The 72,089-nt window shown below is 34.7% G+C and overlaps 1 protein-coding gene and 1 pseudogene across 2 annotated transcripts in view; one reads left to right on the forward strand and one right to left on the reverse strand.

The window, feature by feature from the left end:
• Positions 1-14,756: 14,756 nt before the first annotated feature.
• On the reverse strand, positions 14,757-23,719 carry LOC149227699 (cysteine-rich receptor-like protein kinase 19; annotated as a pseudogene). Its single transcript, XR_016248328.1, has 7 exons — positions 22,809-23,719; positions 22,564-22,712; positions 22,332-22,471; positions 17,028-17,238; positions 15,826-16,063; positions 15,523-15,673; positions 14,757-15,388 (listed from the first exon to the last, which is right to left on the reverse strand). The product of XR_016248328.1 is annotated as a cysteine-rich receptor-like protein kinase 19 (transcript).
• Positions 23,720-68,216: 44,497 nt separating this feature from the next.
• LOC149227700 (cysteine-rich receptor-like protein kinase 15) overlaps positions 68,217-72,089 on the forward strand; it is a 4,092-nt gene continuing 219 nt past the window's right edge. Inside the window, exons 1-7 of the mRNA XM_089375551.1 lie at positions 68,217-69,348; positions 69,483-69,626; positions 69,720-69,859; positions 70,505-70,715; positions 70,841-71,078; positions 71,210-71,360; positions 71,476-72,089. The exon at positions 71,476-72,089 is cut by the window's right edge and continues 219 nt beyond it. Coding sequence (XP_089231677.1) covers positions 68,508-69,348; positions 69,483-69,626; positions 69,720-69,859; positions 70,505-70,715; positions 70,841-71,078; positions 71,210-71,360; positions 71,476-71,808 — 2,058 coding nt within the window. The 5' untranslated portion in view covers positions 68,217-68,507 and the 3' untranslated portion in view covers positions 71,809-72,089. The remainder of the gene's footprint in view (positions 69,349-69,482; positions 69,627-69,719; positions 69,860-70,504; positions 70,716-70,840; positions 71,079-71,209; positions 71,361-71,475) is intronic.

The following is a 72,089-nucleotide window of genomic DNA, read 5'->3' on the forward strand; positions in this document are numbered from 1 at the left end:
AGTCTATAGGTTAAAACGAAATCTGTGAATGCCATTATGTATCTTGTTAACTCTTAAAATGCTAAAAATCACTTAATTCCTACAATACAATACACTTACCTATACTAATTTGAGTTTTTGAACTGAGACTCATCAGGATTCTTCCACTAGTGGTTCTACTTCTGCAATTTCTCAACCAATTTCACCACCACCTGACCAGGCTCTCCGCTTCCCTGAATTCACTCGTTTTCTACGAAATGCATTATATTTTGTGCTGGTCAAAGAGCTCTGCTGCAACAGTCCCTGATAGAAGAAAAGAACAACCGGTACAAGGATGTGGATGCCCTAGGTCTAGGTCTAGGTCTTGAAGAGCACAATAAATTTTACTGCTAGTGCTCTAATGACATCATAGTACTATAAACCAACCAAAATTAGTTCGAAAAAATCACTTCTTCAAGTGCTTCATTTGATCCTAAACAAAATAATATGTATTGCGTTGCGTTGTGAATTTCTAGGATATGGATTATTTGTCATAGCAGCACACATCTAATAATCAATCTACAATAACATACAAATGAGATGTGTTTTTCAGTCGATTCAGAGAGAAGCACATCCAAGACACCATTTAATCGGTAGAAAGGCTATTTACATGAAGGTGAAAACAAATTAAGTGTGAATTTCAAAGAAATAACATTTAAGGTATTTTAAGAGAGAATTTCCTTTAAACACACAATCACACTGTAAAATATCTCAAGCAAATTGAAAAATCGCTCAAGTTATTAAAATGAGGTAATTAAAAATTGGAAGTTGGTAAATTTTTGGGGATTTTCTCAGAGGATATTAGCAGCTCAGTTTCATTAAAAACATATTTATAAAAAATATTTTAATTCAAAAATTATATTATAAAAATATTTAAATATTGTGTAGAATTAGTAAATATATTTTAATTTTGTAATATAAAATATTATATATGCGCAATTATTAGGTAGTGTGTATTGTAGGTAACTCCAATATGTTTTGAGATAATTGTATTTATATTTATGTGTTTTGGGGAATACGACTAAACTCCAAATTTGGAGTTTATTATTTCATTATATTCATAAAAAGATGCATCTAGGTGTGTCCTATTCCTATGGCACATGTTAAATTTCCTACTTAGAAGGTTCAAATAATTTATTAATGCTATATTCTTGTTGTAATAGGCTATCAATGTTGCTCAGATAGAGTTTTATCTGGATGTTTATGGTAGAAAGAAACTACTGGTAAAATTGTCAGTGACTTTTTTTCACAACAAAAAACTCAACTTTGCACACTCACTTGGTACTATAACATCAATTGCAAATTGTGATACGATGTTGCTTATTTTATTTCTTTAGTGAGGATGTCATGAGTTGACTTGCAATTGTGCACAATGGCATTACTCCGCATTGTGTTTTTTAAAAAAGTTTCCAAGCAATTAAATATTTAAAATATGGCAAGCATTTCAACATCAAGGAAAAAAAAAAGATTGTGTTAAGGAACAATTTCAATGAAACCATTTCATATAACCAATTCTACTTGTTAATAGTATTTGGTTGGTTGGTAAAGCAAGGTTAGTGTTATTTTTTTTCCAAGAGAAAAATAATCTTTATATTCATGGGCCAATATACATGTTGCATCCCAAGTAGGGGATATTCAAAGACCCTGATCCATTCAGTAAAAAAAAACATACAGTTTCAAAAAATTGAGACCTCATACATCAGACATTTCAAGACTTTACATCTATATGTGCAGAAATTGTAGATAAATATAAGCTTCCAATGCATACAGTAATCATTGTAAGACAAAAATAGATTGAGTAGAACAAAAGGGATGGGGAGGGATTAAAGAAAAAAAATCAGGAATTGTAAATAACCACATCCACAACTTCTGAGATGTTTAAAGCCCTAGATCGAAAAGAGAGGGGAAATTTTTGGAATGATAATCATCATGGAGTCTCCAAGAAAAAATATAGAAAGGAAATTTTTAGATTGATAATCATCATGGATTTTGTGATCACCTTGATTGAATGTGCACCCATATCTTAGACAATGTTGAGTCCTTGCCACCATGCATCTTCCTTTACTTTAGTACTTGAAGAAATAGTTGGTCCCCAAGCAAAAGAAGTTTCAATCATTTATTGTGGATCACATGTAACCTTATTGCACCTACCACCCCAAGCTAAGTGCATTTTACAATGAGTCTTTAGTGAATGCTCCAGATCTTCCAAACCTAGACAATTACATAGATCAAATACAATTATAACTTTTGGTCATAAATAATTAAAGAAGTTGGGCTTTAGGTGTATCCTATATTCAGAAACAAACATTTTTCGTGTTTTTCAAGTTAAAAAATAAAAATAAAAATAAAAAATAACAGCCTTGAGGCTTGAATAAAATGACAACAGAAAGGAATTTTAATGAAAAACTATTATGAATAGCTTTTTTTACTTTAATCAACCAAATGTTGTCAAACTTTACCAATTGAAAAGACTGGATGCAAAGAAGAGTCCCTATCCTCCTCTTACAATTGCATAACAAAGGTTCCCATATTTAACACTACAAATATACAAGCACAAAGATTAGATATGTTCATTTAGTTATGAAGTTGTAGAGCTACATTGAAATGAAAAATGAAAGAAAACAAACTTTGTACATACATAATCATCCCCATTCAAAACCGGGGAGCATCCAATAAAATCAGACACTACTAGCATACTTTCTTTAGGGTTATCATATGTGATTCCAAATATCATTCTTCATCCCAAATGGCGAAGGATGCTCCCCCAACTCGACATAATATTTTGGAAGATTTTTACAAATATGGTCGTTTTGGCATCACCCTTGATGGTTTTGACATCTTGATTTTTATATCTTTTTGAAGTCTTGAGAATTCTTCTCTCTCGCCACAAACTTGTTACAAAGAGTGAGCTTTAAACATTTAAACCAATTTTTTTCATGACTTACGAGAAATCAATTATTTTCTAGGGAAATATATTGTGTTTGTTCAAAAATTGATTCAGAATGTTTAATTTTTACGCTTTATTTATTGAATCTAGAAACAAGACCATTTTCGCAACTAGGAATTCATGTTTTTTTTTTTTAATGAATCTAGTTATTTTAATTTTAATTTATGGGGACTTGCTGATACACAAGTTATGTGGTTGAGTAGTAATTTTATAATTTTTTCCTTAGGAAGCAATGGTCCACACTTCTAACTTGGACATTTTAGTAGACGATAATACGCAGGGCATGATAGCATGCAAACTTCTAAAGTAAATGTTTTTGCATGTGTAAACTTTTTGTCACAAAATTTAACATCTTTTTGCTCCCTTATATTCATCAGGTTTTGAAGCTTCAGGCTTGCAAATATCTCGAGAACTCGGCATTGATTCCAATCCATAGGGGAAGAGCACTTCCAAAACTCTGTGAGTTGGATTTATCCTATGGTACTCTTAGCCAAAAAGGAAAGCTCAAAGAGAAAAGATAGAGCGTATTACTTTCTATCGATCCAAGTCTTGGAGCTAACTCTGAACTCGGTCAAATAGACAGATTTAAATTCCAATTCAAGCCTAGAAAGAGGTTATAATAATAGAATTTATCAGTACATACTGAAAGAACCAGGAGAGTCAGAGACCGAAATAAGACGAACTGCTTCCTTTCCCGTCCTTGTTGAAGACATGTGCTTGAGCTTGAGGGAAGGAAATGAAGTGACTGAATGAAGGAAAGAAGCTAATTGATTGAAGACAATTAACAGATGAGGGAGGAAATTGTTCTTTTCTCTTAGTCTGAACCGAGAGGTAGAGTAAGATTTTAAATGGTCTCTAATACAACAACACTTGGATAAAAGAATATATAAAAAACAAATGAGACCCATGTTTGCAAAAATGACATGACTTGGAAACTACAACTGATGTCTCTAACTTTAGTATTTACAAGTAAACATAGGTAAATAAAGTCTACAAAACACAATTACAACTTGGGTTGAAAATTGGAAAAGTATTATATTCATATTTATATTCATGAAAAGTTTTGTAAATTTATTGTATTCACTTTAAAGTGCATCATCTACTTTAGTTCCATTTCAAACATTAATCTTAAGTGTTATGCTACTTTTGATACTTTTAACGTGATGAATACAAGATTACTATTAAATGCTAAAGCTACATCTTGTAACGTTGTGAAAAATCTACAAAGAAATGTGAATGATATAATAACATGAGACACCTATATAAGCCTACATCAAAGTATGGATTTAAATTATTAGAGTTCCCTTATGATGCAAAATCGTCATTGACATTTCAAATTTAAACGAGAGTAAAGAAACAAATTTGCATAATTTTTTTACTTCTTTCTTCTATGTTATTCTTTATTATGCTATTGTCTTATGATGTTTCCTTTGCAACATGTGGGGCAGTTCCTAATTTAATTTTATAGAAATGTTTTACATTAATAAGGACCATAAACACCATTATACTAAAAGATATTGAAATAGTTTCATCATCATGGCAATGTTGACCAAAACCCAGATGGGATATCAGTCTTTAAGACTAGAAAAAAGAAAAACTAGAGAAGTTTCACCATGACATAAAAAGATGCAGACAAAAACCAGTAGAACTAACATATCAAAAAGACCAGCCAAATGACACCTGGCAGCCACGTGATATCATTTGAGCTCGTCTGGGATGGGCTCCTCTACAATCAGACACGCACACTTCGTCCAGTCATCCTCGTCCGGGATAAGCTCCTCTACAATCGGACACGCCCAGTCATCCGCCTCCTCCGTCGATGCTCCGCTGTGTGGCCCACCCACAAGTTGGATGACACCATGGCTGCCAGCTGCCACCTTCAGAGCTGGCCCTTCAATCCTTGTTCCACCTGGGAAGCACGTGGCACCAGAACTACCACCCTCAGCATGCTGACCGCCACCCATGGTCTGGCCATGCAGAGCAACTTTTCCTTCGTCCAGCAGATTCTTTCCTGTGTCTTGACCATTTCTGCATTTGTGAGCTTCCTCTTGCCGCAATTTAGAGTTTTCCACCTGGGTGGCTGGCTGCTCATTGTCTTTGGTGAAAAGGATGGTGATTGTAGCAGTAATCACTGGTCTGTTCAAGGTGCTACGAAATCTGAACTGGGTCGAGTGGGGAGCGGGGTGAGGGGGCAAAGGGAAATTGGCAGTGTGAACCGCGAAATCTCTGCGACCTTCACCCGGAGACAGAGCACGACCCCGACCACTACGAGTATTGGGATATCTTCCCAAACCATAGCTATGGGGGGGATAAAGATCAGGGGAAGGAGAGGAGGCAGCAGGCTCAGGATTCGGCTCCATCTGAGGGTGGGCACTACCTCCCCGAGTCCCTCCTCTTTGACTTCTCATGCGATGGTGAACCATATCAGAATGCCTGGCTAAGTGTTTAGTGGGAGCGATGGCGGAAGGATTGAGAAGGGGAACAAGGACCGGTTGGGTGGTGGTTAACTGGCAGAACCTGGAATGGGAATGGTGATGCCCATTACCAAAATCAACACAACAAGCTAACCAGCAGCGACACGCAATAACTGTGCGGGAGCTGGGTTCAGTAGCTTGCGGCAGACAGTTGCAGTGGAGCAGAGGAGAAGGAGACACAATGAGATGAGGGGAGTCCATGTCTGGGCAGATAATAGCTCTTTCTCGATCCAAGCCTGCATTAAATGCTACCTGCGGTCTGTCATGAGATCGGCTCAGAGTGGTGTGGGGTGAAGCGCCATCGGCCAAGTGGCCCATCCTTTCACTGCCGTCCATTCTATTCTTCATAAATTACATTGAATGTCACCTGCATCCGGGTGCTCTCCTTCTTCCGGTGCCTTCTCAATCTTCACTAATTCATTGAATTCCTTTAGCTGGGCCTCCGTGGCTACAGTAGATAGCGAGTCTGCATTCAGAGCAGTTCCACTCTCCACTCCTATATTGGCAAGAAGGTCAGCCACTCTATTACCCTCCCGACGAATATGCTTGAAATTGACTGCTCTGTGGGTCCTGAGCCAAACTTCAATGAGTTCCAGTCTTTCCGCTAATCTCCAACTGTTGCCCACTTTGTTTGAGGGAGTCCCCTGCAGAATTTTATTCACCATATTTATTAGGATTTGAGAGTCACCTTCAATCATGAGTGGGAAGAAACCATGAGTTTGAGCTAGGAGGAGCCCCTGCCATAACCCTTCGAGTTCTGCTGAGTTATTTGTGTCCCATCCATTTGAGCCTATGAAGGTTAGAAGGGGAGCACCCTTATGATCTCTGAAAATTCCTCCAAACCTTGCTTTGCCTGGATTGCCTTTCGAGGCACCATCAAAGTTCAGTTGGATCACATGCTGGGGTGGAGGAGACCATTTATCTGATATTGTGCTCGTTGTTGTAGGTTTAACGGGGAATATCAGTTCTTGATTCCATTGTAGATTCCAATTGTCCCAGATATTCTTTTCCTGTGGCAGGGAGGGAAAGTCGTCATCATGCCAAGTTTGAAGTAGTAGGGTTTCCTTAAGATTTTGGCAGATAGTGTTCCAGAGGGTTTCCAAAGGTGAGGACTGATCCTTGAAGATACGTCTGTTCCTCTCTTTCCATATTGTCCACATGAGAAGGCCTGGGATGAGCTTCCATAAGGAGTTTAGTAACTTACTCTTATATGGATTCCGTGCCCAATTGCGTACAGTGGTGGGAATGTCTTCTTTGATTCTGTTGTCCTTTTGGCATCGAAAACTAACTTTTTCCCAGAGCCTATGAGCTAGTGAGCATGAATTCATGAGGTGCAAAGTGGTTTCTTCTTCTTGTTTACAATTGGGACAGATGGAAGGTCCATGGAAGTTTCTCTTCCGCAGATTGTCCCAAGTGAGGATTTTGTTTTGACAAAGCAACCAAAGGAATGTGGACACCTTCGGCCAGATATTGGGGGCCCAGATTGTGTTCCAAAGAGGATCTTTGAATGCATGATCTTTTATGATTATGTTATAAGCTTCATGCGTGGTGAAAGTTCCTCTTGCCTCATAACCCCATCTGAGCACATCCTTCTTATCTGAATAGCATATTTTCCTGTTGGAGAGTTTCGTTCCCAAGATTTGTTGATCGGACTCCAAGCCGTGCCAGATGATGTGATCAGAGCTTAGCCAATGCCTGAATCCTTGGGTTATGGTAGGTCTCCAATATTGATTGATCTTATCAAGCCTTTGCATTTCCCAATTAGGTATTTGGTGGGGTTTGATCAAATCCTTTAGCCTGGGTTTCTGCTGCCAGGAATCTTCCCAGAATCTTGCAATGGTGTCGTCCCTAACTTCCCAGAAGCTGTGCTGCTGGATTAAATTCTTGTGTTGCTTTGCTGCATTCTAGACTAGGGATCCTGGGCCTATGTCAGTGAGTCGGATGAGATCCTCTACAGGTCTGTTGTTGGCGTATTTTGCAGTCCATAGAGTGGCCCAGGGAGTATGCGGTGCTGTGAGCCAATTCCACCAAATGCGTGCTCCCATAACAGCGTTGCTATGATAAGGATCGCGAAGCCCTGTGCCTCCTGAGTTCTTTGGAAGACAAACTGTGCTCCATTTGACCAGAGCCCATTTGCGATTCTGTCCTGAGTTGCCCCACAGAAAGGATCTTTGGAGTTTTTTGATTGCTTTGAGGACCCATTTTGGCACTGCCAAGACAGAAAAGAGATACAGTGGCATAGATTATAAAACAACTTTTACTAAGACTAGGCGACTAGCCATGTTGAGGGATCTGTGAGTCCAAGAAGAGAGACGAGCTTCCAATTTTTCTAAGAGCAGATGCCAAGATGAGTGTTTCAGGGAAGTATCAGTCATGGGAGCTCCCAGATATTTGGATGGGAGTGAAGCTATCGGAAAACCAAGGATATGAGCAATAGAAGCTTGGGTTACCGCAGGGGTATGAAAAAAGAAGATTTGGGATTTAGCTTGGTTTATATTAGCTCCAGAGGCAACAGAAAAAATAGTCAACAGGGATTTTAATTTACGAGCTTCCTGGACTGAGGGATGGCCAAAAAGCATGTTATCGTCCATGAATTGCTGGTGAGTAAAGGTAGGGGAGTTGGGAAAGGAGAGGCCTCTTAATTGCTGGGAGTGAAGAGCTTCTTTGATACATCTACCCAGACCTTCCGCCATGATGACAAACAGAAAAGGGGATAAGGGATCTCCCTGTCGAATTCCTCTAGAAGGATGAAAAGGGGAGGAAGGGATGCCATTAATCAAAATGGAGAAGAAGGTGGATGATATGAGACTCATGACCCATCTAACCCATGGGGGGGGAAACCAAAGGCATTTAGCATCTTTTGAATATAATTCCAGCTTAAGCTATCAAAGGCTTTAGAGAGATCTATTTTAAGAAGCATACCTGCTTTTTTATACTGCTTCAAGGAGTGAATGATCTCATGAGTAAGAATAATGCCGTCCATGATCTGCCGGCCTTCCACATACCCTGATTGCTCTGGCGAGATGAGTAATGGTAGCAGTGGTTTAAGCCTCGAGGCAATGACTTTGGAGACTATTTTGTAGATGACATTACACAACGCGATAGGCCTGAATTTGTCAGGGGTCTGAGATTGTGCTTCTTTGGGAATGAGGGCGATGAAGGTTGCATTCATGGAGGGAAGCATCCACCTATTGGTCCTGGATTCCTCAACTACCTGCCAGACTTCCATTTTGATCAGATCCCAGAAATTGTGGAAAAAATTGGAAGTAAACCCATCTGGGCCAGGCGCTTTTCCTTCTTTTAATTGCCGCATCGCATTTTCCACCTCCTGTAAGGAAATCGGCTTGAGAAGAAGCTGATTATGTTCCTCAGTGATTACTTTTGGAATAGACTTGGTTATTTTCTCTATGGCTTTTGTCCTATCAGTCTGTGGCTCTTGGTGAACCTGCTTGAAGTAGGTGAGCAGTTCTTGTTCTATGTCTTCATGATTTTCTACTCTTTCTCCTTGCCTGTTCTGGATGTGAGTGATGGTATTGTTCATTCTCCTTTGAACAGTTGTACAATGAAAAAACTTTGTATTTCTTTCACCTTCCTTAAGCCATCTGACTCTTGATTTTTGCTTCCATAGTACTTCTTCTTGCTTAGCTCTTTCTGAGATTTGTGATTGCAAGTGTGTTTCCTGCACCGAGAGTTCCTCTGATCTTCCTTCCGTGATGATCCTCTATTGTAGCCTTTTCATTTCTTGATCTAGAGACTTTTGTGCCTGAAAAATATTGCCAAAAGTGGACTGGTTCCATTGTTTGATGTTGAATTTGAGATTTTTGAGTTTTTACTGGAGTTGAAACATTTTTTAGCCTTCCGCTGGTTTGAATCTTTTCCAGACCATATTTATGAAATTGTTGAAATCTGGATGCGACAACCAGAAAGCTTCAAAGCGAAAAGGCCGACGAGCAGTGTTGCCTGGTCTTGTCCATTGAAGCGCGATTGGCCAATGGTCTGAGCCTGTGAGGGGAAGGATTGAAGCTGAGAGATCTCTGCCTAGATGGATTGCATTGTCAGAGAGCAAGAATCTGTCCAATCGAGAGGCGATCTGTTGAGAGCCTACTCTTTTATTGTTCCAGGTATAAACTCCATTATTAAAAGGCATATCAATGAGCCAGTTGTTTTGGATGAAGTTTTTTAAATGACAGCTCTCCTTATCTAGTTTATTTCTGCCCCCTCTTTTTTCTTCCAATTTGGTTATCATGTTGAAGTCCCCTCCTGTGATCCAGAGCGGGTGGGTTCTGTCAGCATTGATCAAGGATAGATTGTTCAGTATATCTATCTTGTTCATGGCCTCCTAGGGAAAGTAAACATTGGTTAAATTCCCATGTATATTTGTCCCTGTTATGTGGAAGGTAGCTTGAATGAAGTGTTTATTCGCATGAATATTGGTAAGCGTGATGGCTTGTTCATCCTAGATTATTGCAAGGCCTCCTGAAGCTCTTGAGGCATCCACTGCTATTGCTTGACTACCTGGCCATGCTTTTGCTATGGTTCTGTCCAGAGTTGTAGAGTTGCATTTGGTTTCTTGCATGAAGAAGATTTGGGGTTTCTCCTGCTGAATCATACTTTTTATCAATCTGTATTTCCCAGGGCTATTGAGCCCTCTAATATTCCATGAAATGAGCTTCATGATGGAGTATTGGGAAGGGTGTTATAGTACTTTGTAAGCTTGGAATATCTTCCCGATTCCACCAGCATTTCCCCAATGCGGATGGTTCGTTGGAGATCCGTTTTCCTTCCTCTCTTTTTATTGTCTTTGGTGAGATTCTTGCCATCCCATTGACTTCCAGGCTGTATGCCGAGGGTTCTTTGTTGTTGTGCTCTAGAAAGAATTACTTCCAGGTTTTCCAACTGTCTTTCTGGAATCTTGTCATAATTTTTTGTCTTACAGGCTTGTTCTAAGCCTAGTATATCCAGATCTCCAATGTCTATGCTTTCTGGTTCCTCTTCCATGTGCTGGAATTCACTTCTTTCCTCTGTAATTTCCATTGCATTTTTGAAAGCAGCCTGCGTGTTGTCCACATCCATGCTTTGATGGTGCCATGTAGGGGTCTCACTGGGAGAGGTTAAGATGAGGTCGATGGTTTGTTTAGATTTCTAGGGTTTCTTTGAGCTGGTGGAGGCAGATTGGACTTTTGACTTGGGCTGCTCCTCAGAGGGAGCAAGGGTTTCGAGGTTGTTCAACTCTGGATGTGCCAGGGTTTCAAAACTGTTCCTTGTGGATGGCATGGAAGGGTTGTCAGCAGATGTCTTAGGGTTTGGACCAGATTTTTTGGGGTTCTTTCTGCGATTGGTGACTTTGGTGAAGCCATCCGCATCAGATTTATCAGAGGAAGTTGGGGCTGAGGTCTTCAGATTTGAGGGGCAGTCACGAAATAAATGGCCAAGGGCATGGCATTTCCTATAGCGAAACGAGACATGTTCATAGTCTATTGATTGGACCCATTCAAAATCGTCATGGAAAAGACTTACCGCATCCAGAAGAGCGTTGCTGAGATGCATGTAGACGCATATTCGGGCATATGAGGTATATCTTCGAAGTTTAGTCTCCTCTGCAATCTTGACGAACTCACCAAGGCCATTGCCAATATCTTGTAGTGAAGCTTCATCCCAGTACTCCAGAGGGAGGGAGTAGAGACGGATCCAAACTGGTGCCCAGCTGAGATCTTCTTTATCTAGATTGAATCTTTCAACCCAATCCCTCAGATACAGTCCAGCAGCATTGAAGAAATATGACCCTCCATCAAGGACTCTGTTCCTATCCTCTAGACAGTTGAAAACTGCCGTGAAGAAGCCCTTAGGGCCCAACTGTAGGGTTATGTGTCCTTTCAGCTTCCATTTGGCTGCAATCCAACCCTGCAACACTTTTTCTGTGGGCCAAAAGCCAATAAACTTCCCGATCAAGGCATGATCCTTCATGTATTGGATTTGAGCATTGATCCTATTGCTTGGGAGCTCAATCTTAGGTCTCTTGGCTGCAACCGGCTTGCAGGTGGTTGATGTCACTTTGGGATTCTCATTGTCGGTCTCCTTGTCTGTTTGTGTATTCTGTCCTTCTCCCGTTTCTCCCTGGATGGTTTGCTTGCAGGCTTCCTCATGCATTGGAGTGTGTTCATTTTCATTAGGGGGAGGCTCCATGTCCTCCCCCTGAGGGAGACTCATGATTCGCTCACCTCTCCTTGTCCCTTATGGTTTGTCGTCTTGCTGTAAGAGATGGCAGAGTTGCTGCAAACTTTGCAGGTCTGCCGTTGTGGATTTGTCCTAAACCCTAAGCCGCCATGATCGCCAAAGCTTAGTTTCCTACTCCACTTTCCAGCATATAATATTTTAATCCACACATACTATGTTATCTTAAACAAACAAAAAATAAATAAAATTTTCATTCCTATTTTCAAGATGATGAGCCATGATACCTCATACACTATCATGTGTATATGGATATAGACCTGTTTAATTATTATTGAAAGTTGATATGTGTTCATTATTAAAGCTATTAGGCTTTTAACGGTTTTTTCTATTGTCAATATAGCATATATGTTCGATTATTATTAAAGGCTGTTCTGCCTTCAATGGTTTTTGTACTAACTCCTAGCTGAAGACTACATGATTGAATAAAATTTTCATTTTCACTCCTCAATTCTTATAAATCTATGGAATGTTCAATTATTATTGAAAATTGTTTTGCCTTTAATGGTTATTTAAATATCTCCTCACGTGATTGAATAATGTGCAGAAATTTCCATGATTAGTTCCTTAATTACAGCAAACAGATTTCTATTTATCATATGGAATGGCTAAAGAGGGAACATATTATGCGTAATTTTATGGTTATCATTCGTCAAATTAGTTTTCTGCTGAGAATGACCGCAGGCAAAGGTGCATTGTATTATTATGTATATCACATGATGACTGGTTTGGAATCGGGAAGAAATATCATGGGCAGTTTTATTTGTCAGTGTTTTTTTGTTTTTCGTGTATAATTATATTGGCATAAACTTTTTTTATTAGAATGATTTTATCTTTTAAATTTAAATATATTAAAAAAAATAATTGAAACATTTTATTTTCTCATGCTTAATCTTAAAGTGGAAAGAAGATATAAATATATAATAATATTATTATTATTAAATGAATTTTTATCGTATAGTGTATATATTGAGAAAATATATTATAATTTTATTTTGAATTATTATTAGTTAAATAAAAACTAATATATGAGTTGGAAATATATATGTTTAAAAAAATATAAAAATATAGTAGAACAATAATAAGTAATAAAATTTAGTCTTTCTCATTCAAGTTAAAAACTATGTTATGGTAAAAATTGGATGCAAAATTATAATCGACATTGGTCAATGTTAGCTAAATTAATAAGTGTCCCTGCCACTTAAATAGATGTTATGTTTCTAGAGAAATTGCAAATTGATATACCATGGAAATGTTAATTGCCCATTAAGTTTTTAATTATTTTTGTGCAATACATAGTTCAATTATGGTGGGTAGTAACTCATGGTAAATAGGTTATTTACCTACCCAGAGTTACCCCCTAAGATTATTTATGTTTTCTTCAAGGCTTTAACATGTAGGAGTAAAAGTGTAAATGTGAAAACTTAGTAGTGGTTACTCATACCAGGGAATTAACTTTTCCATCAACTAAGTTTGCACATTTACACTTTTACTCTTACATGTTAAAGCCTTTAAGAAAACATAAATAATAGTAGGAAGTAACTCTAGGTAGGTAATTAATACATTTACCATTAGTTATTGCTCACCATAATTTAACCATGTATTGGCACAAAAATTGAATAGGAACTTAGTAAGAAATTAACTTTTCCACTTCATACATCAATTTGCAATTTTTTTTAAAACATAACAAGGACTATGCTACCTTGGAGGCTTTGTTATTATTATGAGTTATATATATATATATATATTTTTAAAAAACATGTAATATTATTCTTAATCATGGAGATTCACCTCCACTTTATCATGGGGATTATTAAGTTGTAATATCATCGCTTACTAATATTATATTTTCAAAAAATCATAACTTGGCTAGATATAACATATGTTCATATTACATTTTTTAGTTGATCAATTTAAAGGAAAAAAAAAAGCATAACTACTTTTAAGATGAATCTCAACCTTTGATAAGAAACTACTACTAAAAATATTTTAAAATATTTCATGGAATTGAAATATTTATCATTCCCTTAATAATTATTAATAATGAAATTAAATTCGTATAACTCTTATTACAAAATAATTATTAATAATTAAATTAAAATTTTATAATTTTTATTTTAAAATATATATATTTAAAGTAAAATTATAATATCAATTTTATTGTTAGTTAAATTTTTACAATATACAATACATTGTAAAATATTTCAAATACATTCTAAAATAAATATATTTACACTTATTAACATATATCAACACTTATTTATAACATAAATTAGTAAAAATAAAGGTTGTCTATTTTATGGGTGAATTTTTGTTTGAATTAAAAAAAAATCTAATTATCAGAATATTAGAGTATTTGAATATTTTTTTAGATGGTGGAAATAAATTAAAACCATAAAAAATCCTTGAAACCCCCAAAATCCTGAAATTTGACTACTGCAATCCAGCGGTATTCCAATCCACTACTGATGTCACTTAAGTACTGCAATCCAGCGGTATTCCAATCCACCGCTGATGTCACTTCACTACTGCGATCCAGCGGTCTTCCAAGAAGTTTCCGGACGCAACTGTAAAATGAAATCCAATTATAAATTTGCGGCCAACAACTTTTAAGATAATCCCACTCTATAATCACTTCCGTATCAATAACTTTTACATCTTACTGGTCATGCTCCCACGCGATTTCACTGAAATAAATATCCTTAATATGTACATTTTTTCCTTTCTGTTTTTATAGGGTAAGCTTAAGTATGGGTTAGTCTTTTTATTGAATAGGAAAAGACCAATCCACAACATCACGAGATACTTAGATACACTCTATCGATACAATTTATATTCAAGGAATTTTATTTTAAATATTTAAAATAAAAATAATTATCCTAAATTAATAAAACTATATATATTCAACTATATAAATTCAAGGAAAAATAATTATATTAAATTACTAAAATTATATATATGAAACATTACTTTTAAAATTGAATAGTATTTATATTACTTAATTTAATTAACAATTATAATGGTTAGGATTCTCACCGACAACTCCCTTGCAAAAAGATACCAACCACTTTTCAAAAGATCCACACTTTAATAAAACTAAACCCGATAAATCTTTGCCTTGAACAAACCGACCCATCTCCAGAGGCACTACGGCTCTTCTGCCACTTAATTGGGAAAAGCATTGGTTACTGCTAAAGCTTGCCCTGAGAAATGGTTGCCTGAAACAATCGTGACAAAGTAACAGAAACCCACATCACTTGACAGGAAAATTCTTAGTCACTCTCCCCTCTCTACCGGTTAATCAGGAGATCAGGCAATGGTGACTGGTAACCCATCATAGAAAAATAATCAAATTTCAGTTCTGCGAATAACCAGCTGTGAAGATAAGCTACCTAACTTCCATTTCGGTAATGGTGACATTATTTACAGAAGGAACCAAAGGATTATCTGCACAGCCAGTCGACACTGAGGACGTGGATCCTCTGTGGTTCCTCTCACTAGTTTTCACAAATGCAGGCCTTTTGGGATTTGGCAATGTACCAGAACAACTGGAAAGCATCTCTATAACATTAGAGATAGTGGGCCGGATGCCTGAATCAGCTTGGGTGCAGAGAAGGGCAACTTGAATGCATCTCAAAGCTTGCTGCTCCCTGCATGTTCTGCTTACTGTGGAATCTATCATATTTGTAAGACACCCTAGCTTGTATAATCTCCATGCCTGCATCACATCACAAGTAAATCCGTTGTCATTTAACAATGAGCGCTTCTCTAGTTTAGCATAACAAACTTACTATTTAAAAAAAAATCATGACTTTATTTTTTGAAGCCAAAAGGTTGAAGTTGAAGTGTTACCAATTCCAGTAGGCTTTGCGTTTCTTGAGAAAAATCTGTATCACTGATTTTTCTTCCGCTTACAATCTCAAGGACCAGTACTCCGAAGCTATAAACATCAGCTTTCATGGATAGTTGACCCCGCATTGCATACTCTGGCGCCATGTAACCGCTACATACTCCAACACAAACACTTCAAGTAAGTTGGGTGTTGATGATTAAATCACATGATTGCATGAATGTCGACTGTTAATAAATTGCAGAAGAGAAAGATAGAGGGGAACAAATTGCAGAAGAGAAAGGTAGAGGGGAATGTGAGATTACTATGTTCCTGCAACTCTTGTTTGGATATGACTCTCGTCTTCAGGGAAGAGTCTGGCTAACCCAAAGTCTGCTATCTTGGGATTTAATGTCTTATCCAGTAAAATGTTGTGGGCTTTAATGTCTCTGTGAATGATTCGGGGCTCTGATTCCTCGTGAAGATAACGGAGACCACGAGCAATTCCCATTATGATTTTGTAGCGCGTCAGCCAATCATGCAGTTTTCTTTTCTGATCTGGATCTGTATTGCATTAACCCAATCACAGCAACATTAAAAACATATGAATAATAATAATAATCGTGAACCCAATAATCTCTTTAAATTTATTAATCAATGATAGATTATCTTTCTTGGATAGACTTCTACTTTTATTTTATTTCTGTAAGAAGAAAAAACACAACTTTCATTAAAATAAAGAGGCGTTTACATTTACGTAGATCTTTCCCATGTTTAAACGGTGATTTAGCAAAAAATAACAACCCAGCAACAGAGCCATAAAAAAGGCTAATGGCCAAAGAAATGATCAAGAAGCCCAGCAACAGAGCGATAAAAAAAGGCCAATGGCCAAAGAAATGAGCAAAAAAGAACACAAAAGCCCACCAACAGAGCCATAAAAAAGGCCAGTGGCCAAAGAAATGAGCAAAAAAGAACACAAAAGCCCACCAACAGAGCCATAAAAAAGGCCAATGGCCAAAGAAATGATCAAGAAGCCCAGCAACAGAGCCATTAAAAAAGGCCAATGGCCAAAGAAATGATCAAGAAGCCCAGCAACAGAGCAAAAAAAAAGAAGGCCAAAGGCCAAAGAAATGAGCAAAAAAGAACACAAAAGCCCAGCAACAACAGAAGCATAAAAAAGGCCAATGGCCAAAGAAATGATCAAGAAGACCAGCAACAGAGCCATAAAAGATGGCCGATGGCCAAAGAAATGAGCAAAAAGAAACACAAAAGCCCAGCAACAGAGCCATAAAAAAAGGCCAATGGCCAAAGAAATGATCAAGAAGCCCAGCAACAGAGCCATAAAAAAAGGCCAATGCCCAAAGAAATAATCAAGAAGCTGCCCAGAGGCAGCAGATCAGGATATACAAACAGAAAAAGCTGAATAGTCACTGTGCAGGACAAAAAACTTTCCAGGAAGCCGACGGATTAAAGATATTGGAAACAAAATTCCTGAGAATAGACCACCTACTTCTACAGTTCTACTTACCAAAGAGGAGGTGGTGAAGACTTTTGTTTGGCAAATATTCATAAACAATCAATCTTTCTGAACCTTCGGCACAGCACCCGAGCAGCTTTACAAGATTTCGGTGTGGAACATTAGCCAAAACCTTCACTTCGTTCATAAACTCATGGTTGCCTTGACTAGATCTTACAGACAATTTCTTTACAGCTATCTGTTTTCCATCCCTAGTATTTCCCTGAGAAGAACAACCATATTAACTACTCATCTAAAAAACCATATTCATTACATTGTTAAGAAATGCAGAAGACAGAAGTTTAGACAAACACACGGGAGCTCACAGGTGCAGATCACCAGGAGCTCCCACCAGCGAATGCATTCGCTTCACTTATTCATTAATCATCAGGAATTAAATAGATACATAGGCAAAAACAGATTCCTAATTAATAGGAACTGAATGTCAAATAAAGAGCAAATCATAACTAAGTAACCCATTCTCCATTAATTTCTAACATCCCCCCTTAATGGAGAAAGGGATTTTTAAACACACCTAAAGTGTCCCTAAACAAATCAAACTTCAGTCTTCCTAGTGGCTTAGTGAATTGTAGTTCAAGATGGAGGTTGCTGACTCATATCCAGAGGTGGAAGACATTCATCAGCATGTCTCCTGAGAACAGAAAACCCTCCATGGGTACTGGTATCTGATGCAGTGAGGGTCTTACAGAAAGAGTATACTAAAGGCTTCGGAGGCAGTGGGGTTAGAGGCTCCTTGTCAACAGACGACTCATCCTCTGCCTCTGGGAGCAAGGTAATTTGAGAAAACACTTCATCTGTATCAGGTTCAGCCTTCAGTTGGACATTGATTACGCGGCAAAGGATCTTGTAGGGCAGGTCAAACAATGGCATGTGCTGGTCAGCCCCCTGGTTACAGCTCCTTGCAGAATTGCTCTGAGCTGAAGCCCTACATTGTGTTTCTTGGGATGATCTTGGAGATGTTTTCTCTTGTTCACAGCTTCCAGCAGGTGCATCAGACTTGGCTGTTTTTGTTTGTTCCGACTGTTGGTCGGGCTCTACAGACAGTAAATGAGTTTCTGTTGAAGCATGAGCAGCAACATGTAACTCTTCCTCATTAACAGAAGCTCTGATTTTTGATGGGTTTGAGTCACCCCCTGTTGAATTGTCAATCAAATGAAAACCAAATAATTTGCAGTTGCTATCAATTTGACGTGAAACAACTTCAGCCCCCTTGGACATTTCCCAAAGATCAAAACTAGGCTGCTGCTCAGTTGCTCCCATGTTATTGACTTGCATGGTTCTGGCTGCATTCCTATCCACACCACCATGTGCTCCTGAAACCTCTGATTGGCATGGTGATATCATATGCATTGGCCAGTTTCCCACCGATGCTTCCATTCCAATGTTTGAAAATTGTGGGTGGCCATTCAAGCCAGTCCATCTTACATTTCCACTCTGCTTGTGGGATTGGGCAGCAGAGGTCGCAGACATCTTCCTATTTGACTCACACAATTGTAAGCTGTTTGGAAAACTCATTGACCACAGTCCTGATCCATCCACAATTTTACCCTCTTGGTCCTGAAACTGTTTTCTTGAAAGCTTTGGCTGCTGGCCATCTTCCAGGATACTATTTGTTAATGAACCACGGAATTCTTGCACTTCCCCCACAGGTTGAAAACTTGAGAAAGTATCTGAATATAGCGAGTCATGCCTAAGTGGCGGCATCCAATTTTCTGAAACCAACCTTCTTTGACAGCCCATACCTTCTGCTTTGACATCATCCAGTTTTGATCCCCCCCATGCAACCATATTTTGACCACTCTCCAAGTCACTGTCACCCAAAGATGCCCCCAAGGTCATAACTTCTTGACCTTGCAAGACCCTTGGAAACCCGTGCACTTGAGTAGAATCCACTGGAGCCCTGTATCCCGCAGCTCTTGATGCAGCAAGACCAAAGTCTTTGATACAAGCATTCCCACTCTTATCTAACAAAACATTGGAAGACTTGATATTCCCATGGGCCAGCTTGGGAGATTTACACGAGTGGTGAATGAAGGTCAAACCACGGACTGCACCCAACGTTATTTTCATTCTCGTTGTCCAGTCAAGCGGAGTTCTCCCAGGACCACGATGCCACAAATTTTCAGCAGACTTATTTGACGCCATCAAGGCTTGCTGAGGCGTACTTTTCACATCCAACTTGTAGAGTCCTCCTATGCGAATACCTGTAGCAATGGGCTTCATCTGATCCAACAAATCTTTAATAATGCAATAAGATTTAAAAAATTCTACCTTGAGGTCCTGATCTGTAATCTTGGACATAGAAATCAGGTTCTTCTTAATGCCAGGAACATACCACACATCAGATATATTCATGATCTTACCATCAGGCAGAGTAACAAGGACATCTCCATGTCCCTTGATCTCGTACCCACTATTATCTCCAAGATAGACTTTTACTCCAGTGTTGGATTCTTTAAAATTTCTGAACCATTGCTTTTTACCTGACATATGCGAGGAGGCTCCAGAATCCACGATCCAAATATCTGATTCATCCTCCTCAATAGCAGTGTCACCCTCGGCCATAAATAGTCTAACATCCAGATTCTGATCTGGGTCTGTATCTGCATCTGCATCTGCCAAATGACCTGCATGCCTTTTCTGATTGTACCTCTCTTGATTTGCCTTCTTCTTGCGACAAAATTTAGCAATATGGCCTATCTTACCACAATAAAAACATTCAGGAGCAGAGTCATTTCTATACGAGGTCATACCTTGTGGTGTCATTTCTGATGTGTTGCCCCTCCTCTGATCAGCCATCGCTCTCCCTTTTGGCTTGAACTTTGTTATCAATGCAAGATCTGGATCTTGAGGCTTGAGAGACAACCTCCTTTCCTCTTCATGTAGCAAAATTCCAGTAAGCTCTTCAAAACTTGGAGGCTTTTCCCTTGCATTCAATCCAGTTATAAACATCTGATAGTCATCTGTCATACCGTTCATGGTGATTGTCACCAGATCATCATTTGCCACGGTTTGACCGATATCAGATAGTTTATCTTTAACTTCCTTTATCCAAGATAAGAATGACAAAACAGACTCATTCTCCTCCATCTTGATTGAGAGGATCTTCTTCCTGAGGAACAAGGTTTGGCTGGTGTTCTTGATTTCATACATGTCTTTGAGAGTTGTCCAAATCTCATTCGCTGTCTTGCAATCCCGAATATGAGGGATGATGCAATCTTTAACTGACAATTTTAGTAGGACCTTTGCCTTCAGCTCCCTTTTCTCCCATTCTTGAGTTGTTGCATTCGTTCCACCATTTGCAACAGTTGGCTTACCTTCATCACCGATGACAATGCTGTAGGTATTCTGACCTTCAAGCAAAGTCTGAAGCTTAAATTTCCAATTTATGTAATTGGAACCATCCAATTTGCTGCTTTCATTTAAATAATCTGCCATCTGAGAATTCATCTTGAAAAAAAAAACAGGTTACCCCGGCAACTTAAAAAACGAACAACTCTCGATTATCACAACAAATTGAATATGGTTGAATTACAACAGTTGTGAAATACAAATTATGAATAAAAAATCTGACTGCAGCCTATTGAAAAAAAAATTGTTTTCCTGATCATCTCATGCTTCCTGTGGCCTCCACGGCAATGTCGTGTCAAAAAATACACGAATTCGTTGCCTTGAATATTATTGGCAGAGCTCCATCAACACGGCCTTCGAGCACAAATCCTCTCACCAGCCTGCAACAGCGAGTCCACTTCGGCTCGATCCACGCAGCAGCGTCTTCTTCGACAGTTTCGGCCTCCTGCGGCCTCTCAACAGTGTTGGCCTCTATTACAGTGCCCTCCGGCCTTCTCGACAGTCCCAACCTGCGTCTTCTTCAGTGGTTCTGGCCTTCTGCGATCTCTCAATAGTTCCGGCCTCTTTTACAGTGCCCTCTGGCCTTCTCAACAGTGCCGCCTGCGGTCTGGCAGCCAATCCGGCCAGCAGATCGAATCGATCATACGTCTTCCCGGTAACTGTATTTCTACGTGAGGCAGATCTCACCTCACCTACAACACCAGCGCTTAGTCATGGGCCTCTATCTGTAGCGCGCCTCCATGGCAATCCCGACCTAATCGTAAGTCACGAGATCAACCTCCTGCGACCTCCTCCTCAACAACAAAATCTGAAATCGCAACAGCTTAATTGAAGTCGCAGCGGTTTATTAATGGCAGATCTGGCAGCTCAACGGGTTTAGTTCCGCAACGATGAAGGAAGATCACGCAAACCGAGCGCAAAGATCTCCTTTGACAATCCGGTAACGATCCAAAGACGGATTCAATTCCGCAGCAATTAAGGCCAAGGAGCAGCTTCAATGCTGTTCGATCCACTAGATCCTCCAAGTTGTGAGAGCTGCGATTCAATGCTAATTCCCTTCAACAGCTCAATTGCTTGATGTAGTGTCTTCCTTCTAGCACCAGGTCGACTCACCTTAGCTCCGATACCATGTTAAGAAATGCAGAAGACAGAAGTTTAGACAAACACACGGGAGCTCACAGGTGCAAATCACCAGGAGCTCCCACCAGCAAATGCATTCGCTTCACTTATTCATTAATCATCAGGAATTAAATAGATACATAGGCAAAAACAGATTCCTAATTAATAGGAACTGAATGTCAAATAAAGAGCAAATCATAACTAAGTAACCCATTCTCCATTAATTTCTACCATACATATGGAGTCAATTACATATGAAGTTAACGGAATTGCTGAAAATAACAGTTTTACATTTTAGATTTTTGTGATTCATAAAATTCTTCAATTTTAAGATTAATAATATGATTAATATGAAAGGCAACCTTATTAAGAATTTTGCCATGCTATTTATGTGATCGGGTAAGGTGGGAGGTTTTAAGGCGGCCGTTACCTATGCAATAGATGAGGCCCGAGGGTGATGCGTTGCAGGCCTGAGGTTATCACACGAACTGGGAGATTAGGTCTAATGGATGGAATAGGCTATGAGCTTAGTCCGTAAGGGCATTAGGTAGTTCGCTCGGTGGGGAATCTTGCAGGTTGTGGAATTTGGGTATGCATCATCATATTCGATGGTGTATTCACTGCTTACTAATTGGCTTGGCTTGGAATTCACCGGCCAGTGATCTGGTTTCTCTAGTGGCAGGACACTAACAGAGTCAATTCAGTGCTAATTTCCATATTATCATGCTTAATAACATTTTTGAAATGCAATAAAGCAACACAGATATTATATAAATTGTATATAAATGCAATAAAGCAACATGATATAAATGGTATATACTTTACCTTGTATACAGAGCCAAAGCCTCCCGCTCCAAGCTTGTTGCATTCATGAAAATTATCCGTTGATTCTATGAGCGCTTCTAAGCTGAAGAGAGTTTGCTTCTGCTTGAATAGTGTCGATTCTGAGTAATTTTCATGTATTCCTGTGTGGAAGAAAAGGTGAATAAGAATCTGAAATCGTTATGGACAACATAAATTTACTTGTGCGAAACAGAGGTCTTACTGTATATTCTACCTTCATTCTGTGGATGGGTTACTGGCCTCCATGAAATGGCAGACTTGAGATTCCTCCGCATGGCAAACACGGAGACCAGTAACACCAGAACCACACCTCCAACTATCCCCAATATTACTGGTAATCTTTTAGAGGAACCACCTGATCATGTAATATTTTGGACTGTTATTTATAAAAGCTGGATTGTATGATCCCAAATGGCACAAATGATGAAGCTGAATCAGCACCAGAGAGAGATTATATATACATTACTTGTTAGTCTGGGCAGGGCAGCGTTTGCAGGTGGACTAGTACCTGTATTACTCCCTCCATTCGGCCGAGGAGCCTGGGCAGCCCCTTTTGGCGGTTTTGCAGGTGGACTAGTACTGGTATTACTCACTGTGGAAGTTTGAAAAAAGGGGTGTATTTCATATCGGACCGTGCAGCTTCCCAACAATGCTCGAGCTCCTTGCTTCATAGAACAACAGTCGTAGAGGGTTCTCCTTGCAAATTCCAAACAAGATCTGCAGTCCTTGATGGATATATCTCTCCAACACTGAACTAGACCATAAATGGTGAGGCCACCAGAAGAATATGCAACCGATCCTTCAGCGAAACCCTTATTGGCATGGACATAAGCCGTATCAGACAGGTTGGAAAGGAAATTAAAAGTAGCGTTCGAAAATTTCTTTGGATCATTTGTGCTGATATCCTTTGCATTCTCCACGTAATCTCCATGAGTGTCTAGCTTTGAGAAGAAGCTAGATTTGGCGTATCGCAGGAAACAGTTATCAAGCCATACTCGACCACTTGTGCTGTTTCCGCAGAGTTGTATAACAGCGTCAAGTGCTTTCCGTGAACAGATTGAGCAGTCTTTCTGCGATATGCTCCCCGAGCACTGCAGGAGGCCATGAACTATATTGGGACTTTCGCCATAAGAGGAAGTCTTGAAGCCTGTTTCAGGTGCATTGGCAAGTAGATCACTCATCACGTACGTAAAATATCCCCAGAAAGTATCACCTTCGGCCCCGGCAGAAGCGTTATTACATACATGCGACTGCAAGTATGCAACCAAAGGAAAACTGCTAATGAGTAGAAAACCGATGAAAAGAAATCGAATAGTTGCTTGTTTGCCAGAACTAGCAAGGTATAAATTATACCCGTTAAAGTTCCTCATGATCTTCAAACTGGCAAGCTCTTCTGTGAAGGATTCTGATCAATATGGGATGCAGGCAGCTATACAGTGGTAGAATTAGATCAATGCTCAAGATGAGACTGTGGAGAGGGAAGGGAAATCATAAGCTTCACAAATCTTTGAAAATTGATATCAAGGTTATGAAATTCGTATGCATTTATTAGAAGTGAAATGGAAAATGGTATGTATGTATTACAACTCAAATGACCGGGATTTTTCATTTTATTTTTGTAAGCGTTTCATATATTCCTATCTTATCTATAACCAGTGTAAACACAAATCTATTATCCGCAAAATTTGTAAGCAGTTCCTTTCTCAATACTTGTATTCTTGTCAAAATCACCTTTTACCTCAAAATCTGAAGAGTTTCTAATTGGTGTAAATACACTCAGCATTCATAAGTCTGCCTTGTACAAATGCTGTAAAAGGTTACTTACTTGGTTCTGAGTTGATTCTCCTTTTTGATAAAAGGTTAGTAATCTGGTTTTGCTCTCTATAAATGTGTGTATATGTGATGTTCTGGAAAATGGACTCTATGGATCTGATGCTCCTCATCTAGTTGGACAAGATGTGTGGGCTGAAAAGTGTGGTCTTTTACCCATTATAATGTGGGCTGAAAAATGTGTTTTTTTACCCATTATAATGTGTATATGTGATGCTCTAGAAGATGGACCCTATGGATCTAATGCTCCTCATCTAGTTGGACAAGATGTGTGGGCCGAAAAGTGTGTGTTCTTTTACCCAATCTATAATGCTCTTTGCATCTCCAAGAACATTGATATTTTCCAGTGTCAACCATTTAGCAAATGTAAGGACACCCACCCAATGATCTCAGCTCTACTATTTGTCCCCTGTCCTCCCTGCGGCCAGAAATGATAGTAACTCCCTAGCTCCAAAAAAAATGACAAGGCCACATCCACATCTTCTATGTTGACTAGGCCCATCAAAATAACCACTAGGGAAGATCCCCTTAATGTTCTTGTGTACCCACTTCCTTGTTTTTATCAGTGTCCTCTTAGGTCCAATCTCAGAAAAATAATTAATGAACTTCAGTGTCACCTCCCAAACCACATGCCTCTTTTGTTCAAACAGTCATGCATTTAGCTTGCGCCCAAATGACTTAGAATGGGAGAGTACCAAAATTAGACATATCCTTAAACCATGTGATAAATAAGCTTTCCATAGTGTGGTGTGCGTTCAGAGGACCAGATTAAGAAAAGTTGCCACACCTCCGTGACAAACCGGCATCCAATAAAAAAGTGGTCTGCCATAGAGCATATACCCGAGCTATAGAAGCCTCTGCCTGTAAAATATCCTAGGTAAGTACTCTTATGTGTATAACCAACCACCCAAAAACAAAAAAAAATCTTTGAAGTTTCCCACTCCCAAACTACTTTAAATTATGCTTTGAACTCCAAAAAAAATTGTCATCAATTATTTTTTATATATGTCATTAACTTTTGGATATCCTTCTCAAAATAAAAAGAAATCTTTGGAATCTCCCACTCCCAAACAGTCTTAAATTATGCTTTGAACTAAAATAAATTCTGTAATCAAAAATCAAAAAATTCTTATATATGTCATTAAATTTTGGATATCCTTCTCAAAACAAAAGATTTCTTTGGAATCTCCCAACTCCCTTAAATTATGCTTTGAACTTATATGTCACTGACTTTTGGATATCCTTCTTTTGAGTAAACTTTAGAAAATAGATTTTAATAAATAAACAAATTCAACATCCTCACATACTTTTTCCAAAGCAAAAACTAATACGTACTACGCGTTGTTTTTTCCAAAGCAAAAACTAATACGTACTACGCGTTGTTGGACCATGAAACCGACGACCAAATGTATCGTTGGCCGTCGAAATTGACTGCTGACTCTTACTAAAACAGAGATCCCGGTCCAGGGTTCAAATTTGAACACTTCATTGACCGTCGAGCCCTTTAACGCATAAATTTATTTTTTATTTTTTTCATAGTCGCTCGAAAAATGAATTTGCGAATGTAGGGGAAAAATTGATTACATAAAATTTTATGCATAAAAAATTTGAGAATATACCTTTTATATTAACATATTGTTTTTTTTCAAAATTTTAAAAAATTAAAATGAAGTTTTAGTCTCCAGTATATTTTGTTTATTTATTTTTAATATTAATTAATTTATTTATAATTCATAAAAGTAAAAAAACAAATATATCAAATTTATTGATTTTATAAATTAAGAAAACATATAAATCAAATCTAATAATATAAATAATAAAAACTCAAATTTGAAATTCAATATAAATAATAAAATATTAGATATTAAAAATAAACTTTAAATAGATTAACACATACTAAAAAAAATTATATCTCAGTCACTATACTTTTAATCTAAATCTCAAGCCAACAATTGTTTGAACAATTATCATCTTATTTGTTAAGAGCTATCATCAAAGTTTGAAAAACTATTTTAAATGTTGTACGAATCTTAATAGATAAGTTATCTTCTCTTTAACTTTTAATACTAAACATACTAATTTGTGTAACTATACATTATTTAAACATACTAATTTTTTTATTTTTTTTAACTGCACATTATTTAAACATACTAATTTTTCTAATTACAAAATAATAAATATAAAATTTATAATTTTTATAATCATTTTTTTAATAATCTTTAACATATTTTTTTAAAATTAAGAGAAGGGGGCGAGTCCCTCATTTAGATGCTATATATAGTCCAGATTCACAATTTTCGAATATGCTGCTGAGCAACGCATACATAAGTCACATAGACTGCCGAGCAGCGCGGACATAACAACAGGATTCGAACACAGGTGGGGAATGCCCAATGGAATGAATGTTTTCGTGTATCTATTTTACACTAGCTGCTTGAGAATTGATCAGAGGAAACTCAAAAATTGTTCCGGAGTATTGTTTGAAAACTGATCAGAGGAAACTCACAAATTTTCTATATTAACTCTCAACACTAGTGAACTTGTGTCACCTATGTTCTCATGCAAGTATACCTAGCTTTATTGTTGGAAGAAAAGATTCTTCGTTTGAGGTTTATACTACTTGATATATTTAGAGATGTGTTGTGTGAGCTATAGGTATAATTTTAAATTATCTTTTATTTTCACATGAAAAATAGTTTAATTTAATATTGAAATATTGAAATATAACTTTTTCTTTCAAATTTTTCTTGTGAATTTAATCTATTTTTTAAAACTAAAGGTGTAAATGTTTCTTTTTTCCTTGTTTTTGAAAACTAAAATTGTTATTTTTTTTCCTTAAACTTTAATGGTATATATCATTTTGTCCCAAGTTGATAGCTTGAGTGATAGGGAATATGGTTTATTTTCTGATCTATCAAGATTCAATTTCAAAAGGCATGTTTAGCCCATTATAATAAGGCTTGAAAGGCAAACACTCCCAATCTTAAGTATGATACAAATTACTCCAACTTATTCCAACTTATGGCTGATTCATAATAAATTTTATATATATGAAAAATTATTCCAACTTATGACAAGAGCCAAGTGGTGACAATGCCATTGTTTTTTTTTTGGTATATATAATTTTTTTGGCAGGTAAGCTACATGCAAAGAATACAAAGACAATGGCAATGCATCCATTTGACTTAAATCTTGATTTTGACTTTGAATGTTTTTTTTTATATTTTTTTATTTAAAATATAATTTATTCTTATAATTAAAAATATTTGTTCTTATATTTTTAAATATAAGTATATTGAAAACAATTTATTTTTCACATAAGTAATTTTTATCTTCAATTAAAGGTAATTTAAACAATAGGTAACTAAGATTACAGGCACATTTAAAGGAGAGAAAGAAGTCATCTAATCACACTAAATGATCATATGTAGTTGAAATTGTAACTTTTGTTTGGACAAGCACAAGGGTAACTTAAAAAATTATAATTATTTATACAAATAAGCACTCTCTTTAAAATATTATTCATATCTTAAAATTATTTCATTTGTAATTATTTAACTGTAGTATATATTACCATTGATATTATTTTATTATTGGCACTGAGCCATTGGACACCTTGATTTGACTAATATTTGTACTTAAGGCATAGTGTTAGTAGTTAAATGGGTTGACTGGGTCGTGGGCAAGAACTTATATTGTCATATCCTAGCCCACCATCTTCTGTAAAGTGCTACTCATGTTAATGTAAATCACATAGCAAGCTCTTACAACATATATGGCATAGTTGGTGCAACCAACACTTCCAAAATCACAGACTCAGGTGATTTAAAGAGAACTTGGCAAATATGGTAGTTAATTTTCAAACAATTATTGGATTGGAATTTTGGTAGATTACTTAAGTGTGGCAGCTCTTGCGAGAAAAAGGATGAAGAAGAAAGGCTTTTACACAAGAGAAGATATGTGTTATGAAGCCTTGGGTACATGGTTGTCTTGGAAAACTCTCAATTGTAGTCAAAAGCTCTTCGCTCTACACAAGTATATACAATTTCTATTATAATTACGGCTGACAATTTGTTTATGTTAAATATGGATGATCACAACCCCATTCAGAAGCAACAGAAATGGCCTTATGGGAAGTCATTCATGGATTACCAAATAAGGAGATATATTGAAAACTGTGATCAAGTTATCCCCTCAGTCACTGTCTTAACAGGAAACAAACCATTCAAGACAAGGAATCAAAATGGCTTCAAAGGTGTCAATGACAAGGTATCTGAAAGTACCACTCCACTTTTAAGACCGACAAAACAACAAATGTATTTGATAAGTGTTAATAGGTAAATTTATTTGCTAATAAGGTGTAGCCAGAGCTTCCCTAGTTAGAGAGGCTTCTAGAGAATGTATGTTCTCAAATCCTGAAAGAAGTCCAAACTAATCCCTAGAAGAGAAAACATCAAGGAAAATTTCCCCAGATATCAAAGAGAAAACAACTGGGAAGATTTCTCAAGAAATTGAAGAGAAAATGTTGGGCTAAAAAATTAACATGTATTCAATCAATTATACAATTACCATGTTAGTAATGGTGTAAAATCATAATTGTTAATTTCTTAAGCAAACTAAAAGAAAAAAACTTATATATGGCCATTTCTTCACTTTAGACGCCAAACCAGGGATAAAAATATGCCTATTGATATAACTAGAGTACTCATGTGGTTAGACCTCCATGGCAATTTGGAAGTTAATGGTCGGCAACATTTCTTTAGTCTTTTAGATAGTTTCTAGTTGGTTTGTCACAAAGATGAAATGTTAAGAATGTAAATGTGGACTTGCAAAGTTGCTAAAGCCTTTGGGCATGGGTTGTTTCCTCTCTTCTTTTAAAAGAGATCATTTTTCGAGACAAACTGATTGTTAGACAAGTGAGCATAAGAATCTGCACTGTTTTTTTTAATTTCATATAAACAATGGTGTTGGGCAACCTTTCATACATTGGCTACTTTGTTTCATTTGGGCCAACTTACAATGTTTAATCATAATTGGCTACATATATTTCTACTTGGATTAACATCTTTAGATGAGATGTAGATTCTATTGAGATTGGAACCAAAGTGAAAATGTTATATTTCCTTACATACATCTGAGGACAACTTATAAGCGATTGCACTTTGAATCCATGATCTATTGAATTACTTGACTTAATTATATCCAGCGGCTAGAAATGGAAATATCTAAAATACCAAATTAGACTATGCATTTCTAGATACATGCATTTTATGAAAAAATGAAAAAATCACTACAACTAGGTAAACAAGGATAAAGGACAATCAAAAACCTCAATACCACAACCGTAAATATTTGGATGACTCTTCAATTGGAAGACAAGGAAAGCACATATGCTAAAAACATGACACAACTTGTAAATATTGAAAGAGATAACTTTGATTGACTAGTATGGATTCCCGTATGAGTAAAGTGCAATACAGCTTGGAAAAGCAGGCCCATAACAACCATAAATAATAATCCCAAATTAACAACAAAAATTACATGTAGAAAACATATCAACCATTCTAGTGTTATTTAAGTGCATGTCATATGGATTGCAAAACATTTAGAAATCCAAAATTCATGTAAGTCTAGCAATGATGAACACCCAAGACTTCAATTTACCTTATTAAAAGTTTGTTCTTTCTTATTGTGTAAGATACCACCATTTATAAAGGTTGTTCTGAGCACAAGCAACATATTTGATAGTATGGAACCCATGAATAATTGTTGTACAACACGAATCATCAAATTATTTAGGGAATAAATTAAAATGATCATCTCAGTGGCATTACGAGAAGTAGAATTTAAAAGATCTCCAACTGCAAAGAGAAAAATTATAAAAGATCTCTAGCAAACATGATGGAAAAAAGCCCTTCAAAATAGAGGTATCAAAGAACAATGTGGATCAGATGAGGGTGAATAACAACATTTTAAGAAGATATGGAGAATCACGATATAGGGTAATGTGCCAGACATTCTACAAGGAAATAGGCACTACATTTATGCAAAGGCTTATGCAAAAAAATGTTGAAAGATGTGCACCATATGTTGGGTCAGTGTGTTAGTTCAGTTGTAGTTGATCGGAAATAGGCACTGATATTAATTTCAATCAATTAGAGTTGGCCATAATCATGAACATAAACTTCAAACCACAGATACTTTCTTTTCCATATATCAAACAATTAGATAAGAAACCCACATTACGGGAATTTTGAAGTCTAAAATGGGCCTCCTTAGGAAATAATAAAATAATAGCTAAACCAATAAACTAATATTTATGAATTTGCAATTCACTTTTTGCACCACAATCCATGTGACCATAGTTAAATTTAATTGAAAAGTTGTACCAAAATAAAATTAATAAAATAATTGTATTGATGTGACTATAAATAAGAATGCGTTTTTCAAGAAAAAGTCCTTATCATTGAACAAATAATGCATTTGTCCTTTGTAGTTAAATAACATAAAATATATTATAAATATAAACTCAAATTCTTAATGGTATAATATATTATTAATTAAAATTTATATTATTTAAATTATACAATTAAATTATATAATAACATGTAGTTAATTAATATACTATATAAACGTGAAATAATATAATATAATAATGTAATATATTATTTTATGTATTAATTTATAAACCAATTACAATTGTCATAAAATTGTGTAAGAGTTTATCAAATAATTTATAAAAATTAAAGTTGTAATTTTTTCTTCACATGTAATAACTTGAAATTAAGCAAAATTTGTAAGATCATTTTATTAAAAAACACCATAAATCATACAAAACAAATATACAATTTTTTCTTTAATTTTAATATGTTTGTATTTCTATTAATATTATAATAATAATATTCAAAGATTTGATTTATCCTAAAATTACAAGGTCACATTTTTATTTATTTTGATTTCACATGTATAATATATATGTATAGATATTAACTTATAATTAATTTGAAATTGTAATATTAAATCAAATGAGATGAATATATAATTTAAAGATAAATATATGAAAATATATAAATATAATATTTATTGAAAAGTGTGTAAAGACATGAAGATTGGGAAATTCTTATTTCCACCTCTATAGCAAAGTTAATGCACTCTGACATGCAAGGGGAATAGTGGGTGCCTTGCTGCTAACATGCCAAAGTCAACTTTGAGGGAAAAATAAATGCAAGGCACCCTCTATTCCCCTTGCATGTCAGGGTGCAATAACTTTGCTATAGAGGTGGAAATAGGATTCTCCTGAAGATTGTATAGAGATATGCATTGTTTCTTTCAAAAAAAATGATATGACAATAATAATATTTTATTTAAAAAGTGTGAAATAACTTTTATTATGAGCCTTTACTTTATGACTTTAAAAATACTTAGAGTACTACCATGGTTAACCATGAGTTTTTATCCACCATTGATAATATGACAAGTACATTTAATGATAGATTTTTCGGCGAAAATCACATGAGAGATCATTTGTCGACGCGTTTCGAACCAACCAGTGTGGTTCATCGTCAGGACAAGTTGAAAAACAGATCCAGCTTAGCCTGTTTAAATAGCTAGAGCAGAGACACCAACGGTTACCTGGGCCAAAAGTTGACTTCCGGAACAAGGTCAAATTTAGTTATAATAGGTAAAAACTAAATAAATAAATATATAAAAATAAAATCAAAAATAATAAATTATAAGGTCAAATTTAGTTATAATAGGTAAAAAATTAAATCACTACATAAATAAAAATATATAAATAAAATTAAAAATAATAAATTGTAAGGGAACATATAAATAAGTAAACAAATTAGTAGGCAAAATAGTTAAAATAAAAATAAATTAGAACCATATAAAAATAAATTAAATAAAATAAAAAGAGGAAAAGAGGATGAAAACAAATAAAATTAAAATTAAGAAAAATTGATAATAAAAGTAAAAATAACGGACCTTTCCTTATAAAAAGGGGGTTATTCAGAGAAAAGAATGTTGGAAAAATAATAAATAAATACAAGCAATAACCAAAATAAAAGAAATAAATAATAGAATTAAAATAATAAATAAAAATAAACAAAAAATAAAATAAAATAAAACGATTACTATATAATAGTATTTATTATATATAAAAATAAATAAATAAATAATAACTAAATATAATAATTAAATAGTATTAGTAATAATAATAGATTAAAATAAATAATTAAATAAATAATATTATTGGTAAAAAATTGAAATTATCAATAAAAAATCTTATTAGTAAAATCATTAAAAATTGATATTAAAGAAATGTTGGAATAAATAAATAAAGTAATAACCAAAATAATAAAAGTAATAAGTTATTAATAATACTACTAGTAGAATAAAATAAATAAATAATAAAATATAAATAAAATAAATAAAACGATTACTACATAATAGTATTTAGTAAATAAATACATAAAAATAAATAATAATTAAAATATAATAATTAATAATTAAGTTATTGAATAAATAAATAATAATAGTACTAGTAATAGTAATAGATTAAAATAAATAAATAACTAAATAAATAAAAGTATAAATAAAATGAATAAGAGAAAAGAAAACGATGACCAAATAATAGTGTAAAGTAATAGTATTTAGTAATAGTTACTGTCTGCAATAGTACTGTTTAATAAATAATTGCTTGATATAAATAATAATAATAATAAGAATATAAATAGTAATAAGAGACAAGAAAAACGATCAAGAAGAAAGTGCTGGGACCCAACACCTACTGATTTTCCAACCATCATCTCTATTGAGATTGTTGGGTCTCTTTTCAATCTCAATAGCTTCCCTAAATTTCCGATGGTGAAAATGCGAAACCCTAGCGATAACACTAGCTTCCTCAATGCAAACATGATGATTAGTTTTTTCTACATGTTCAGCTAGAGCGGAAGACTTAGCTCTTCTATGCTTAAGGTCAGCAGCGTGCTCACTAATCCTTTGATTAATGGAGCGACCGGTTTCACCAATATAAGGGGTCCCACAGGAGCAGGGGATAATATAAACCCCTTTCATATCTTTGGGGTCAATAGGATCCTTAACTGATCTGAGGGACGAACGAATGGTGCTAAGGGGCCTAAAGGTCACGGGTACACTATGCATCCTGAGAATCCTTGCAACCTTATCAGTGGTTCCTTGAACGTAAGGAAGATGGACACCTTGAATCCGTTCCTTCGGTTCCCTTTTTGCTAGAGAATTCTTGGCGGCTTTTCTAAAAGCCTTCTGACCCAAGTATCTACTGTAACCATTCTCGACAAAGACATCAAGGAGATGGGATTTTTCTTTCTCAAAACTTTTATTATCCGAGATCCTTAGGGCCCGAGTAGCAAGGGTATTGAGAACACCCATCTTTTGAGCCGGGAAATGGTGAGAACTGGCATGAAGATACTGCTCAGTATGAGTTTTCTTCCGAAAAACCTGGTGGGCGATGGAACCATCACCATTCTTCGAAATAAGAATATCAAGGAATGGGAGGCATCCATCAACCTCCTGCTACTAGTACTATTATTATTTATTTATTCAATAACTTAATTATTAATTATTATATTTTAATTATTATTTATTTTTATGTATTTATTTACTAAATACTATTATGTAGTAATCGTTTTATTTATTTTATTTATATTTTATTATTTATTTATTTTATTCTACTAGTAGTATTATTAATAACTTATTACTTTTATTATTTTGGTTATTACTTTATTTATTTATTCCAACATTTCTTTAATATCAATTTTTAATGATTTTACTAATAAGATTTTTTATTGATAATTTCAATTTTTTACCAATAATATTATTTATTTAATTATTTATTTTAATCTATTATTATTACTAATACTATTTAATTATTATATTTAGTTATTATTTATTTATTTATTTTTATATATAATAAATACTATTATATAGTAATCGTTTTATTTTATTTTATTTTTTATTTTTTGTTTATTTTTATTTATTATTTTAATTCTATTATTTATTTCTTTTATTTTGGTTATTGCTTGTATTTATTTATTATTTTTCCAACATTCTTTTATCTGAATAACCCCCTTTTTATAAGGAAAGGTCCGTTATTTTTACTTTTATTATCAATTTTTCTTAATTTTAATTTTATTTGTTTTAATCCTCTTTTCCTCTTTTTATTTTATTTAATTTATTTTTATATGGTTCTAATTTATTTTTATTTTAACTATTTTGCCTACTAATTTGTTTACTTATTTATATGTTCCCTTACAATTTATTATTTTTAATTTTATTTATATATTTTTATTTATGTAGTGATTTAATTTTTTACCTATTATAACTAAATTTGACCTTATAATTTATTATTTTTGATTTTATTTTTATATATTTATTTATTTAGTTTTTACCTATTATAACTAAATTTGACCTTGTTCCGGAAGTCAACTTTTGGCCCAAGTAACCGTTGGTGTCTCTGCTCTAGCTATTTAAACAGGCTAAGCTGGATCTGTTTTTCAACTTGTCCTGACGATGAACCACACTGGTTGGTTCGAAACGCGTCGACAAATGATCTCTCATGTGATTTTCGCCGAAAAATCTATCATTAATTGTTATGGATCACAGAAGCCTCAACTCTACAAGTACATTTAACTCAAGCAATGCCACCTCAACCATTGGGGATGATGTCATCTCCTAAAATGTGATTGGTTCTCACAAAGTGAATTTTGATTGTACATTTTCCTTACGAGGCTCATTTTAGACCTCAAATTCCCATAATGAATAGGAACACACGTGTAGGATCAGTGTAAAATTCTAGTTGTTTGTATTACACAAACATTAGAAAATATATAAGGCGGTGCCATTACCAATCTTGGTATGTTGTAAAAATCATAAAGAATACAAAACCTTAGTTAACAGAATCAAATGCTTATACTTGAAGGATATGGTCACAAGCTTTTACTCTATCAGAAAACCAAGTCGTTCGGGCAAAGGAGTTATGCCTAACAGACTGAACAAAAACAACCAACCCTACAATAAACAATAGTAACAGGAATTAACATAGAATATGAAACCATAACCACAAGATATAAATGTGAAGAGAAGCATCTCATCATTGTTTTTTGGTTTTTACTGCATAAAATAAATTAAATCATTCTGACAACTGAATGAAATAAGGTTGAAAACATTTTGCACGGTAAAAACCAGAAATTCAATGACAATAAAAACATGTTTGTAGGAACCTTCAAGGTATGTGTATAGCCTTATCTTTTGAGTTCCCTTGAGAAAGGAAAATTTTTATGGCATAAGGATAATTGAAAAAAATTTAGACCTTACTAGCCCCATAAGCACGCAACTCTCTACAAACAAGGTGACTATAGCAACGATGAAACAATTCAATTAAACCAATAAGCATTGATCACTTACATGTTTCACATTCCATGTAGCCACAATAGCAGCATCAGGCCCGAAAGGCAGCAACAATTTAATCTTGTTGTGGATTAACACCACAACTATGCTCCTCCATACACTACATCTTATCCCACCAAAAATTGAGTAGCGGTGCACATCATCTAGTGATGCATCAACAATTCTCTTTAATCTATGAGCTCTGTTAGTGGCAATACGCGCAAGCCTTTCAGCCTCACATTCACTTTCTACACAAGTCATATCAACTATATGCAAAAATACACACAAGCCTTTCAACCTCACATTCACTTTCTACATATGCCATATCAACCATCTGCAAAAGAAACCAAACAAAATGAATAATCCATACAACACAAAAACCAACTTTACTAAATCAATAAAATCGTGGTTTATGTCAATACAATTCCTTTAAGTCTCAAATATTTTAAGTTGGAGAATTTTAAAAGGAATTACTCTAGGCACCTAAAAGACATAATCTCTACTCCAAACTAGGGAAGAGTAAAATTGGATCCTTCTCCAAACTAGGAAAGGGTAAAATTTGAATCAAATTTCACCTTTAGTTTCTATGTTATTAAAACACCAATGTGCACTATTTTTAATTGCAATTTTTCAGATGGCAAAGCTAAGGGTTCAAACATAGAGTCATGTTTAAGTTTATTGGGCAGTGACGTTCTCTTAATGGCTTGGACCAAGGTTTGTGTCAGTTGGTTACAAATAAAACAAGTAAATATAATAAATGTAACAACATCGGGTTAGAAATTGATGTAATAAATTTAATAAAGGCAAAATAAGACCAAACTCATGGGACATGTATTCCAAGTGATGAGCCTTAATATTCAATAAGAATGTTGCAACTTCCATGATCAGGTGCTTAGTATTTAGCTCAAAATTAAAAGTTCTCATAATCGCTCAAAACTTGAACAACTGTGTTTGTCTCGGCAATACAATCCCAACGCAACTCGTTTCACTCAAAATGGAGTTCATATGAGGAAGATATAACGTTCTGTCCACTTTACCAAATAGAAGAAATTTTGAAAAAAAAGGTACAACCACTACATAGTCAGCAGTCCATAATGCTGACTTGGCAGGTGACTAGGCAAGGTCAAAGGGTGGTCAACTGCCTATCAGGTTTCACCAAGTGTCATGTTTTTATTGATCTACAGGTTGGTGATGTGGCATGTTTTTACTGGTCGAATGTGGACCAATGAGGAGGGGACAAGTGGCAGGCCCGGAGACTGCCACGTGTCCCTCCCCAAAGGACCGGTGTCAATGGTGTGCAGTGGAAAAATAATGGGCAGTTCGGTGGAGTCAAACCCACGACCTTGCCTGTATAAACCTCACACCTTACTGTTCTACCACCATGTTAGTTCTTAATAACGGTCGCATGTTATACATAAAGTGTTATCTCTTGGCAGTTGGGGGGAGGAGGGAGCCAGCCTGCGGGCCAGACCCCTTCCATGTGAACACCACCAAACAATCCAATGGTTAATGGTTAACGGTTATCTAATAAAACCGCGCCAACTAAATGGTAACTATAACCATTTACCGCCACCATATGTGAACACTATTGCATTTGATGCTAACGTTTTATCCATTAACCATGCAATTAATGCTAACCTCCAATTAACGCGTAAGTAATTGTGCTTATCCATAATTAAATTGTAGTTAAACTTGGCGAAGAAGATAACGGATCCGATAACTTCAGATATTCCTCTAGTTTTAGTGGGACTAACTAGAGTTCTCCAGTTTTAGTGAAGTTTTACTAGGATAAACAATTTTTGCCATAACTTTTGCAAAATTCGACTAAATTGGGATAAGGAAAAGGTGTTCCTAGATGATTTTGATGTTCTAAGAACATTGAATTAGGTTTTAGGAGCAGTATATCATTGTAAACAATACCTTTTCCATTATTGAGCTAATATAGAGGCCCAAGCCATCGAAGTTGGACCAAGGAGATGTAGCTCAGGAGGGGTGAACTCCTTCATCAAAACATTGTGTTAAGTGTTCATTTTGATGGTTTGTTGTACATTTGATTTATGTTGTTCAATACTTGATTTTCATGTTATTTTGCTGATGAACTCAACACAAAACTTGACAAATTTACCTATTTTCATTCACAAACACCATAAGGAAACCTATGCACATAAAGCAAAAGATAAGCATTTGTTTTTTTAGCACAACAAAACTAACATTCAACAACAGACCATTCCAACGCTGCCAACTTAAATTATCAACCCGGGGTTCGTACAAACTTAAGAGGCGTCGACACTATATGTGCAACATGCAATGTGTCCTTTCGTTAATCTGATGTAATGAAGTGGATATCATGGAATCAAGCCTAAAGTAATTACAAAAATGGAAACTCTTATCTATTTTCAAAAATGGAAATGTTAATCTACTCTTCATAAATGTAAAGGTTAACCTACTTGCATGAATGTAAAAGTTATTCTATTTGCAAAATGTAAAAGTTGCATCAAAAGGAAACTTAGTCTATGTAATAGAAATAACAATGTTGGAAATGGAAACCTCAGCTTAAGAAGTATGAAACAAAACCTAATCATGAAATCATTATTCAATCACTACATTCAAAATAGATTTTTTCAACAGAGTTCATAAGGTACTTCATGAAGTAATCATGAAAATCATCATTATGCTCTTCAAATCATGAACCTTCTCACTAACCATAACTGTAAAGGTGAATTGCAATGGAGAAGAGGCAAGGCTTAAGAGGTCTTTTGGTACTACTCAATCATGGTTCAAAGCCTAGAGGTCATTATTAAATCCTAAGGGGGAAAACCTAAGAATTTGGAGCAAACCTGGTCAAGTTTACACGTGCTACAAGAGTACTACAGGTGGTGCTGCAGGAGGCCCTGTTTTTCTACAGTAGAAAGATAACTTATCGAATGCCCAAGTAAATCAAATGAAAATGGGATGGAACAAAATAATTATGAGGTATGATGTATTAGGAATCCATTCCAAGAGGAATCACTTTAAAATACCAATGTTAACACATGCTAAAAAATATCAGAAAATCACCACTCTAAAAACTAGGAATTCAAAAACTAGTGAGCTAATTAACCTACCAAATGCCTAATCTAATCAAGTGAAAATGCTACAGGGTAAATTTTTTTATTAACTTGAAATTTTTTATGACCCAATACAAGTGGAATCAACTCAAATGAATCTCATTAACACGTTCTAAAAAATAGAAGCAAAATACTATTATTTTGCTACAAGGGATTTCCAGAAATTTTAGATTTGTGAACTAGTAAACCAATCCAAGTATCTCAATGATGAATATGACTTTTCAAAGTTGCTCTAAGGCTTCACAATGCTCGTGAATTTGTAAATAACCTGAAAAAACAACTCACTTCAATCATTTAACCAGTGTAACCTACAAAAAAATAAGCATGAATAGTAAATGCAAAAATAAGAGATGCAAGTGAAAAAGACATTCAAAGAAAATAAAGAAATTGTACAAGAGGCATCTGAGGCTCCTGGGTTGGAAAAGCCTAAGGAAACTTAGGTTCCTATGAATGAAAACAAGCTTTAGAGGTTAAAAATGGCACAAAACTTCATTATTTGAATCAATCCAAGTACATCCCTGCTAGAAATGAAAGTGGAGCTGCTAAATAGTAAGTTTTCTCCACAAGAAGACTAAGAAATACATTACCCTAGAGGCAAATTCGAATTGGTAGTTATAAAAAATGATGAGGAAGCATTCTCCTTGAAAGGAGGAAGCTTTCCCCTCCAAAATACCTCAAACAGTGGATCTGATTCTCAACACTAGGAATCTTCATTAAATGAGAGTGAGCACATTCCTAGATTTTATCAATCACTTGAGCTCCAGAATTTATGCAATAATTTCATAATATCTTGTTTATTTATTATCCAATCTTGATCCTCTTTTAGTAGGGAGAAAATCCCTATATTATCTCATTCATAATTTACTCCATATTCTCTCAATGTTATGCAAAAAAAAAATATTAGGCACATAATATGAAATTATTTCTAAACCTTCCTAAGAACATATTAACATTCGACTTAGTTACCGGAGAATCCATAGTAAGAACCATTTTCTGCCAACGTTTCAAATCCCAACTGGGATCCATCATCAAAACAACTTGAATGCTTGATAGAAGAAGAGCTTAGCTGAGAGATTAAATAGTAATGAGGAGAATAAAATGAGATGAAAGTCGGCTCTCAATATCTGATAATTATTGATGAGAGTCGGCTGTTACAGATTAATTTAATTAATTAATTAATTAATTTTTATTTATTTTTTCATTAAGATTGATCATTATAATTAAAAAAATTTATTTAAATTAATTAATAATAATCTTTTAATAATTAGTTACTTTAATATAATATGATATTTATTATTAATATTACTTATATTATTAATTATTATTTTTAATATAATAAATAATAATAATAATAATTATTATTATAATTTAATAATAATTAATATTAGTGATATTATAATAATCATAATTAATGTTAAAAATATTAAACTTAGTATATTGTATTAATATTTAATTTTTATAATAAATGTTTGATCATTAATATTTATTATTATTTATTATTAATATTAATTGTAATTATTATTATTATTATCATTATTTATTATTATTAATATGATAAATAATAATTAGAATTAATTATTATTATTATTATTATTATTATTATATTCTTATTAATATTATTAATATTAATAATAATAATAATATTATTATTATTATTAATATTATTATCATTATTATAATTATAATATTATTATTATATTATTATTATTATAATAATCTTATTATTATTATTATTATTATAATTATATTTAAATTAATAAAACGAGTTAATTTTTCTGATTAGAGGAAGCAAACTTCCACTAATCTCCATACCATTGTCTCTGTTGAGATTATGCGGGTGTTTGATAATTTCAAGGGCTTCTCTGATCTTTCGCCTATGGTGTTGCTCTTCCCTAGCGATAATTGAGGCGCTTTCAAATCCCAACTGGGATCCATCATCAGGACAACTTGAATGCTTGATAGAAGAAGAGCTTAGCTGAGAGATTAAATAGTAATGAGGAGAGTAAAATGAGATGAAAGTTGGCTCTCAATATCTGATAATTATTGATGAGAGTCGGCTGTTACAGATTAATTTAATTAATTAATTAATTAATTTTTATTTTTTTTTCATTAAGATTGATCATTATAATTAAAATTTTTCATTTAAATTAATTAACTAAGTCGAAAGCAATAAACCACAGAGGTCTTAAATCCAGAAACATATTAACACTAAAAAACATTATTAAGTGTAGAAGGAGATATTTAATATAGCCTTTATGTGCCTACGAAAGGTTAGATGGGCCTTAATTTATGTCTAATTTGGAGGCCCATCATACCCCCCTACTCAATCGGTTACTCATCCTTTGAGCAACCTATCCAAATTCTTGCCTTGTTGTTCTTCTTTTATGCCTCAAATGTCTTTTCATGAAATTCCTTTCCTTAGCTCAATGGAATATGATTTGGATGGCTTCCATGGGAAAGTTGTATGTCCTTTTCCTGTTGTTTTCTAATTGTAGCGTCTCTTTCATGACATACTATCTTAGCCTTAAATCATTCAATTCCTTGTTCATTTCTTTCACTTTTTCCTCCATGAGGCCCACATCCTCTACCTCCTTGGATTTTTCAATTTGCATCCACTAGTGAGTTCTACCTCTTTTTGTAATAAATTTGTAATAAGATCCAATACCAGGTTGTGGAGTGGGCTCTTGGAGTCCTTGTGGACCTTCTCCCTCCTCTTGATTTGATGTTGACCCTTCCTGTAACATTTTTTCTCCATCCTATAGCAACTTTTTTTTTCAGTTGTAGCATCTATGTTTGCACCCTTTCCATTTCCTTTGAATATTTTCTTGCTCTCCAAGGCTCTAGTGGTTGTTCTACACAAAATTTGTCTTCCTGTAGCACTCTGATAACTTCCTATAGCAAATTGTTCCTTCCTGTAGCAACTTTGTTCTTCCTGTAGCAGTTTTGTTTCTTCTGTAGCAGTTTTGTCCCTTCCTGTAGCAGCTAACCTTTGCATGCCAAGAGGTGGTGGGTCCACCTTTTATTGTATTATTATTTCTTTTCAATTTTTTTCTCTTTTTTCATTGCATGCAAAATAAACTCATAGTGTTTTTTTGTTAACTAAGTTGGTCCTCACTTACCCCTTCGCACTCCTTGTCCCCCACCATCACTAAATGATTACAATCGACTTTCGCAAGTCCTCTTCACTTTTGTCTTGTTCCTATCCCACACGCGTAGGTATCTTGTTCGAAAAGTGAAGCTAACTGCTAGATAAGGTTGAGTTTGCTCTGCTACTACTTTTGGTTATAAAAAACATTTTCATTCATACACTTACAACAAGTTTTTGAGCTATAATAATTCTGTAGGAGAGGTTTTGAGGATTGTATACATGGGCCTTATCCTTGATGTATTTTTGCAGGTGATATTGAGTTTGTTGATATGATTGTTGAAGTTTCCTTTGGTGGTTCTAAATCTTCTAGTGATGATCATTTGATGGTTGCATGTTACTTCTAAACAAAGGTAATGGCTGAATGTTGGCTTCTTGAGGTGTCATCTTCTTATGCTTATTGCTCCATTCATTGGCTTTGCTCTTAAATTTTTCTCTTTAAATGTGCTTGACTGATTGAAGTTGTCACTATAGGTCTTGTTCATGGTGGATCAAGCCATCAAACCACCTCGTGATTATTAGTGCGAAACATGAAGCTCCTCTCTCTCACACAGGCCCACTAAGCTCAGCTCTCACATGGATGTACCATGGCATTCACACAATAATGATTCGTTAAAAGCAAAATACCAACATTCTTATTTCTATGATAGATTTAGGAAAATTTATTTTGGATCTCACTAATAGTAGCAAGGTCAATTTTTTTGCATGACCTTGTTGCTGCACATTGCATTTTGAAATCTTCCTAGAATAAATTTAACAACAAAATAAAGATACTTGTAAAATATATTCCCAAAATTAATTCAACAACAAAATACAGACAATTTTTGGGATCAATATATGAAATAGATAAATTCAATTATCTTTGGCCATTCTTACTGTAATCCTCATTTCTCTCTTCTCGCTGCTATTGAGCTCCTGTGTGCTCTTGGATTCAGGAACTTCACCTAGAGGTATAATCAGTTTTAAGATCAAATATTCTTTTCTCTACTGAATCGTTTTCTTTTTCTTTCTTGCATGCCATTGTTTTAAATGGATTTGTTTTTGTTTTAGTAAAGTAGAAAACAATGATGCCTCCTCGGTAATTTGAATTTTTCCCCTATAAACAAAGGATCACAAACTGATATGCATATAAGCTCTGAAATCATAAATCTAAAATTAAATCATTATTATTATCATTTTATTTAATTTGGATTGTAGCATCGCATCCCAGCTACGATCGTAAGCAACTCTCATCATGGTCGTTTCTGGAGTTGGAATGAGCTCAACCCAAGCTGCTTCACCTCGAAGAGATGTTGACAACCAATCATAGAGAACGAGATGAAGTGCGAGAGCAGTTGGAAAAATATAGCAATATGGTAACCAATACACAAAAAAATGTCATCACATCTATGGATTGATCCCAGTGGCTGAACACCAACCCGAGTGGTGTGGATTTTAATGTCGAGCCATATTCCACCATGGATTAACATTCCTCTTATCATTCCCCTCCACACCAATTCCTCTGGAATAAGGGGAAATCATACTAGAAATAGAAGCAATTCTTGAGTCAAGGATTAAGCAGTCAAATTACCCAACAATTGTGGAGTACATCATCAAACAAAAGAACCTACCAGTGGAAGAGATGACATGGGAAGATGGCTTATTTGAAAAAATCATTAGCAATTAGTCAAGTGTTGAGGATAATAGTTATTTAAGGAATAGGGACATGTTTAAGCCCTATATAAGCCCCAAGTTAACTCTAAAACCCCTTATTAAGCCCTAGATATTCAGTTATTACATTTCTATTTCTATATTGTTATATAGGCTAGAACCTCTTAGTGTCCCATCTTATTATAATTGTATCCCTTGTATCCTATATTGATAATAAGGAGACCTAGTCTTAGAATCATCAAATATTTTATTACACTTTGTGTTCATCATAAAAGGAGCCCCCCCCACCCCTTGAATAGGATTGTAATTATTGGTTTCTTATCATTTTTCATGTGCAAGGATCATAACACTTGTATTTGTACATGCCTTGAATAAGTTTAGACATTATATCATTGTCTATGAAACTTTTATTAACATTGATCATTCTATTATTTCTATTTAATGAATAAACCAATGACAAATGGTTGAATAAGTTGGTGAATTTTGTTACTACAAGAATTTAAAATCACGTTTTAGACAAACATGGAAGCGAAAAAGAGTTGCATATTTTTTTCTAGAATCATAATCATATGAAATAATTCCTATAAATTATGTTGTTCATAATGATCAATTATTTGTAACGTTGATTAAATCTCCTTAGTTCATAGATATTGCTAAGTATTTGGATACCATAAAGTTACCACAACACCTATTGCTTACAGAAAAGAAAAATATTGTTAGAATTGGTGCTTCATATTCATGGGTTGAATGGGATCTTCTTTTACAATACCATATTTAGTTGTCCAATGATGTGTATGAGAATATGAAGTGTTTAACATATTAAAGCATGTCATGAGGATCCATGTGGAGGTCACTTTGTTAATAAAATAATTGCTTACAAAGTTCTCCATCTAGGGTATTATTCACTTGCTTTTTTTTTCAGTGATGCCAAGAAGTATGTTAAGAGCTATGACAACTGTGAGTGAATGGTCCAACTAGTACAAGTAAATGAGATACCTTTACAACCTCGGGTAACTATAAAGCATTTAAAAAATGGGCTCTATATTTTGTTGGACCTATCACTCCAATTTCAAGAAAAAAGGTATATCATAGTATGTATAGATTATGTTACTAAATGTTTAGAAGATAAAGCTCTCCTCCAAACTACTAAATAGAAGGTTGTATATTTTTTATTTGAATATATATTCATTATTTTTGTGTTCCAAGGGAAATTATTATAGATAAATGTGCACAATTTTCATTAGATCGTGTCCAAACTATAATGCAACGGTTCTATATTAGACATAATAAATCTTCCTCATAATAATTTGCAGGCCAATGGGTATGTGGAATCCACCAATAAAGTCATAGAAGCTATATTGACCAAAAAAAACTAGATGCATCCTAGAGATTGGGAAAATAGGCTTCTAGAGCCAGTTTGGCCATATAGGACTACATGGAGGAATGTGACTAGTTTCACACAATATGAATGAGTATATAATAAATAAGTTGCTCAACCTATTGAATTCCATGTGAATACTTCCATAACTATAATGGATCTAGGAGTGAATCTTTCATATACAAAATAGATGAGATTCACACAGCTTAATGAGTTGGATGTGATGTGAAAATATGTTATTCAACTCACTACACACATCCAGTAATAGAGGATGGAATGATATAGGTGACCAAGGCAATCAAATTTTCAACTTATTTTTCTTTCGAAAGTGTGAAATATGTAAGGTGACTTGGATAAAATTTATATCATACGTCCTATCCCTATATCACCTTAGTTTATATTATATTACTATATCATTTGTTATTTCAATCCCCATAATATTACCTTAATCATACTAATTATTAAGTCAAATTGCCATATCTTCCTCATTTAACATTGAATCATTGTCACCTAGAGTGATGATTTAATTTACCTCATATGTCACCATATCTGGTTATTCCTCGAAAATCAAAATTTCCTTCCAAATGACTATTCCATTATTACTTCAATTTATTTTCAACTATGAAATCCCATAAGTGGGAAATATCCAATCCTATATGGACCCCTTTCAAGTTTGATAAATAAATATCAACATTCCACCTTACCCTATGACTAGTTGTGACTAAGAGTTCAAATCCAAGGACAAATGTCTCCTCTGCATTTCAAGTGTTAACCATGGGGCATCTAGTAATTCACCATGAACTTTCAAAAATTGGGGTTTTAGAGATATATATAGATTGTGGGCATCTGTTTAGAGGCGCAAGGTGCTTTTCATTCTTGGAAAATTCTTACATCCGTAACTACAAAGTTGCATATGTTTTCACAAAAACTTTTAATGGGACCATATCACATTTAAGGGATTTTCATTACAAATATCAAAGGCATCAATTGATATTATTACCATATTTTAAAAAACTAGTGAAAGATGATTCAAAACTAAAAGAATGGAAGATCATGTTTGGTTAGAATCCTACAAAAACCTGAACAAAATTTGAATTGGATGAAGGGGGTGTCTCAGCTAGCATTGCAAGAAATGTGGAAATAAATTCTATTTAGCATTCAAAAGTATATTACATGTGAGGGAAGGTATGGCCGTTCTTTTATTTATAATATCAAGTTATTGTTACTCTTTCAAGCCAACAAGAAAATCAATCTACCCGTTTACTTATGGAATAGCTTGAAGAAAATGGAAAAAGGGATTTAGGAAAACCATATAAACATGGAATGAATCACATACCATTATGGCTTAGTCTGAATACCTAGTTATAATTGTTTTCTTGAAACTTTTTGAAGCTTTCAAAGAGCATGAATTCCATGTTGATAACCTCAACTCTTCCAAAAACAAGTGTTTGAAACTTGAACCAGACATATTAAAGGTTCAAAATCCCAAGGGTTCTAAATTAGAACCAACCACATCAAAAATATAATTCATGTGTTTGAAACCCCGAGCTATTAAGACAACATTTTAAAATATAAAGGTTACTCTTAATGCAATTCCTCCTCTTAAGCATTGGTATATAAGAAACATGACTAAATTCATCAGTTTGGATCAAGATGTCAAAAGTGATACACAAAAGGAATGATTCATAGACATGGAATACTCATATAAGAAATATAACATTGATGCTTAGAAGGATGAAGAAGATTCATATCAGAAGTAGAGGATTGATACTCAAGAGCTTGAAGTCTTTGAAAACAAATAAAAGAAGCAAAGGACTAGGTTCCCTCTATGGCATTCTCCATGCCCTAAAGTTGAAAGTAAGATGTGTGAATTCCATGGATTTTATTAATTTTATGAATTTGATGAATCTAAGAACTTTGATGATTATATATTTACAATCCCATTAAGAAATAGATAATTCTAAGACCTTGTACCCATTTTTTCAAAACTACAAGAAAAAATAAAGAAAAATACTAAAATTTTTAAGGAAGGGATTTAAGAAATTGAGATATTGTATAGATATATTTAAAACGGAATGAATTATTAGATAATCAAATTGTTAGGCATTAGAGGGAAAAGGATGAACCTAAGAATGAAAATAGATTATTGATAAAGAAAGTAAGGAAATGGTATGAGAAATTTCAATAGTCAAAATACATAATAGGAAGTTGAAAAAAACTAATCTAGAAATCCAAGGAAAATTATCCCTCATAGTATAGATTTCATATTTTAATCTATATATATCATATCAATTGCGATGAATTGTCTAGTGAAATATCCATGACTGTCTATAGATCATCGTATCATAAACAAAGCAAAAAACACATAAGGAATCAGACTAAGTAAAACCAAAGGAAGATAAAATCCATATGGTTTAATGACCTTCAAACTAGAGGGAATAATTACGTGAAAGTTGTAGTTAAATTTGATCCCACATATTCCTTCAACAATAATACTCAAGAAATATATAAATAAGTTAGGAAAGTGAAATACAAGGGGTGGAGAAAATCAACATATAATTTCAGGAATCACTAAATGAAAGAGGAAAACACATAAACTGCCTTCAAAAGAAAGACATAAGAAAAACTAAGAGTCACCCTAGTTGATCAACTAGTTGATGCCTTAGATTACATGAAAACTTTGATTTATTACCTAATTCATGAGATCAATAGCTACTTGTTGAGAATCATAGATTTAATTACAACCAATTAGCAGGGAATTTTGACAAAGGAACACACAAATTTGAGGAAATAAAATCATACTCAAAAGAAAGTTGTAGCCATAATTTAAGCATGAATGTTATGCTCACCAACTAGCTAACTTATTTTTTTAATGCCTATAGTAAGCTCAAAGTTCTGTAATAATTCATTTTATTAAATGAATATCATTGATCTTCCACAATAGATGTTCAAAGGTTGGGATATCTCAGTGGCATGACTTCAGGAAAATCACAAAGTTGAAGTTGACTTACAAGTGTAAGAGTAGAAATGGTTATAGGTAGAAAAAAATGCATAGTTGGAGCTAAAACAACCTCAAAACATATTTGGGATGAAGAGCTCAAAAAATGCAAGAAAAAATATAAACTTGATTTAGTCACAATAAAGGGTGCCTCTATACCTAAAAATCTAAACTATTTTGTAGGAATGAAAATGTGTAGTATACCTAGGGGGGATAATATGGGGTACAAAGGGAGGTACCCAAGGGAATAATGTAATAATGGGATGGGTCATAGTAATAAATAAGGTGGTTAACTCATATCATGTAAGGGACCACAAGTAGTTAACAATAATGTAATAAGCCCATGGTATTAGATAGATGGTATTGAAGGAACCATGGTAATGACCCATGGTATTGTATGTATGAGGCCTATATAGAGGCTAGAGACTCCCCGTTGAGAGGGGTCAAGGAATATTGTATGAACAGGCATATGGCTTGTGGAGTGTTCTCCTTCCTTAAGGAGTGAATGTATGGTGTTGCCCTACCTTAAGGGTTTTGATATCAATACAGAAGCATTTCTATCTATTCGATCTTGTTATTCTTGGGTTTATTTCTATTATCTTATATTTTCAGTTCAGATCTATAACAAATTGTATCAGAGCACTTTCTTGGGCAAAAGTGGAGAATTTTTTTTTATTTTTTTGCAGGAACTTTCTGGGGCGGTGAGTTTGCAGATCAGATCTGTACGTTTTGGGGAAAAATTTGCAAAATATAATTGTAGATCTGGATTCTTTGTGAAAAAATACCCAATTTCAAAAAAAAAAAAAAAAATCGGCCAAATCAAAGTTTGGATGAAGGAGATATCACTGATCTAAAAATCAGTGGTGTTGCAGACATTTTTCGGGGTGGTGAATTTGCAGATCATATATGTATGATTTAGGGCAAAATCTGAAAAATCTAATTGTAGATCTGGGTTGTTGATGAAAAAATACTCCATTTAAAAAAAAATCAGTCGAACCGGAGTCTGGATGAAGGAGATCTCGTTGATTTAAAAATCAGTGTTGTTGCAGACATTTTTTGGGGCAACGAGTTTGCAGCGCAGATCTGTGTGTTCTGGTGCAAAATCTGAAGAATCTAATTGCAGATCTGGATTATTTGTGAAAAAATACCCAATTTCAAAAAAAAAAAAATTCAGTCGAATTGGAGTCCGGATGAGGGAGATATCGCTGATTTAAAATCGGTTATTTTTTCAGCAATTTTTTGTGACGGCGGGACAGCTGCAACGCAAATAGGAAATTTTACTACCTAGATCGGGATTTATATCACATGGGAAGATGCAGAATGGTTGTTCCATTTCTGAAAACAGGTCATAATAGGGATTCTAAGCAATATTGATTGAATTGTGGCCATTTCAAATTTTCGCCAAGTAAGCGATTTGTTTTCAAAAACCCTCTTCATGGCTTATAACAGTAAGTTTTTTACAGGAAAGAATAATGGGTCTTCTATTGAAATTTTTATATCACATCTTAAGTTTGACTTCTCAGGGTGTTGGAAGGACAAAATAGGGTATTATTTGAAAGATGAGGCTGCTATATGGTGGAAATCACTTGACAATGAGATTCTGAAGTTATGTCGTGCTGACAAAATTGAAGAACTACTTTTGGACAAATGGTCTCATACTAGAAAGAAGGAAACCAAAAAACCTAGCAAAGATTTTATTTTTTCAGGAAAGAAGGAAACCAAGAAACCTAAAGGGTTATTTTCTGCTAGTATCTCCTTATTGTAGGTTCATGGATTGATTCAGAAGGAGAAAATCATTGTGTCTATAAACCCTAGTTGCAAACATACTTTTATCAATGTTAATTTGGCAAAAAAATTGCAAGTTCCAGCAAAACACATTGAAAACACACAGGTTGATAATGGAGATGTTCAAGTTTATAAAGATTTGAAGCTTTCTATGGATAAGTATGTGTTGCATTGTGGCTTTTATACTTTAGATATGGATAACATGGATGTTTTAGGATATCCTTGGATGAAATCTATGGGTACTGTCAATATTAATGTGCAGAATAAATTCCTGAAGCTCTGGTATAAAAAGAAGAAATTTACATTGCAGGATATTTCCATTAAGACCCAAGCAGAAGATGTTTAGGGACTGACACATCAGATGATGAGCCCTTGATGGTTGACAACCAAACATAAACATCAAACAAGGTATAGGTAGAGTCCAAGGAGGTTGAAGCAGAAAATTTTACAGGTACAGATACATCAGATGAGGAATCAGTGGTTGAAGTAATATTGGAAGATAAGCAACAACAAATGACGCCACAACGTGTACCAACTACCAATCAGGCTCCATTAGGTGGTGGGTTAAAGAAAAGACACTATGAGTTAAAACTTCAGCATATCACCACCCACATCACCTCGCAAGAAAACAACCAATAAGATGGCAACAAATTAGCCACAAGGACAACAACTTCGACATGACAGATAGAGAGGAGCGATGATCCACACAGAAGAGCCACAACAGTCAGCTTCCATCTCAAGCGAGCGAGGCACCAGCTAGATTGATGGTTCACCTTTCTCTAGGATGGCTAGATGCACGTGCATGGTACTAGTGGACTACTCTTTTGAGTAGATCTTATTATTTGTGTTCTTCCCATGTTTCTGGGATGAAACATGTTAAGGGGGGTGGAATGTAGTATACCTAGGGGGGATAATATGGGGTACAAAGGGAGGTACCCAAGGGAATAATGTAATAATGGGATGGTCCATAGTAATAAATAAGGTGGTTAACTCATATCATGTAAGGGACCATAAGTAGTTAACAATAATGTAATAAGCCCATGGTATTAGATAGATGGTATTGAGGGAACCATGGTAATGGAACATGGCATTGTATGTATGAGGCCTATATAGAGGCTAGAGACTCCCCGTTGAGAGGGGTCAAGGAATATTGTATGAACAGGCATATGGCTTGTGGAGTGTTCTCCTTCCTTAAGGAGTGAATGTATGGTGTTGCCCTACCTTAAGGGTTTTGATATCAATAAAGAAGCATTTCTATCTATTCGATCTTGTTATTCTTGGGTTTATTTCTATTATCTTATATTTTCAGTTCAGATCTATAACAAATTTCCTATCACAAGAGAGTAAGCATTGAAATATTGAATGGATTTTTAAAAGAGAGTAAATGTTATTGCTCCACACATTTACACCAATTCCACAAAGCTCACAAACGAGCCTCCCTTATAGCATGCACATCTAGTATCACCTCCACATTCATGGTTCAAGCTATTTAACCCAGTACATCAATCAATCAACCAACAATGCCATATCATCATCCCAAATCATCAACATAAAAAAATTAAAAAATAAAAATAAAAAAGAAAAAAGAAAAAGAAAGAACAAGCCATAGTTGTATTTTGTAATAATATTGTGGGATCTAAAATCCCCTCTTCTTCGAGATAAATAATGTTTTGAGGTGAGGGCATATGTTCGAGGCACCTAGTTGACTAGTCGACTAGGCTAAAGAGTCAACTAATGTAAAGAGTAAGTTAACCATGAAGTTTAGTCAACTAGGTAGTTAGGTTGGTTGAATGATCAAGGTAGTTATTGTAATTGCAACTACCATCCCTTATTACAAATGTGTATATAGACATGGATATATAATGTGAATATGGTTGTTGATGATCATGTAATAGTAAAGAATACTTATTGTTGGTTCCACCATTCCTTTATTCTCTTCCTCCACCTATGTATGCATGCAACTATATTGCTATGTTGTGTATTATGGTTTTTCTATTGTACTACTAATAGGCATTAATCATGTAATCACTTAGATTATAACACTACGCACTACAAGGTATAATTCACATTCATCGATAGACAAAATCACTATAACACCAACAAACCAATGTAATATATATATATATATATATTCTATCAAACTAACCATTATTATCATATCACATAATTGGCACATGCATTATGTTATTTATAGTTGTAATGTTGAAATTAGACTAAAAGTCATTTAGAGCAAGATGTCAAGATAAGAATCAAAAGTTTTAGAACTAAAACAAAATATGTTAACCTTATTTGTATCTCCATAGAAAATATTGCAAGCATAACTTAAACTTTTGTAATAGCCTATAATCAACTAACATTTCCTTTCCTTGAACCCAAAATATTTGTAGCATGTTTGTTTTTTTCTTTTATAAAGCCACTTTCATGTTTCAAGGCAAAGTAATTTAGGTGTTATGTACAAAGCACTGCATGTCAATCCCATAAGGAAACACCATACAGGATTCCTTATAATAAAAAAATCTCAACAAAACCATTTTCAATAGAGGACACACTAAATCAACATTAACACATGAATAACAAAAGAACCAATTAGTCCTTGGCATTCCTAAGGTATTTTATGAATATGAGAACAATTACAACTACACATATCAAACGCCGACTCAAAATCTTCCTAGGGAACATTAATCTAATATTTCAAAAGAAAACCAACCAACACCAATATACTACTTTGATAAAGATTCCTACTATCTAGCACAATAGACATTCTTACCCTACTATCTTATTGTACCTTAAAGTATAAATTTTAAAGAATAAAAACACATAATATTTTCATACCATGGCCCATGCTGTAAAGAAATATACAGGTGATGATAAATGAATCATTGACAAACAACTAATATCAAAACATATTTCTACAATTAAGTTACCAATTAAACAATGCAATTTCTTTTTATTTTCAATGTTTTTTTAATTTTACATTCAAAGACATGTGGCTAACATACAAAGAATGAAACATACATCCATTTGAATAGACATTCGAATCAATAGCAAGCACATAAGAGGTACTCCATCCTCATGCGTCTATCTCATATAACCCCCTCTCAATCACTAGGTATGTAATTGGTGATTATGGATCCGATGCATTTCAAATCACAAAAAAGGAGTATACAGTGGCAATTTTCATCCACAACTAGACTCTCACCAACAAAATCCCCTAATGATACAAGTGTTGCACAAATTCCATGAGCATAAGAAAAAGTGCAATTGCACTCTCTAAACACTAAAATAAATTCACATTATATCCTACCTTAAGTATTCCATGCAATTGAATTCACTACCGGACTTCTTAATCATAATAAAAATAACAATAAAAGCAACCTATAATGTCAAACAAAAGAAAACTACAAGCCAAAAACTAATTAAGCAAACTAGGAGTCCCCAAGAGCTACAACAAATGAACTTTTACCTCCTAGAATAGAATCTTTATAATAAAGTGCTAATTACTTCCAAAATCTCCTAGTCCAATATAATTCCAATTTTACAATGCTAACAAATCCTATAATTAGCATCATAATCAAAACAATCCAAATTCAAAATAATTAAAATGAGGAAACAATCTAACTCATTGCCACAATAATCATCTCTAGTAGTTTATGCACCAATGTGAATGTGGTAGTCAATGCAGTATAGGAACAATTACCCAAGTGACAAAGTAAATCCATAGTACATGAGTAGTGAATTAAAGAAATCTAACCCTATTTCCACCTCCATGAATCCATTCCCCCAAATGGATAACACCCCTTGCACAACCAATGACCTTTAACCACATAAAAATTTAAAACATTAGACTTTGTACAACCCCAAGTACTTGCCCAACTCCTCGTTCATTTCATCAAACACTAAAGAGGACTAGCAACTATCTACAAAAACTATAATGTCTCACAAGGAAAAAACAACTCAAAAAGTAACCAACCAAGCATGCCACCATACCATAAGCAAAATTCATTCACACACTAAAACTCAAAATAACTACCACAAACCCAAAACAAATGTGTCCAAAACTCAAAATTAATAGTATTATTGTTAATATCTCTATCACCGAACAAAAAATATAAGCCAAGCAAGAACAATAACACAAAAGCCCATCTAGAACTTAGAGTAGCCCTATTAATGTGTAGATGCAACATAGCCAATATCGTAGTGAATGCACTACAAAAACAATCTGTCCCTAACAAAGAATAATGCTAACCTTATAGTGACCATTGATCCATAAAAATCAATTAAACATGAAACCTCAAAAATAATGACAACAAATCCTTCCAAACTCCAAAATTAAATGTAATACAACCATCAATAATGACCAAATTGTTCTAAGAAATCTCTTGCATCCAAGCATGTTATAGACCCATATTCCAATGCAACCATCTTCCTTAAGTAGCATGCAAACTACAAACTATGGGAAAGGGAAAAATTATCAATCACTAACAAAAGTTTTCTCTGGTGCCATGGAATATTTATAAACCAAAACACCTAACACTCCAACAAATTAACATGAATAAAGGTTGAAATCCATAATGTTGACCAAAACTTAGAATATCTTCCATTGACTCCACTACCACATAGTAACCATAGCATGATAGCATAACTCAAACACACCAATAATCATACAAATTAATAGTGTCCCCAAGAATTTTGTCATTGGTCAATATAAACTAAAATCTAGAGCAAAGAACGACAATTGATGAACCCAATAAACTCATGCAAGAAGTGAGACAACCCAGTACAACAATTAATGGACTAATTAAGCCACAAAACACTTCCAACAACTCAACACTAATATAGGTCAATTTACATTATGCACACCAAAACATTAAACCACTATTGCAACTTCACAATGAAAAAACCACCATAACACAATGAGCATTAGTTAACAGTAAACCATAAGCCCTCATATGAAGAGGGAAAACACGGTGTGATCATGATAATATAATATATGGTGGAGGCGTTGTATATGGAGCAGTCAAATAGCCCCATTTATGGGGAGGGTTTTTTTTTGTGGTGAGTCAATATTTTTCTTTTTCTAATTCGTTATTTTGAAAATTTGATGATGTGGGTTATTAGATATTATTTTTTTCAACAACAAAAAAAAGTACGACATGACTGCCACTTATCGAACTGCAATCAGACTGCTATTTTACCTTGAAAATCATGGAAATTTTGGCCATATTTTCATAAAATCTGGTAATAAAATTTCTAAATCCAAGTTATATTGGTCAAACTTCAATATTTTGGGTGCTCTAGATGTTTTTGTTGGTGTTGAATCCATTGACACCACCAAAAACATGTTTCAAACACTGCTACTGCAATATTTTTTGAAATATTTTTTCCCAGATTCCGACTACTTTTAACCGTCCAAGCAATTCCTCCACCTAAATGAGATGACTCCACAAATATATCGAATGCAGGTTCCTTATTATTTTTTTGAAAATAAAATGGATGAAATGACCGGTGCTTATCAAACCGCAATGCCAAATATATTTAGTGCAGATGCCCTAATGGTTCTCATTAGAATTGGAACCATTAGACTTTAACCAAACAAAAATGAGTTTTTTTGGATTTTTATCATGTTTTATATTAAATTTAAATATAATGTAACTAATAAATGGAATGAGAATACAATATATTACATATCTCTCTGCAGTTAGTTTCCCAAAAAAGGAATGTGGGAGACGTGCTTCTAGCTTTAGTGATCGGTTTGTTTGCCCTGTGGAGGAAACTGAAATCTATTGTTATTTCACCGAGGCCAGTCACCCGTGCTCAAAATGAAGGTAGAATCTATAGTTTCATCTCTATTTCGCATAAGTGAATTTTCGTTATCCCACAAAGCCCTCATATTTTTATTCACCTTTTCTTTCACACAGAAATACATGAAAATTACTCAGAAGAAAATTCTCTTCAGCTTAGAAGCGCTCATAGAATTAGCAGATAATTTTCATGAAAGCAACAAGTTTAGAGGGGAGGTGTTTGGCCAATTTAATGTCTTTAAATTGTCAATCATAAACTATCGACCAAGGAAGGTATATTGATGAAGCACATGTGCACTATATGTGCTAGAAGTTTATTTATGTCGTTATGTTCCTGTTAGAGTCTAAACTTAGAATTAGTGTGGAGATGGTATTGTGGATTATATTAGTGTACTGATCCCTAAAGTTGTTAGCTAGTTTTCTCAAGAATTATTCTCTATTGATTCAGTTTATGGATGGTATAAGAGTGATTCTAGACTTTACTTTTGTTAGACTATTTTGGATTTTTATCTTCAATTTTTATGTTGCAGCCATATATAAATTACTATGTGCAGGAGATATCTATTCTATCAAATTGTAAATGAATAATGTTTGAATTTGATTACCAAGGAAAAGGACTATCACTCTTTTACTTATTCAACTTCATCCAAACAAAACATTCTGGAAAGAAACTATGCTATGAAATAAAACAGTTGAACTACACTAAGTAAAAAGCAAAAGAAAATGAACACATTGTACCAAATAAAAAGCAAATAAAATGACAGAATTAAGCTAGGTAGAAAGCAAAGGAAATTTCTTATGCATACAACGATTCAATGGTGAATTCATCATATTGCATTTCAACACACAAAACAGAGCATCTACGATTAAGTAATTAAAGAAATCTATGTGTAATTGGTTAAAGACCTATACTGGTTGTAGGGGCCCTCCACGAATCAGTCGACAATCTCCAATCAACGCAGCATAGAGAAAACATAAAACCAAGTCTATTACTTGCAAACAAGTCTTAACAAAATGTTCTCAAAAATTACATAAATCGGCATGCACCCAAAACACAGAGCGGCCATAGCTTTTATAATACTTCTTGGCATAACAGTACGAGAGTTTCAAGCCTACATATATTTATTTCGATCAAACTATATTGCTAAATAATTGATTTTTTATTCGAAAAAGCAAATCGATAAGATTTCGTGAAAACTCGGACTCTGTCTCGACGATAATCTTGCAGTTGACTTTGAGGTTGACCGTGTTATCATGTGACCTTCTTGATGAATTGGTTCGAGGGAATAGGAAAGAATCCACGAGGGGATTATTCCTCATCCATCTATATCTTTCTTTGCTGAGCTGGAGCTTTTGAACCCTGTCAACAATGGAGGCAGCTGCGGAAATCTGGATTAGCTGCAGAAATAGGCCAATTCCGTAGCTAAATGCATACTTTAACAAAACAATAAGGTATATAGACAAATATGAAGAAGAATACATGTAAGTGCTTACCTTTAATAAAACCTTGTGTCTATTGCATTATTTAGGTGATAAGTATAGGAAAAAGGGAAGAAGTATAGGCAAAAAGGGTGTTAAGGTAAGACAGTCCTTGGACTCTACATTCCCCCATGCTGGAGGTTTTGTATGTCCTCATACAATTCATCATTGTCAATCACTTGTGCCTTCTGATCATTGCCTCCAGGATTAATTTTCTTCTTCTTTCTTGCAACCACTGGCATCCTTGGTTTTCTCATGAGGATTTTATATTTTAGGTTGATAATTTCTCTTTGCATTGCCCTATTTTCCTTCTTCAGCATTTTGTTCTTTTTGTACCACAAACTCAAATGAAGGATGAGGTTGTCACTCTTTGCAATTTGAATCTCACTCTGTGCTTTCAATGTCTGATTTTCATTCTTAAGATATATGTTCAATGTCTCCAGCTCAAAAATCTCTTGCTTTAAAACATTTGATGTTGAAGGTTCTTGTGGCTCATTGAACTGATTGCTCCCTTCTCCAGGACTTTGGATTGACTCTTTAGTTGTTGTTTCTTTTCTTTCTAATGACTCTATGTAGTCATAAATCTCTTGTTGAATAGGATCAACACCTGGACTGTGCACTGGGATCCTTGGAGGCGAACTGCAAGGTGGTGATGACACTCTCGGTGATAGTTTTGGTGATCCTCTTAGGGAACCCTCAGGGTTTTCAGTTGGCTCGTTTTCCTCGAGATCAATGTATTCCATAGCTTCTGAGACTGCTTGTTGCATTGTGTTCAACCTGGTACTTCTCCTTAGTCCTGAGGTCTGTAATCCCTGTGCTCTCCTTCTTTTGGCTTTTGGCTTTTCTCCTTGAGGAAGGGTCCTGGTTTGTGGTAAATATTTTGTTCTTTTGCTAGCTTTCTTTCTTCTAAGATTTCCCTTTTTCATTTTCTGCAAAATATCCACTATGGGCAGTTCATCTTCTGATAATTCCAGTTGAGTCTAGGGTTCCTATTCTTTTATTGCTTCCATTGTTCTCTTTCTTCCCTTGAGGGTTCTACTGCTGCTAGGCTGTTCAGGAGATCTTTCTTCAAAATGGTTCCTTACCAGAAAATTTTCCCAGTTATCCCCTATACTCTGAAGGTGGAACTCAACCAAGATCTTTATCAATCCATGATGATACATGGTATTATCTATGAATTGAATTTTCTTTTGAATGTTCATGGACATTTTCTTAAGACTATGCAAGAGGTAATAAGGAAGATTCATTTGGTGTTCCTCAAGAAAATGCATCATTATCCTAACATGGTAGAAATACATGTATCCAAACCGACCCTCACAAGTGATGAATTTTTGAAGTACAAGTAGTAAATTCCTCCATTTACTCTTAAGGGTTGTACTAGGAATACCTTTCTTGAAGATGGTGGTGTCCATATTTGGATTTTTCAGGAAGACCTTCCAATCTTCTCCATTGATTCCCCTATTTTTGAACTCTCTGCTTCTAGGCAATTCAGTCGCCTCTGCAATCATGGACTTCATTATGGTGATTTTAATGTCTCATATTTCAGCCTCCGTTCCATCAAATGAGCGTGCAAAAGTCTTCGTCACTTCCCTGTGAAAACGTTGAATTTTTCTATGAATTGCAACCATTGTTCTTTTTGCAAAAGCTCCCTGGTCTGAGGATATCCTTCTAAGAATTTCTTCCCTGTTGGCTCGATTCAGACAATAACACCCATTATGGAAGATGCTTCGTCCCAAGGACTGGTTACTTTGACAAGAGAATGGTGTTGGTAGGGTTTCGTTTAGTGGCAGAGAGACAGAGAGGCTATGTGAGTTCGGAGAAATGCAAGAACAGGTGGATTATAATGAAGGCTGTGGAAATGAATTTGACCATTGGGGCACATTTAAAATAATGATTCAGTGATTACTTCAGCAGATTCGTAATGAGGATGTGACAGGGTTTTTAAGTGGTGGATTATGATGTTTTTAATAAGCGACCATCACCCTTAAATTGCAATGATTTCATTTAATTTTTAGAAGTACTATGTCCTCTTAGTCATATATGCAATATATCAATCCCTATTGCTAAATTAAAGTAGCACATACCTTTGATTAACTTTGCTAACCTTATTTGTTGTTTTGAGATCTCCTGCAGGTACTTTGCTCTGTCAATTATCCTTCAATTCGAATCATCAAGTGTTCCTGTCAAGTAGGCTTCAAAAGTCTTATTAGGCTGCAGAAACTTGTCCGGGCTGCGGAAAGTTACTGATTCTGCAGCTGAGAAAAAAAGACTTTATTAAATGAACTTTATTATTATTGTGTGTAGAATTTTCTTCTGGAATTATCGCATCCATTGTTTTTAGAATCAACATTTCGAGCCATCCACCATGGCTCATCATCAGGATAGATATATAAATGTGAAGGACAGATCTCGGGAGGGCTGGATAAATAGAGGAGTGAGCCGACCATGCCATTATTTATAATGATAATTTTAATTAATTTTATTTTTAATTATTTTTTCAATAAATTTAAATAATTTTAATTAATGAGCAAGATTTTATAAGCAGTTCTCATGTCAGAACAATGTCCTCCACATGGCTCATCATTGCAGGCTTTAAGTATTTCTGGTATTTGATCATCTTGAACACATCTTCTGATGATAAGATCTAGTCATGTTTTGTATAACTCTTCATTTATCCATGAATAAGATGTGCTATTGTGGACTATTCTTCTCTTTTCTCTGGGAGACAAATGAAATGGCGTTTTTCCTGTAGCTAATAGTTAGCAATATCTGTATACCAAGGTGATTTAGTAGATACTACAAAAATATATTCATCAGGAAATTTATCCTCTACAGGTTGATCATTATTATCATTTTGAATTCTAGATAAATGTCAGCAATTGTGTTTTGTTTTCCGGGCCTATCTATAATGGTGATGTTGAATTCTTGTAACAATAAAAGCCATCTGGTTATTATTCCATTAGTGACTGGTTTATTCATTAGGTATCTAATGGAAGAATGGGTTGTGTGAACAAAAGTTTCATAGCCAGTTATGTAATGTCTGAACTTGTTAATGGCATGAACTACAGCTAAAAACTCCTTCTCAGTTACAGTGTAATTTAACTCTGCAGGAGTTAAATTTTTACTAGTATAATAGATTGCATAAGGAGTAAGATCTTTGTGTCTTAACACAACTCCTAAGGCTAAATTTGAAGCATTCGTTGAGATATGGAAAGACAATTTCCAATTAGGTCCTTTTAAGATAGGTTAGATTCAGAAATTCTCTTTTTCAAAGTTTCAAAGACAGCTTGACATTCATAATCCCAATTGAATTCACAATCCTTGGTAAGTAATTTAAAAAGCGGAGATGCAATTTTTGTGAAGTTTTCTATAAATCTTCTATAATATCCAGTAAAACCAAGAAAACTTCTAACATCTCGTTGGAAATTTGGCACTGATAATTTAGAAATGACCTCAACTTTAGATGAGTCCACCTTAATTCCATCTCCTGAAATATGGTGACCTAAAACAATTCCTTCGTTAAACATCATGAAACATTTTTCATGGCTTAACGAGAGATTTGTTTCTTTACATCTTATTAATACTTTTTCTAAATTTTCCAGTGCTTCATTAAAATAATCCCCATAAACTGTGAAATCATCCATGTACACTTCCACACAATTGTGAATAAGATCAGAGAAAATTCTGAGGACTTCTCTTTGGAATGTTGCTAGAGCATTGCATAATCCAAAGGGAAGTACTCAGTAAGCATAATTCCCCCATGGAAAATTTGTGGTTTTATCTTGATCTTCAGGGGCTACCTGAATCTGGTTATATCCATTGAACCCATCCAAAAAGGAAAAATACTTTTTCCCTACTAATGTGTCTAAGACCTGATCTATGAAAGGTAGTGGAAAGTGGTCTTTTAATGTTGCTTTATTCAATTCCCTATAATCGATGCATACTCTCCATTTTCTGTTTTTCTTTGGAACGATTACTAGGGGTGAAACCCACTGACTGCTGGATATCGAATAGATGAAATTTACATTCAACAATTTTTGCAATTCCTCCTTGACATTTTCTTTTAAATTTGGGTTTATTCTTCGTTGAGGCTATCTAACTGGTCTTGCACTCTGTTCAATGTAGATATGGTGTATTCAGGTTTTAGGATCAACCCCCCTCATATCAGTGTATTCTCACACAAAAGCAGAAGAAGGTTTCTGTAAAACTTCTACCAATTGATTATTTTGTAATTCTTCGAAGTTTCTATTAACATTTAAAGTTTTACCTGGGAAGATCTCTATCAAAGAATTCCCAAATTTTTCCATGGAGAGAAATGATACCTGTTTAGATGAGAGATACTCATTTCGACTACGATCATAATGTGAGGAAGATTCATTATTTTCCAATAGGTTTAAAATTTGGTCTTCCTCTCTTACTTGTTCAATATTAAAAACAAGTTGTATATCATCTTCATCATCTATCCATTCTTCATTCTCTGTTCCTATTGTTGTTCTTGCAGGAGGGTATAATGTAAATTTTTTTGTAGAATTTCCATCTGAGATAAACATGTCACCTGATCTACACCCAATGAAAGCATCAGTTGTGGCTAACCAAGGCCTTCCTAGGATTAATGGATGTCCTCCTAAATTATTCTTGGGTGTTAGGACCATGAAATCAACAGGATATTCCCAAGAATCTAAGGATACACAAACATCTTCCAACACACCATTAGGTTTAATCACAGACCTATCTGCTAATTGTAATAAGGTTGGTGTGTATTGAAGGTTAGGAAGCCTAAGTGTGTCCATAACTTGTTTACTCATTATATTTATGGCTGCTCCTAGATCAATCAGTGTGTTTGGTATTTTGGTTCCATTGATGTGAATTTTTACAATGGGGTTTCATAGATATAATTTTTTTTGAATTGTCGTCTTCCCCATCATAATATCTGCAATTTTTCCGACTAATTGAATCCTTTTGATGTCTTTTATTTTTCTTCCTAATCTTTGAGTACTTAGTTCCTTAATTGTTTTCTCAAAGATCGATATTTCTTTTATGGCTTGTAATAAAGGAATCTTGATACAAACGATTCTCAATTCATCCATCATATTATAATTAGGCAAGATAATTTTTTTTTCTACTCCTTCATCGATTTTCAACCGTTCAGGGAACGGTGGTCTAATTGATACCAAGGGTTGTTCTATGATAGGAGTATTTATTGGAACATTTTCTGTTTGTTCATTCTCTTTTTCAGGGAGAGAGATCTCTCCTTCTTCCGATTGATTTTTGTGTTTTTGAAGATTTGGTCTTGTTTCTTGAATGACAACAAGAGGCTTTCTTTGTAACACTATTCCAGACCTTAATTGGACATTATTTAGATCTGGTGTAGTTATTACATAAGTTTGAGGATTCTTCCCTTCCATGTTGTACATAGGTTGTTGTGGTATTTTATTGTTAGGATTCGGAAGTGGTTGAGCGGGTAGTTGATTTGGTTTTTTTGGAAATGGTAGGGAGAGCTGTGGATTTTGATTTTGAACTTGGATTTGAGGTAATTGATTAGCTTGGGGAATTTGATTAGATTGGGGTAGAAATTGTGGTGGAAGATAGGATGATGAATATTGTTGATATTGAGCATAGGCCCCATAAGGATTTTTCCATCCTTGATTCCAGGATTGTGACTATGGCTGAGCCCAAAGCTGTCAAGATGGGTTCCAATTATTTTGTGAAGACTGAGAAAATTGTTGTGGTTGATTTGGTTGGGGGTTTTGCCATGGTCTCTTGGCTATAAAGTAAAGAGGGTCTACTTGTTCTGGTATTCCTTCATCATTAAATACAACCTTGAGACTTGGTAAAGAAGGACATTCCTTAGTATCATGATTATCTGCACATATGACATAAGTTTCTATGGCTTTTGAATCTAAGGCACACTCTCTTAGAGCATGTTTCTTTTGACATCTAGGACAGAAAATAGATAATGAAACATGTTTAGATTTTTGCTTGTTTTGTATTTTAAGGGTGTCTATTTGTTCACTTAGACTCCCTAAAATATCTGTCTTAAAGGTATCAAGCAAACTTCCTAATTCTGCCCTGATGTCTATCCCAGCTGGAGATTTATTAATTCTTGATAAGAGACGGTCTCTAGAACTCCTTCCAACTCGTGCTTTACCCCTTGAGATATGTACACATAAATCATAAATATCTACAAATGTTAATTGAGAAATATCTCCTTTCCCGGTTAAGTTAAGGAGATCGATCCATTCATCTTTAATAGCTTTGAGCAGGAGGGATTTTAAAGTTTCCTCATCCAAATTGTCCATTTTTGCTCTTTTAATATTGTAGACAAATATTTCTACTAAATCTTCAAGATTTGCATCTTCCTTTTGTGTCATTTTGAAGACTTCATCTTTAAGGTTGCTAGGCATACAATAATCTTTATATTTGCCTAAGAAATCCTCTTTCATTTGTCTCCATGTTATTATAGAATGCACTCTTAGACTCATGAACCATTTTAATGTTGAATCCTTTAAGGTAGCAGGCAACAATTTTAGTTTTCGAGCATCATGCTGATAGTCATATGATCTACATAATACCTCAAATTTGAAGAGAAATTTCTCTGGGTCTTCATTTCTTTTTCCGTGGAAGAATTGAGGGTGATATATTTTTCATTGTGATAGTTGTATCTTCATCAAGAATAGGAAATCCAAAAGGATCTTGGTTTCCTCTACCTCTACCCCCTCCTCTGTTCCTATCTCCACCTCCTCCTCTACCTCTACATCTACCTCCTCCAATCCTATTTTCCTCACCATTGACATTGTGTACCTCTCCTTCCCCTTCTTTAGCCATGATAGATTCCTCATAACTAATATAGTGTTCTTCTAATTCTTCTACCAATGGTTGTTCAAAATAAGTTTCCTGTTCCCCTTGTTCACTAGGAACTTCTAAATCTTCTCCCAAAATTTGTTCACCAGTGGAGGGTAAAAAATTACTCCTGTAGTTGGGGATATAAGATTTTCTTCAATTACAACATCAGTAGATGAAGTAGGTGAAGTTCTAGATTGGATTTCTGATCTTGAGACTTCAAGAAGTGTTTGTCGACCTCCAAATGGGATTCGGGTTTGAGTAGGTGGTGTGGAATCTCGAAATTGTGGTGAAGTGAGTGGATTTGTGGGAATTAGACTTCTTCCTCCCCCTACAAATCTACCTCTAGAGTCTCTATCCCTACGCATATCATGTTTTGAATTAATCATTTCCTTCTTTTTTACTTCTATTTGTACTTCCCCGGCAACGACGCCAAAATGTTTGGCCAATTTAATGTCCTTAAATTGTCAATCATAAATTATTGACCAGGGCAGGTATATTGATGAAGCACATGTGCACTATATGTGCTAGAAGTTATTTTATGTCGTTATGTTCCTATTAGAGTCTAAACTTAGAATTAGTGTGGAGATGGTATTGTTGATTATATTAGTGTATTGATCCCTAAAGTTGTTAGCTAGTTTTCTCAGGAATTATTCTCTATTGAATCAGTTTATGGATGGTATGAGAGTGATTCTAGACTTTACTTTTGTTAGACTGTTTTGGATTTTTATCTTGAATTTTTATGCTGCAGCCAAATCTAAATTACTATGTGCAGGAGAGATCTATTCTATCAAATTGTAAATGAATAATGTTTGAATTTGATTGCCAAGGAAAAGGACTGTCACTCTTTTACTTATTCAACTTCATCCAAACAAAACATTCTGGAAAGCAGCTATGCTATGAAATAAAACAGTTGAACTACACTAAGTAAAAAGCAAAAGAAAATGAACACACTGTACCAGATAAAAAGAAAATAAAATGACAGAATTAAGCTAGGTAGAAAGCAAAGGAAATTGCTTATGCATACAACGATTCAATGGTGAATTCATCATACTGCATTTCAACACACAAAACAGAGCATCTACGATTAAGTAATTAAAGAAATCTATGTGTAATTGGTTAAAGACCTGTATTGGTCGTAGGGGCCCTCCACGAATCAGTCGACAATATCCAATCAACGCAACATAGAGCAAACATAAAACCAATTCTATTACTTGCAAACAAGTCTTAACAAAATGTTCTCAAAAATTACATAAATCGACGTGCACCCAAAACACAGAGTGGCCATAGCTTTTATAATACTTGTCGGCATAACAGTATGAGAGTTTCAAGCCTACATATCTTTATTTCGATCAAACTATATCGCTAAATAATCAATTTTCTATTCAGGAAAACAAATCGATAAGATTTCGTGAAAACTCGGACTCTGTCCTGGCGATAATCTTGTAGTTGACTGTGTTATCATGTGACCTTCTTGATGAATTGGTTTGAGGGAATAGGAAAGAATCCATGAGGGGATTATTCCTCATCCATCTATATCTTTCTTTGCTGAGCTGGAGCTTCTAAACCCTATCAACAATGGAGGCAGCTGCGGAAATCCGGATTAGTTGTAGAAACAGGCCAATTCCGTAGCCGAATGCATACTTTAACAAAACAATAAGGTATATAGACAAATATGAAGAAGAAGACATGTAAGTGGTTACCTTTAACAAAACCTTGTGTCTATTGCATTATTTAGGTGATAAGTATAGGAAAAAGGGAAGAAGTATAGGCAAAAAGGGTGTCAAGGTAAGAGAGTCCTTGGACTCTACAGGAGGCTTTGGCTCTGTATACTAGGTAAATTGTATTAATAATTTATTTTTTGTCTTTGGATAAACCTTGAAACATTCATCAGACAGTGAAGTACAATTTGGAAAATGAGATTTCACAAATAACTAAATGTGATAACAATCAAAACGAATGATTGTAATCTTTGTGATATATGATTTGAAGGGTATATTTTCTAGTTTAATTTGGCTATGATCTTGTAAGGATTTGTTGGAATTATAAGTTTAAGTTATGAACTCTACACAATTTAAGTGTCTATTGTTTTCATTATAAGTTTAAGTTGTGAACTCTAAACAGTTTAAGTGTTAGAAATTTTTTTCAAGAAGCTAAATCCATATATGTAATCAAAAACCCAGTTTAAAGAATACCAACGTAGATCAATCCCAATCACGGATCTACTGAGAGCCCAAAGAGATCAAATCTCTTGACATGGAAACCTCTTTTAGAGTGCAAAACTTGAAAAAAAAATACACCTCAATAGACTTAATCTCTCTCCATACATAATAAATCCATAGTTAAAATGGATCTACATTGGTTCAAGTTTTGCACCTAAACAGATTTAATCTCTCTAGGCATTTTATAAATCCATGGTTAAAATTGATCTACATTGGTTATATACCTAAATAAATCCATCTTAACCATTGATCTAGCAAGAGCTGAAAGGGATCAAATCGTGCAAAATTTAAATAAAAAAATTGTACCTTAGCATATTTGATCCCTCGGGAAGCTTGAGATATATAAACCAAGTGTAATAAATTTTCATTACTTAAAGTTTCATTTTTGAATGTATAAAATGGATTCAACCTCTTCAAAATTTACTTGGACATAAAATAGTGAAACTACTTAAAATATCTAATCATAAAAAAGGTATTATTATTCAATTGTTTTATATAATGTATATACCATTTTTCTTTTTTAACTTTTAACTACTTTATTTCTCTATGATTGAGAATGAGAGTTGAATGTTTTTAACACTTCTCCTTAGTATGAGCATAAAGAGTGAGATTAGTGATGTTTTATAATACTTTTAATTAAACAAATCAAACACATATATTCATTTTTGTTTTTCAATTATATTTGACATATTTTTTATTTAAAGGATATTTTATTTTTATTTTAAAAGGGACAACTATTCAACTCCAAGTTGAGAACGGATGGAATTACACATCTCCTTCACATTGGGTTGTAGAATGAAGCTCTAAGCTCAATGAGCCTCTAGGCACACACCATGTTTAATTTTTCATTATTTAAATTGTATGCATAATTTAAATTTACAATTCCAATAAACCTTTGTTAATTTTAGTGAAAATTAACCAAAAATATATGGAGTATTTTATTGATTAAGATATTAAGTCAACCCCGGGTGTAGTCTCCAACAAAAAGAGTACATTGGACCTATCATTCTGTGGAGAGCAATGATTTTTATTGCCCAATTAAGAACTAACTCACATCAACTTCGGAGTGAAACTAGATGGTGGAAAAGACCTAAAGAAGCTTGGGAAGAATAAGTGTGTACTTTTTGAATAAGTGTGTACATTTTGCACTTTTGGGGAAGTGGAATCAGAAAAAACATTTCATTTTGGAATGACATTGGTCCCTTGGCATTGTATGTTCAGGGAAGGGAATGTTAGAAGGTTGGACCAACCCACTGTAAATTTGAATAAGAAAATGATTGAATTGCAAAAAGAAAAAAATAGAGAAATTAGTGGTTTTATGAACTACTTTTTAGTCTCATATACGTTAAAATATCATTCATTCAATGTTATAACTTATATTAAGAATTTTTTTACTTTTAGTTTTTTTTTTTGGCATTGAAATATTTCAATATGGTCAACAAACATCTTAACAATAAATCCAACTAAAGCCCCCACAATAAAAATGAAATTATTAAAATTTTATATATTTTTAATTAAAAATAACCATACATATATTTACTTATTTCTATTTTTATAATAGCCATTTTTTATAGTATGTATTTAATCACTGAAAGAATCACAGATCACCTTTATACTGCAATATAGAATGTGTTTCTTAGCCCAAAATTAAAATTTGACCCGAAATAAGTGGCGATCCAAAACATATAATGTCTCTTCGTCATCCTGATTGCTGATGTTGTTGGCTTCTAAGGGAAAGACACAAGACGGAAAATAAATAGCAGTAAAGAGGTTGTCTGCCAGATGTAGTCAAGGCAGCGAAGAGTTTACAGTTTACACCCTCCATTTTGGTAAGCAGAAGGTCATCCAATAAAGATGGTAAATCATTGATTAATAAATTCTTTCTTTCAATTCATTCGCAACGAATTTATCAATTCTCTTAATACAAAAAATCTACATATTTTATCATAATTAAATCTAAAAAAGATACCACCTTCAATTTTGATTATGACTTTTGGAAAATCCTACTGTGGTTCGAGTTTGATTTTGACTTTGGTAGAATCGTACTGTGGTGTCTTTATATGGCGTGGCGTGGTGTTTTTAATTATACTTTTTTATATTTATATTTCGGATTGCCTTTTGGTTTTGTGGGCAGGAATCCTCCACGCTATGATTATAAATTTTCACCATATGACTTGCCCTGCCCTGTTAGACTGCGCATTAAGTTTGTATCCATTGACACAAACAATCTAACGCAAACCAGCTTTTCCACACTTGCAGAAGAAGTCAGAGGATACTCCAGTCCATTTCGACAGCCAACCACACATTCTCACCAAGGTTCAAGACCCCACATATACGAGTAGGTTCACGTTATTTTCCATTGACTGGTTGCAGGTTCCGGTTCCGACTAGGTTTCCAATACGTACATACCTTACCTATCCACACCATTGCAAGATGATTTGCTTCCTGTGTCGAGCTTTGATATAATTCCAACAATGTTATAGCGGCCTGCATCCCATGTTAATTACAATCCTTGACAAAGAGCCTGCCAGTTCGAATATCATGAGAAACTTCCATAAGCACAATGCTTGCAAAGCAGCAACTTTTCAATTTCTTTTGGTTGCTTTATTATTCATTAGCGGCTTTGTTTCCGTGATATCGCAGTCATCCGTATGCCATGATAGTTCTGCCTACGCCGTAGCAGTTACATTTTTGGACAATTTGGTTATATTAATGAACGATCTAGTTATGACTGCATCTCAAACAGGGTTCTGCACTTCTTCGTATGGTCAAAGTCCCAACAAAATTTATGGCCTCCTCCAGTGCTCTGGAGACATGTCGCAGCAAGACTGCTCAAACTGTTCACGGGAAGCGCTTCGTAGCCTTATGCAAACTTGCGGAAACGCCACAGGTGGTCAAGTAATGCTAGATAACTGCTTTCTGCGATACGACAACTCTAGCTTCTTCTCAAAGCTAGAAACCGATGGGTTTTATCTGGCGAATATAAACAATATGAGTACAAATTATCTTCAAAACTTTACGAACACTACTTTTAATCTTCTTTCCGACCTGTCTGATGCGGCCTATGGGAACCATGGATTTGCCGAAGGAATAGCTGCATATTCTTCTGTTGGCACTGTTTACGGTCGAGTTCAGTGTTGGAGAGATATATCCATCAACGACTGCAGATCTTGTTTGGAATTAGCAAGGAATAAACTCTACCAATATTCTATGAAGCAAGCAGCTCAAGCAATGTTGGGAAGCTGCACGGCCCGATATGATACACACTCCTTTTTCGGTACTTCCCCGGCAAACCCTCCAAAGGGAGGTGCTCGGACTCCTCGGCGGAATGAAACAAGTAATATACATATAATGGCTCTCTGCTACTGCATTTACCTTTAGGATTTGACCCCTTTTGGGGTTACACAATTTGATTGTTCCAAGTTTTGTAAATGACAATCCAATATATTACATATCCACTCTGCACTGCAGGTAGCTCCCCAAAAAGGATAAGCATAATATTGGGGATTGTGGGATGCGTTCTTCTAGCTTTAGGGGTCGGTTTGTTTGCCCTGCGGAGGAAACTGAAATCTGCTGCTATTTCAGCAAGGCAAGTAACCCGTCCTCAGAATGAAGGTAAAATCTACAGTTTCACCTCTGTTTCACACTGCTAAATTTATGTTATCGAAAGAGGCGGTTAGATTCTTATTCACCTTTTCTTTTACACAGGAATACATGAAAATTACTCGGAATCGACATTACTGAAGCATAAGCAAATTCTCTTCAGCTTAGAATCGCTCATAGAATCAACGGACAATTTTCATGAAAGCAACAAGCTGGGAGGGGGAGGCTTTGGTTCTGTATACAAGGTAAATTGTACTTGTTATTTATTTTTGGTTAGAAAATCAGTCGAAATTAATTAACAAAAATAACATTTAGATAGTACAGAGATCTGCAGAGAAGCATTGAAACATTTATCAGATTTATTTCTGTTTCTTGCTTTTATAAAACCTGTGAGAGATGCCTCAGTTTCAAGTGCTACACTCGTAATGAGGGACAAATAAAGTTTTTTGAGTCAATATAAAGAGAAACATTCATTAGACTTATTTATGCTGGTTGTTTCTGGAAAAATTGTGGCTAATGTGTGAAACCTCCCAAGTTTCTAGTGGACACTTATCAACAGAGACAAATAAAGCTTCTTGAATGTAAAATGTAGCAGACAAGGTTAAATGGAAATTAGGGGTAATAGGAGGCCACAAAAAAGGGTAGTAATGGAGTCAAGAAAGGGTAAAAAATTAGGGTTTATAGGTCACACCTCTGCCACAGTTTTTCCAGAAGGAAAAAAACAGAAATATGAATTTTAACTGTCAAAGCCTGCACTTTCAAATTCATTCATTAGACTGTGAAGTACAATTTGCAAAGTGAGATTTCACAGATAATTAAATGTGATAGCAAGGAAAATGAATGACTCTCTTCCTCATACTGAGTTGTTGATTTTGTTGGCTTTTTTGTAGGGAAAGGCAAAAGACGGTAAACAAATTGCAGTAAAGAGGTTGTCTGTTAGATCTAGTCAAGGAAACGAAGAATTTATGAATGAAGTGAAGGTTTTAGCCAATGTTCTACACCGAAATCTTGTAAAGCTGCTTGGGTGCTGTGCAGAGGGACAAGAAAGATTGATTGTTTATGAATATTTGCCAAACAAAAGTCTTCACACCAGTCTGTTTGGTAAGCTTCAAGGCTATCTAAGAAAGATTATGAATCATTGAAAAAATTTAAAGAAATTACGAGATTCGGCATTCTTATTATTCATACGTTTTTGAAGTTACCATGCTTGAATTGTGACAATACAGATCCAGATGAACATGGGAAACTGCTCGATTGGCAGACGCGCTACAAAATCATAATGGGAATAGCCGGTGGTCTTCGATATCTCCACGACGAATCAGAGCCTCGAATCATTCACAGAGACATTAAAGCAAATAACATTTTGCTTGATAAGACATTGAATCCCAAGATAGCAGACTTTGGGTTAGCAAGACTGTTTCCAGAAGACAAGAGCCATATCCAAACAAGAGTTGCTGGAACATAGTAATCTAACAGTTCCCTCCACCCTTACTTACTGCCATTTATGAACAGTTGACATTTATGCAATCATGTGATTTAGACACCAACGACCCACTCACTTCTCAAGTGTTTCTGTTTGTCATTGGAGAATGTAGCGGTTACATGGCGCCAGAGTATGCAATGCGGGGTCAACTATCCATGAAAGCTGATGTTTATAGTTTTGGAGTGTTAGTCCTTGAGATTGTGAGTGGAAGAAAAATCAGTGATGCAGATTTTCCTCAAGAAACGCAAAGCCTACTTGAATGGGTAACACTTCAAAAATTTGGCTTCAATACATAAATTCATGATTCTTTTAATACTGTGGTTTTCTGTGAGAAATTCATTGTTAGTGAGCAATAGGTTTACTTATGATGTGATGCAGGCATGGAGATTATACAAGGTAGGGCATCTTTTAAATATGATAGATTCCACAATAAGAGAAACTTGCCGGGCGGATCAAGCTGTAAGATGTATTCACGTTGCCCTCCTATGCACCCAAGCTGATGCAGGCATCCGCCCCACTATCTCTAATGTTATACTGATGATCTCCAGCTGTTCTGAGACACTGCCAAATCCCAAAAAGCCCGCATTTTTTAAAAATAGTGAGAGTAACCTCGAAGGGTCTCAAGCATCCTCAGTGTCGACTGCCTCTCCAGATGGTCCTTGGGTTCCTTCAATAAATAATGTCACCATTACTGAGTTGGAAGCTAGGTAGCTTATCTTCTTTGTTTATTTATGTCAGGACTTAATTTAGCGGTCACCAATGCCTATCGACTTACTTTTCTATGATGGTTTAGCGGTCACCAATGTCTCTCCCAGTAGAGAGGACAGAGTGACTGCGAATTTACGTCTGAAAGGATGTGTATCTTGTTTTTAGGATTTTGCTTCAGTCAAACAATTATCAGGTAGTTTTTAATGGCGATGAATGCCTCTTCCAGTTAAGCGGCAGAGAGAACAATGTAACTACTAATTAGCCCCTGTAGTCTGTGGGTCTTG

This window comes from Pinus tabuliformis, chromosome J (genome assembly GCF_031772625.1).
Source record: "Pinus tabuliformis cultivar Carrire ecotype Pingquan chromosome J, CPIR1, whole genome shotgun sequence".
NCBI classification, from domain to species: domain Eukaryota; kingdom Viridiplantae; phylum Streptophyta; class Pinopsida; order Pinales; family Pinaceae; genus Pinus; species Pinus tabuliformis.